At 29.6% G+C, this 72,089-nt stretch overlaps 1 protein-coding gene across 1 annotated transcript; it reads left to right on the forward strand.

Annotated features, from left to right (window-relative positions):
* The first annotated feature begins 23,927 nt into the window (after positions 1-23,927).
* Positions 23,928-51,704, forward strand: LOC147808604 (uncharacterized). The gene is made up of 6 exons (XM_087162636.1): positions 23,928-24,031; positions 29,118-29,278; positions 30,998-31,096; positions 48,182-48,281; positions 49,637-49,700; positions 51,614-51,704. The coding sequence occupies exons 1-6, from the start codon at positions 23,974-23,976 to the stop codon at positions 51,702-51,704; spliced, it is 573 nt and encodes a 190-aa protein (XP_087018762.1). The 5' UTR covers positions 23,928-23,973.
* Positions 51,705-72,089: the final 20,385 nt, after the last annotated feature.

The following is a 72,089-nucleotide window of genomic DNA, read 5'->3' on the forward strand; positions in this document are numbered from 1 at the left end:
AAATTTAGCAACGGACACCAAAATCGGTGACAAAAATACAAAATATGCTACAATGGCAAATTTTAAATTTTTCGGTGACATCTTTTTGTTTTGGGAAAGGAGAAATGTTGTTAGCCTCTTTCGTTTCAAGTTTATATCCTATAAAGTTTATATCCTATCTTCCTACGAACTTGCGAATGTAAGAAAACTCTATATGGAGGCATTTGTATTTGGATATAAAATCTTTTTTATCACTTCTATATAAGATGTTAAGTTGTAAACGCGATATATTTGTAATATTCAAAATATTGTTCTCAACAATGCTTTGAAAAATAATTTTCCTAACAAGACTTAGTTTTAAATACAATAATATAAACAGGAAATATTTTTAATAAAATCGTTTCTGTTTTTCCTTTTTCCTAACTTTTTTTATTTGAATTACTTAATTTTATATTATTACTTGATTTATTTTATTTGATTTATTTTTATTTTTCTTAATATTCCATTAATTTATTTTATTTAAGAAAATGAAAATACGTTTTATAACCGAAAAAAAAATTAGACAGAAAAAATACATTTTCTTTCCGTAAGAAGATTACCTAAGTATTGAAAATTAGTGCACAAAATTATAAGACAAAAATTAAAAAAATAAATAAATAATTTTGAATAAATGCTTGATACAATTTTTGTCAAAATGTGACGCAAAGTTTATTTCGGCAATTTATAAAGAATCTTCTACTGAAATCATAAAGTAATATAAATATATTAAAAAAAATATATATAACAAGTTATATAAATATAAAAAATAATATAGATATACAAAATATTATAAATACAAGGAAAAATTGAAAAAATAACGATAAAATGAGCTATGAAACAAAAACTAGATACAGAAGAAAAGTGCGCATACACTATCCAGGAAACAGGTTTGTTGTCGCATGCGGTGTAAAGGTACTTGCAATCACTTGCAACAGACACACTGCAACAAAGAAGCGAAATAGTGTTTCGTATCGCTGTTGCGTTGGGCATGAAGCCATCTTAACACAAGCCTCTGACTTCACGCCAACAGCCACAGTCTTTATGAAGATAAAATAGTAGTTCCAAAGTGTTTAAAAAAATTCTGACTTCTCAGTCCGTGGGCCGAAGTCTCAAAAGTAGCTCAAAACTAATTTTCGTTCCGACATTTGGGGGCAATTTTATTTTACCAAAATCGAACACAATCTTGGCCTGAGAAACATAAATTCATAAAGTTCTCCAAAGTCTGACTGTCCATTAATTGATAGTTATCAAAACAATGAGGAACTATTTTGTTTTCAGGAATTCAGTATTTAGCTCAAGTATATCCGAAGAGAAGCGTACTTTGACGTCACCCGGAAATGAATGGACCAATCAGAACAAAATCAGTTGTCTGCATTACTATGATAACCTCCCGTTCGTTCACGTTTCTCTTGCGCTAAAACACTTAAATATGTACTTCAAAATTTTTATACGATTATAGTTACTTCAAGGTCTTAAAATATTTTTTATTTATATTAAATCATGATGATTTGATAATTCAATGTAAAAAGGTAAAACACAGATTATGGCAGTTATAGTTATACAGTCAAACCCCGCTATAGTGAACACGGCTTATAGTGAACTCCCGGATATAGTGAACGAAATGCTCGGTCCCGTGCCTTGCTATACACGTATAATGTTATTTTTAGTGGATATAGTGAACCAAAAAAGTGAGGAAGTTGGATATAATGAACTTTTTTCTGTCTTCGACTTATTCCCCCCCCCCCCCATTTTACTTTGTAATAATTTTGAAATTTCTACTTCAAAATAAATACATATACCGATTTTTAAAACCGTCTATAGAAACTACTTTTACGTGCTCGAATGCAGGTTAGACAGGTTTAACAGAAATTCAGGAAAAAGTATCTGAGAGTCGGAAAGTTTTTCCATATCTGATGTTGAGGATTGCTCATCAGCTAAAGATGACTAATTTTTATTTATACGCAAGACGAAGAGTGATGAAAAATAACACATTTTTTACTACTACGTAATATTTTTCAGTCATTTATATGAATATAATGTAATAAAAGGGAGGAGTTTGGGAACCATTAGTGAAATTGTTTGCGTAATGTATATAGTGAACTCCCGGCTATAGTGAACCGAAATTTCGGTCCCTTGAAAGTTCACTATAGCGGGGTTTGACTGTAATATGAAGGGATATGACACTGTATATGCGACAATTTTTCAGTTTTTTTTAATTATTTTTGTAAAAATACTTAAAACTTGAATTCTGTGAAATATAAAAATTTTTCCACCACTCAGTTAAAAATTTAAAATTCCATTATGGCTTAAATAATTTATTTACATTTAAGTATTGAGAAATTCTTTAGTTATTTGCCGAAACAGTGCCTGTTGAAAAATTTATTAAGCACATTTTTTAAACCAATATCTGAAGTTAAATGTATAAATCATGTTTTGAATCTGCACTATTGTTTTCAAATTCAATTCAAAAATATTCAATGATTAAATACAAAATTGTCGAATTTCTTGTTGCAGAGCCTACAGAGAAATCTTAAATAAATCCCCCTAAATTTTATATAGCTTAAGAGTAGTATTTATTTAAGAGGAGTATTTCTCATAGCTCTTTTGCAAGAGCAAAAAAAAAAATACATAAAAAAGTTTTGTTTTCTTTCTTTCGAATAAGCACATCTTAATAAAAAAAATAATTTTTAAATTTATGCACCAAAGTTTAAAAATAAGTAATATTTAAGTAAAATTAAAACGCCAGCTCTATAAGATGTGCGCTTGCCTCTACACATATGTTTAATATCATAGATATTAGATAAATAAGCCATTGAAACAACCATCTTTTAAAACAATACTTACCATAGGACCTTTGTTAGTGAAACAAAAAGAACATTTTTTAGCAATAATGGATCATTAACGTTAATACGTAGTTTTTTTTAATCATTTTGGAACTAATATTTTATCTTCATAAAGTAATAAAAATTGTTAAAAAAAATTCTAATATTTTCATTTCCTTTGGAGGGATCTATATAGAAATATCCCCTTTAAATTTGTAACTCAGCTAATATTATTAAAGTTAAAATAGGGCACACCACAATTTGAATTTCGAAATGAAAATCAAATATTTACCAACAAAGCGGGAAAATGAAGTATTATTAATATATAATTGGCTCGTAAAAGAGACCTTTAATTAAATAAAGTAAAAAATTTCAAAGGATTAAAATGAAATCCAGAAAATTAGCATCAATGCAACCAACGATTTGCTTACAAGCATTGCTGTGGAGGAGACAATGCGTGATTGGTTAGCTTGGCGGAGGAAAAAATCATTCGACGATTTCACTGGGTGAGAATACGAAAGCGTGTAAAGAAAAAGAGTGCGTCATAAGATCTATTGTTATTAAATTATGATCAAATAATTTTTGAAGAACTTTATAAAATTATGTAAAAATACTAAATCATTCTGAATCGTTTTCTCAATTTTTTTCCCAAAGTAACGGAACGAACTTGAACGATAGGTGAGTTCTACTCACGGTCACGGACTATAAGTGACTACTATATTCTGCAGAAACAACGTTTACTAGAAGTTATCTGGGCCTTGGCGAACAAAGAAGTATATTCTGGTCAAGATCTAGGCCATACCTGTGTTAGACATTAAATAACATTAAAAAAAATATTAAATTTTTATTTTTACCAGCCTTATTTCTAAAAAAATTTTTTATCAAATTTTAGTTCTTTATTTAATAGCGATGGTATCCAAAAACTAATAAAATTACAAGTTACTTCTGTTACTGGGACCCAAAAGTAACGGTGACAAATAGCAGTGACAGTTATTATTTCCATATAGAATTAATCGATATTTTATATCGATTAATCGTTTTCATTTATCAAAACTTTATATAAATTAATCGATTAAAGCTTTTAATTAATAATCGATATTATTAGTTTTAGTTAATTTAATCGATTAAATATTTTAATTAATAATCGATATAATTAGTTTTTAGTAAAATTAATCTATATCATAAATTTTTTATGTAGTTAATTAAAATAATTAATCTTTATACTGAGTAGTCATTTTTATGGAAAGTGATGATTTTTAATAAACATTGTATATCGTAGTCTGATTTTTAATAACTAATATGGGACCTTACTTAATTCTTGTAAAATGTTAAAATAACAAAATAAAAGCTTTTATATCAGGTAAGATATTAAATAAAAACTCATAATTCTTCACATTACTAATATTTTCATAATGATATTACAGTGAAAATCTAATCTCAAAATATTTGTAGTTGAGTTATTGGCATTTAAAAATGACGAATGATGACATTAATTCATTATTTTATATTATAGAATACTGATTTCTTCATTAAACGTACTGTAAAATGCAAACTTAAGCGCAAGTGAATTTTTAATAATGTTGTCAAACAAAAAATATCACCGTATTAATGAAATTCCTCATAGCTTTTCAAAATTTCATGAAATTTTTTTCTCCTTTATAAAAGAAAAGAATGCATGGTATAAAAACAAAAATTTATTTAATTTTGTTGTTATAATGAGTAATTTAGATGTTTCCATAATTTCGCGTTTATTTTATCCTTGGCTGGTAGCATTTATTTCGTATACCAGGATCTGTTATAAAAGCCAACAGATGGCGCCACTAAACATTTTCTTTTAAATTTTGCTGATCGGAAAGGAAAAATAAACACTATGTTTCAATTTTTCTAATGTATATAAAAAATTTAACTGCCTTATGCAATTATTATTTATATTTATATCAGTAAATTACAATTTATCAATATGTTTCTTAGGCATGCATGGATGTGTGATTAAGAATCTATGAGTAATAATTGAACTCTACTAGAGTATAGACCAGTGGTCGGCAACCTGTGGCTCGCGAGCCACAGGTGGCTCTTTTGATGTAAAGTTGCGGCTCTCCAGTTCCATACGAAAAAATTAATAAATTGTTACCAAAGCCCTTAAAAATAAGAAAAAATATTTTTAAGTACTTAATTTCTCAAGAGCTTTCTATTCTTATAATCGTTAATTACAAACCGCTACCCTCAGGCCTGCCGTTAAGCCCGGTTAGAGGGGTGTCTCATTCCGAGTATTCACCCGGAAAAGTGGCAAGTCTGCTGTCTGTTTGAGCATGCCGTTACCGACACCATGAAAAGGCACAAAAAAAAGGATGATGCCTGCGACTCTGATCTTGTGAAACAGCAGACAAAACCCCGGAAATTTCTGTCAACTTGAAAAATCCAGGGTGCTTTAAAAGTATTTATCTAGAAATGCCTTTTTCTCACGTTTTCTCTTGCTCTTTCTAAGAATAAAGACAATATCTTTGTCCATGTCGTTAAGAAAGGGAAGGAAAGGGCCCAATGCACATACAGCTGTGGTTTTCTCTATATGACTGTCCAGTTTCTTTTCACTCACCTCCCCAGTTACTTCACTGACCTGTCTTTAACTGTCCAGTACCAGTTTACAAGTACTTAGTCACTCAAAGCATATCTTATAAATTAATATTATTATTGAATGTAAGTATAAATTTTTTATGAATATTTACTATTTGCAGTCTTATTGTTTAAATATTAAGGTAAAATTAAATTTCATTAAATAGGTTGTTATTTTCTTATTAAATTAATTCCTCAATTATTGCTTCAAAATTTAGGTATAAGACTTTTTTCAAAAAAGAAAAAAAAATTTTTTTAAAAATATATATGGGTAAAAATTGATTTTTATGAAGTAGATAAAAATTTTTAATCTCTTTTCCACTGTAAAATGATTAAGAGAAAGAAAAAAGAGCAATTAAAAATTTTTTACGTTATTTATATTCATTAGTAGGAGCTTGAGATGGAAACAGATAAATCACATTTGAATTCTAAATATAGGAGTTCTTTTTCCTTTTTTCAAATAGTTATTTACTAAGCTTTTTAATTTCGTGTTTAAAATAGTAATTTATTTTAAATTTAATTTTTTCAGTTGAGATTATTTTCACAGATCTTATTTAATTTAAATTTCAAAAATCAAATTCTATATTTGTTCGTAGCAGTTGTTTTTATAATAAGTTCAAACTGCAATCCTTTATGAGCAAAACTATACTAATGCTTATTTTATTAAAAATGTAATGTGTTTAAAAATAAAAAAGCTGCATTTTTTTTAAAATAATTTTTTTTCCATCTTTTTTAATACTATGTTGATGTATTTGTATGTATTTAATGCTTTTTATTTATATTTTAGATTTAAGTTAACAATTTTCCATTTGTTTAAGTTAATTATTAGTAAAAAGAAACTTAATTTTTTGTAATTATGTAAAAACTCAATTCACAGTTTTGTATTAAAAGGCACGATAATTAACAAAATATATAATTAACAAAATTGTACTTTAACTACCTTAACTAGAAAAAAAAATTATTTTGCGATTTAAGGGTATTTTTTTTTTAATATTTTAAAAAAAGACTTAAACATTCTTCCGTAAAGCATTATTTACAAATCATCAAATTTTAAAAATATTTATTTATGATTTATCACGCTGCAATGTTTGAATACATAGTTAAATTTTTTTTAAAGTTTTATTTATTATTTATATAGTATTATTTTTATGTAAAGAAATATTCGGATAAAAAATTTAGCATTTTACAAATTTAAGGCAAGAATGCGTGAAAAAATTTATCTGTGCTTCCAAAACTAGTTCATCCTCCCCCCCCCCCCCAGAAAAAAAAGAACTATTTCTGTATCCCCATTCAAGATTTTAGTCACAGCTCTTATATTAATAACAATGTAAATTACAAAATGAATAATAAAAATAAATTTTTTTATTAAATGAAAAATAAAATTTTAGTAATAAATAAGCATTAAAAATAATTATTCGCAAATCAAATTACTAAAATTAAATAAATATGCATTTAATATTTGAAATGCATCAGAAAGAATCCTACTTAGATTAAGAGTTTAAAAAAAATGCACGAGTCATAATTGATGTCTGATAATTTTTCAGTTTAATGAATAAATACTAATTTAATTTTCATCTACATTTTTTAAAGCCTTTGATGTGTATCACATGTTATTATCATGTAAAACATGATGTTATGAAAAGACCACCCTTAATATAAATTTTTATAAACCTTGTCAAAAATAAAGATAAAAATCTACTTCAGCGGATGTAGTAAATTAAAATTTAAAAGGGAAAAAACAAGCATATAAATTTAAAAAATATCTAATGCAATATATTGATATAATATTTATAATAATAGTAATAAAAACAGGCCTGTTTAATTGCCAGGTGAATGTTGAAGTTTTTAATTTATTAAGTTATTTAATTTGGTAAAAAATCGTTAATAGCCTTTTTACACTCGCCTTCCTCAACAGTGATTTGTTTGTTTTCGATTGTTAAAATTCTAACGTGTGACCTCTATCCGTTCGTTTTCGCGTTCACTTGAACCAAAATTTCTTTAAATGCATATTAAGAGCGGTCACTCCGAATTACCTGCATATTATTAAATTTAGCAATCAAATACATTAATGTTGTAATTTTGCGTATAAAAGATATTTAAAATAATAGAAGATCGTTACTTTCAATGACTTTTATTAAATTAATTTTTAAAGAAAATTTTAAATTATTTGAGTTGGAAAGCTCGAGGCTCTATAAATGTTTACAATAAATAGAAATTACAATAAATAGAAAAAGTACGTGACCATCGTTTCTAGCACTTCATCTTTAAGTCGATTTAACGTTTGCCTTGACAAAAAAATGCAAAATTTATTTAAATATTTAATAATTAAGTGCTTAAAAATTGTTTCTAACAATAACAAGAATAGACGGTACATATTTCTTAAGAAAGGAAAATTGTGAAAAAATTCTGATATAATATAAATGAATATTATTACGGAATTGCTATGAAAAATTAAAAAGAATTATTATAAAATCTGTCTGATAAGATTGTGTTTCGTTGCACATTTAATAAAAAAAAAATTGCGTTTTCTGTTGAAAATTTGACAAGAATTAATAAGAAAATTTACAATTTTCATCGAATTTTAATGATCCAAATATTCTTATCCCTCCCCCAAAAAGAAATAAGTTAATTAAAAATTAAATAAAAACTAAATTTTAAAAAAATTATTAGCGTATTTTAAAAATAAAGAATAAATATTATTCTGTATTCAAAACCGTTTTTTTTATTTAAAAATCATATATACATAAAAAAATATTATAGTATTAAATCAAAAATTTTCAGTGGCTCTTTAAAAGCGGGAAATTTTGTAAAATTGTAACTTTTGGCTCTTTCATTTCAAAAGGTTGCCGACCCCTGGTATAGACGAATACCCTAGAGTTCAAAACGAAAAAAAGGATATGAAAAACAAAGAAAATACTTCAAAAGCGGATTATCACCAAAGCGTTAAAAGCACCAAAACTTAACTGAATTTATATTTTGGATTTTTTTCGTTACCCTGGCTTTTATATCGATCGTAGACTTTCTCTCTACAAAATAGGCGAAAACGGAATTTCTTTTTTTAAATCTTATTATTTAAAAAAATTACTTAAAATTTCAATAACTTTTTAACGAATATTATTGAAATAAATAATAAGATATATTGTAAAGCAATTATTTATGTCTTTTTCGCAGGAGTGTTTCAAGTTGAGTTTTGTAAGTTTCATTCATTTAATGGTTGTAACAAATATTGATATAATTGTATATTCAGTTATCTGTATATAATAGTTTTTCATGAATTATTCACCCCGAGAAAATATGTTTCTTATTGAAATACATTTTTAAAAAAGCGGCTGTTACCTTTTTCGATTTTTTTTTTCAATTGAACAATTATAAACATAATAACTTATATGAAAATTCAGATATTTATGAGGGAAAATATATTAAATAGAGAATTTAAATATTGAATGGATATGAAATGGGATTTATTTATTCAAAAACTTTTAGTTTTATGATTTTAAAACTTAATTTTTTTAAATCAAGTATTTAATTACATATAAAATATTATAAAATGGTTTAAAAATTAATTATTTCAATTTGAGTTTCTTTTAAATATTTTTTAAATGTAAGGTGTTCTTAAATGTGATGTATCCGGATTCCCACGGTACGGATCCATCTCGAACTAAACAGGTTAAAAATGGAATAAAGATAAAAAGAAAACAAGCAATAAGTTTATTTTTCTTACAAATCATTTAATAAAATACGGTAGTTTATAATTTTTCGGATTCTACCTGCATGTATACTACGCCAATCACGAAAACCTAATCACTTATTCGCGCAAAAAAATGGAAATTTGATTTCCTTTACAACCTTTTTAATTGCAATAGAAAAATGTATAACAACTTTTCAAAATAAATAAATAAAAATATAGAAACCATTTTAAAGTTTTTACTAATTTGTAACTCATTATTTTATTCCTTATTTAAGCATATGTACATGAAAAGAAATTTTTTTTTTAACATTGCACCAATGAACCAATTATAAAGAAAATTTTTTATTATTTGTTAAATGATCAAAAATAACTAAATATGGAAAGTATATAAACATTTCGTAACCATAATTATGTTCATATTATGCTTTATTTTTTACACCCCATACAAATGAAGCGTTCTGTCATAATTAAAAATGGCCTAAAGAAGAATTATTTTTTCACTGAAACCTCTCTTTCTTTAAAAAAATAAAATAAAAAGTATTAATAAAAATTAGAATCGAATGATTTTTTCTTTTATTATGTACTATAACATAACTTTATGGTACTAAAGGAAATTTTCCACTGATCTTGCAAACTCTGAAAAATCTGAAACAATGACATAATTTACACAATAGAAAACCATTCGATTATATGTGCTCTTGAATACAATTAAAAATAAGTCATTTAAATGATAAAAAATACATAATAATTTTATTCGAAATATCAAATATTAAAACATTCTGAACATTATACAACAAATTATATTTGCAGCAAAAATTTGATTCAACCTTCTAATTAAAGAAATATTTAATGCAATTAAACTAATATGACTTTCACAAAAATCTAAAATAAAGAAAAAATAATCAAGTTGCAAAGCACATAAAACGGTTTCTAATACATATTAACACATTAATTCAAAATAAAAAGCAATTATCATTGTTTAATAAGAAACATCTCTAATTGCAAATTTACATCTTAAATTATATACAATTTTGAATTTCGAAACAAAATTGAATGAATGAGAAACGCAGAAAAAAAAATGCTCACATTATATGCTAATGTATGGCTTTTAAAAAATATATAGAAAAGGTTAAATAATCAAGTTGCAAATTGCTTAAAATGATTTCCAGTACTAATTAGATATCAATTCAAAATAAAAAGCAAAATTAATTCAATATTATAAGCAACATGAAACATTTTTTCGGGGGTGAATGATTTAATCATTCAAGTGGCCTCAAAATAAAAAAAAATCGAAATTGGTGCCTCAAAATCCTCCCAAAAATTTACTCTATTTGTTATTAATATGTTATTTCAACTTGGCGAATAACGGTTACACATGAGTCAGAATCAATGCCAAGACATAATTGGAGTCAACCACAGAGGAAGATGGAGAGCAATTATGAAGGTCCTATGCTTTAATTAAGAGAGAAGAGAAAAGTTTATTATATTATCCTTGAAAGTGAACCATCCAAAAATTGATGTACATGTATTTGACAGTAGCACCCACTTTTTAGTCCATACTTAACAAATCAGTACAAACAGCCTGCTTCTGATCCTAAGTGAAACGGCGAGCAACGTGAATGAAATTTAATATTCAAAACAATTATGATGTCCATAAGGTTAAAAATCTCTTAAAAAACCAGAACAGATTAGAAGCTCTTCCTTTTCAGGCACTTCTGTCAAAAAAGATATGAAATATCGTAAATTCTAGCAAACATATTGATCAATTGGCAGGTTACTGTGATCTTCTCATTCATAGAACCTAATGGATAATAGCTTCTTAAAAACAGGCTATTTATTTAATCATTAAAAGATCAGAAATCCAAATTAAAGTTTGATAAGTAAATTTACTAATATTTAAATATGATACATTTTGTCTGTACACATAAATAATCATTTCATAAAATTTAAATATAACTAGCTTCCCTTAAACTTTTTGCGCAATTCATTTAGAATGCACGAAAGGCATGCGTGGAAGAGTAATTTTTCTGATTTAATCTCCTCCTTTTATAGTTTATTAGTCGTAATTAGTATTTTTAAAACATACTAAAAAGTGTAAAAGTGTATACTAAAAGTGTAGTGACATGTCTTTTCGGCATCTGAACTTTTGCGACAGGATCATTTCATTATCCACTTTTCTCTTGGATAATGAAATCATTTAAGCCTAAAATATTTATCATATGTATTTTATAAATGTTAGGGTTAATGCACACATTCTTTTTAATAAAAGTGGGAAAAATGAAATTAAATTGGACTCCTTTATTTAAATACAAAAGATATGATTACTTTTATTTTGTGGGAATTTTTGCATGAGTTCAGTAATGCAATTCGTGCGCTAATGTGAGAAATACACTAGGAATTTGTATCATTATTATTATTTTTATAATATTATTATTTATTATTTTAATTTTAATAATATGTTTTTTATTTTAAGTTTTAGAAATTAGGAGAATAGTTTTGTAGTTTTTGCGGAAAGGGATGCTGCCAATAGCTCATCATGCAGCTCTAGTGCACCACAATTCTCATTCCTGATTTCTAGAAGTAAGGATCTGTTTTAACCAAGCTTTGATGTCTTACCACCAATCTACCCGTGAAGGGAAAACTTAGGCCACAGGTCACCGTCCACCTCCTTGTCCGTCACTGCTGCCACCCACCCCTTATGCACCGTATGGATTCAGACCCACTGGGAAGCCTATCGTTTATCCTAATTGGAAACGACCTGAACGCAAGATATACCCAGACCTGGTCCATGATACCCTGTACTGATCCTTTATTGGATGTCAACCAAATGGAACTCCCTGTGTTTTTATGGACACCTAAGATGTACCCGAAGGAGCACCCAGGTTCTAGGTATAATCAAATCTTGACTTAGATTTGCATTCAACTCAATCTGCACCGATTCTTGAAACACCGACTGAAGTTCCCGATTCTGCTGCAATTATTACAGAATCCTCATCCACTGCTATCTCTACTCCAATCATCTCTCCAGCCAAAAAGAAGAAGAAAAATCAAGGCTCTCTTTGATAATAAGTTTGTGATTCGATGATAAGAACGATGTCTCCCAAGAACATGAAACTACTTTTTGGAGGGTACACATCTGATACCTCCTGCGAGATGCTACAAACAGAATTAGAATCAGCTGATCTTATCCCCATTAATATTTTTCCTCTTAGGAAAAAAAATTTCTAACGATAGAAGGGTTCTGAACAACACGAAGGAATTTGTATAGCAACCTTCAGAAACGAAAATAACAACATCAGGCAGATATATCACACCACCAGAACTTTTCTACATCGACCCATCATTATTGAGCCTTTCCATGGTGGGCGTGTTTTAATCAAATTCTACCACTGCCTCGGTCAAAAAAAAGTCCGGCCATACTCAGAGGAACTGCGGCAATGCCGTAAGATGTGTAAAGTGCGCTGGACCACATAGAAGTTTCCAGTGCCAAAAAGACTAAGCCACAACATCGTCATGCGCAATAGCGGAGGAGACCACACGACCAACTTCTCCAAATGCCCATCTTGACAGTGCAAAAGGAGCCATGGAAGCAGACCTAACACCCGATCTACTATTATCAGACTACTCCCACCAGGGCTCGAAAAAACTTAAAAATTTTACCCGTCCCCGAGGACGGCTTGTCCAACAATATACCCGTCCTCCGTTGAGACTATCCCGTCGCTTCTAAATAAATAAAAATATAATTTTCTCTTATTTATTACAAACATTTATATAAGTTTCACAATGAATTAGTAGTTACTAGGATTACAAATACTAGGATTGCATTATACAGTAATAAAAGGAATACTAGGTTACTAATAGGAACCTAGTATTTCTTTTAGGAAATAATTTATTTCTTTTATAAAATAATTTGAATGACAAACGTCAAGTTATCTGGAATGTCAATTTATCCGAGGGTACTGCGTTTTTTAAATGAATCAAATATGACGTTTGCCAGTTCCACAATCAAGCTAATGATTTACAGAGGTTTCTGCACAAAAATCTGAGCGGTTGATGTTCCCTCGGATCCATTTAGGTAGACATTCATAATTGCGTTTAACGCTTCTTGTTTAAGACCAGTACGTAATAATTTTTTTTTTGTTTGGTAAGTTAATTGCTGAAAAGTCCCTTTCAACCGCTGCAGTACGGGAGACAGAGAAAACATCAATTCCACCATGCTCAGTATGTTGCTGTATTTCTAGATTAGAGGGTCATTTTAGAAGTGAGGCGCTAGACTCTTGTAAGATGACAAAAATTGAAAATGTATCACCAACATTAACGGGAAAATGGCCGTCCGCGCGGACGTCGGATTCGAAAAATTCGTTGTCCGCGGGGAATTTTTGACCGCCGAGGACGGGCGGACGGGTGGTTTTTCGAGCCCTGACTCCCACTGCAAGACTGCTTCTACTACTATCTGAGCTGGAGAAATTAATTTCCTACGAAGAAATTTTTAATTTTCTTCAGAAGCTTATGACTTTTAAAAATACACAGCAAAATCAACCAAGTCCAACTCTCAGCCAATCACCGGGTTAGTCGATGAAGCCACGCGTACTGACTCTTTTTGTTCTCACCTTTTTCTAAAAGGTGTGATACAATGACTTCACTATCACCCAACAACACTATGGAGAGGAGGCCCCCACAAATCTAAAAATGATGATGCAGCTCTATTGCGATGTAAATAAAGTACTCACCTACCTAGCTCCCAGGTTATTATTCGAATCAAATATTTTTATTTCATAAATACAAAACTACCAGTAATTTTTTTAAAAAAATATAATTAAATTATTAAATTTTTAAATATTAAATTTTCAAAATTCTGTAACTCAATTCTAAATGATAGGTCGGTTAAACGGTTCGCCTTTTATAAAACGACCGCCGAGTAAAAGAAGTATTAACAAATGAAAATATGTGTTGGAGCAATTCCGAGGTTTTTAAAGATGCTTTTGTTTTGAATTTCGGGCAATGAGTGATGTATTTTTCGATTGGCTTGACTTTATTTTAATTTTTTTAGGTTCGTGCTAAAAAATGAATACTGGGATTATTAGAGCTACTATAAGAATTTTACTTTTTCTTCAAAAAATGTAAAGGTTATTTCATTAAATTTTAAATATAAGCATGTTTAAAGGGATCTATTGAAAGTAACAACATCCCAAAGTTCTGTTATGCTGCATTATTAGTATATCGCTGCCTAGCACATAGACATGCACTCGTTTCCATGGGATATTATAGCTTTTCAGAGTTACACTCGGTCAAAGTTAGTTAAAAAATTTTTTTTTGCCCTGAAAATCTTGGTTAAATAACAGTACGCTAATAATTTCTTTTCTGAAGATGAAAAGTCACTATTAGGACAAGCTCTGTCACCCTCATCACTTTGCTGGGATATTAATGCTTTTAGTAGATATAACCATTCAAACTAATATAAAATCCAAAATCTAACCTTTTTTTTAATTTTCTCAAAATGGTTCGCAAAACCTAACTGTACCATCTTGAAGGTAAATGTGGTTTTAAAAAAAGTGGTATCTTGTCTCAATTTCAAGGAAATTTTTTCAAAAATTGCTTATAAGTGTTATGTTACTTAGAAATCATATGCGTCTTCCTTTTCGTGACAGTAAAGATGGACCTTCTCTTTCAAAATAAATTAATATAAAAAGTTTTTTATTTTATTTCTTTTTTAAGAACTATATCTCTATATATAAAATATATATTGATCGTCCTCTTCAAAATAAATTCATATAAAAAGTTATTTTTTATTTCTTTTTAAGAACTATATCTCTATATTTAAAAAATATATTGATCTTCCCTTTCAAAATAAATTAATAAAAAAAGTTTTTTTTTTTTAAATTTCTCTTTTAAGAACTGAATAGACTGCGCCTATTTTTAAAGAACAAAAAATAGGTGTTATGCAAAAAAAAAAAAAAAAAAAAAAAAACTGAAAATACCTTTTTTAGCTGGTTAACTGGTTGCTTGTCTTGTTAAGGACATGGAAAATAAATCAATAAGACTTCCATACAGGAATGAAGTTCTTATTTACTGCTTTAGCTATATTAAGACAAGTGTCCGAATAAAGATCTTCTCGTGGACAGTCTCTAAATTGTTGTAAGATGGCCAAATAGGCCGGAAAGGAGAAAAGATGTTCTGCTGACATTTCTGAGTCAGGGCCACAGTTTCTGTGATACTTTTGATTCTGACTTTTTAGTTCTATTTTTGTTTCAAATTTTAATCCCTTTCATGTAGCGTGTTCTGAGTCTAGTCTGGTATGCTTTCGTAACGTATTTCTATAGAGTTAGAAATGAATTCATCACAAGTAGGCGTGTCTTGATTCGAAGGCGGGGCCATTAAAAAAACTTCGCAGGATCAGAGTATTCCGATGACTAAATCGTGCTGCCATCTATTGGAGTACCATTGTCAAGCTTCTTTTTTATGATGCATTTACTAATCAGAGGTGGAATTAGGATTAATTTCAATAATTATTTTTACTAAAGTTTCATTGGATGAACTAGTATCAAGCTTCTTACCTTTGGTTCTCGTATTTTTTTTTTCCTTTCTGTTTTCAGTAGTAGCAGGCATAGTGGTAGTGATAAGTGTTCTTGTAGTATCTATTTTTTGAAAATCTTTCGTTTCAATTAATGCATTATTCATATGATTATTTTGAATTATTAAGCAGATTTTTTTCTTTTTTAAAGATATTAATGTCTTCTGGCAGTTTAGCTACCGTTTTAATTGACAATTCAATATTTATGTTAAGATTATTAATCCAACTAATTAGCATGTTTCAATTTAACTCACCGACAGACTAAATATTCTCGTCTGTCCGGAGATTTCCGTCAGTTACCATCTTAATTTCCGAGATAGTCCAGACACATTTGTGATTAAAACCACGTTCACTTCGAAATACAAAACACGCTCACATATTCTTAACATAATATAGGCAGCTAAAAATTGCTGACTTTAACATTAAGCAAAAGGGAAAAATAAATAAATTATGAAGATATTATATGGTAAATAATGAAGCAGCGACAAGCTGGTGAGTTTCACCAAAATAAATAGCTTGAACATAGAGCTAATGAAATTTTCTGGGTCATTAATTGAAAAAATAAAAGCTTTTAATAATTTTTTGCAATTTAAAATTGATATTTCTGATTTTATAAGCATAGATAATTTATTGTATAATTTAATTTATAAATGTAAAAAAAGTTACGCAGAATTTTTTTAGGAGCAAAAGGAATGCTTGCTCTATTGGCTGTTCTAAGACAGTAATATAATTCTCTCGTTTTATGAATGGTAGAAAATATTTAAAAAAAAATTAATATTTCATAAAAAATAGATGCCGTGATGGAAAAATATTTAAGCTCTAATACTTTTAAACTGAGTACATGTCATCAGAACCACAAAGTTTTATATAGTAACTATTACTATATGCTATATGCATACTATCTAGACAGAATTTACTTGGAGCATCGTATGATGTGCATTATATGAGAAGCAGTACTCCTGAGCAACCGAAAGAGGCCATTAAAAAAGCATGGCTGAATATCTGTGTAAAAAAACATGTAAAATCATATCCTTTTCATTAGAAAACTGCGTGTTTCAGGTGTTTAAAAAAATTTTATGAAATCAATTATTAAACTTTTTATTTCAATTTCCCTTAATAAATATTGCCATTTGTGCCTAAATTTTTGTGCCAGTTAAAACTGGTAATGTGAAAGATTATTTTTTTCCTGCTTAAATTTTTTAGCTATTGTTTCGTATCAGTTTGATATATTTTTTATCAATTTATTACGGATTCATTTATTGGAAAAAAATATGTATTATTATTGAATTTATAGGAAATTTTGTGTGTCCCTATACTTAGGGGCACATTGTATACAATTTTTAATATAAAAAAGTGAAAGATGAGAAAAATGGTTACTAACAATATCAGTTGGCAAATGCATAAATGCTCGATGCTTCAACGAACGACTTAAGTTTACTTGATGATTTTCTTAAAGACAAGAATATATGGAAATTTTTTGTAACATGTCATTAGCTAGTAGCAAATGGCAGGGGAAATGAAGATTTTTCCTTACTGTATGTGAATCACTACATAGAGAGAAAATAATAACAATGAATTTTCAACGAAACAATGATAAAACTCAGGGAGAGCTTTTTCTCCTTTTGTGGGACTAAATTATAAATTCTCTCTTATTTTCTTATTCCAGCAACTTCGTTTAGACAAGAAACTCATATTTTAAAATCCTAGTTAAAGTACTCAGGGTGAAAAAATTGACTGATTGGGAAATATTTATTACTTCTTCTTTCAGCATACAGCGTACAACTTACTGTGAAAAATACCCAGATGAATGTTATGACGATTACAACAATACACAATTCTGCAGCGAATATCCAAACTTCTGTGTTACTATGGATAGGAAAACAAAGAGACATACTAAAGTAAGTGCTACGTTCGTCCTATATACACCGAAGAGCCATTACATTATGATCACCCTGCTAATAACATGTCGGACCACCTTTAGCCCTCAAAACTGCTAGCACACGCCGTGGCATTGATTCCACAAGGTGCTGATAGGTAATCTGAGATATCTGGTACCAAGCGCTCAGCAACTGGTCCAGCAATTCCCTCACATTGCGAGGGGGTAGCGTGGCAGCACAAATTTGGTTTTCCAAGTTATAATTTAGAATTATAGTACAAATGCTGAGAAAATTCACAACATGAATTTTTAACTGATAAACTGGATACTTTCTTATTTAACATTGCTTATTTTATTTACAAACGTACTTAATAAGTTTGTGTGTGTAGCCTCTAATCATATTTCTTCCAATTCTTTCTTACTTATTTTAATAACTTTGTTAAAAAAAAGAAAAAAAGCTATGTACTGAAAACTTAACTGTATACTGGTAAGTTTACACTCATTTCTGAAAACATATGCGTTCTTGAGCGAATTGGAAAGTAAATGCGCACTTACTTTAAAATCTGCACAAAAATTCCATTTTTTTTTATAAAATTTAATATATATATATATATATATATATATATATATATATATATATATATATATATGTGTGTGTGTGTGTGTGTGTGTAATACAAAAATTATAAATACTTTTGTATTAATAAAAGCATTAAAACTCTTTCGTTTTCATAAAATATCTTTAGTAAAAGATAAGGGTAGAAATTCTACTTTGGGACTTCAAGGCTAAAAACATGCCAATGAATAATAATTAAATTTATACTTCAAAAGAGAAGTTATTTTAAGATCTTTCACTTCCATATAAGGAAAGATTAAACGATTTGCTTTGAGTAATAAATAAATTGATGAGGCGTAGGAATACAGAAAAAGGCAATAATGACTGACCTCTTAACAACTTTTAATCATCCTATAAAATGCAGGAGCAATGTTTTAGCGTGACTTTTTGGTGTATAATGTTTACCAACTAAACTTCGTCAGATCTGACTGTAACTCTGTCTCTCCCTCTCCGTCTGGAGAGGGGTGAAACTTCTATTTCACCATCGTTTAGTAAAATAAGAGATTATGCACAATATGGACTCGTTAATCATGCTGCTTTGACTCTTAAATTACAAAAAAATAACGGTGTGGTTACACCGTTATGATATTGAAATAACGGCGGAACCACACCGTTATTTTTTAGTTAATTAGTAGTCAAAGCATGTTTTTAGCCTTGAAGTCCCAAAATAGAATTTCTACCCTTATCTTTTACTAAAGATATTTTATGAAAACGAAAGAGTTTTAATGCTTTTATTAATATAAAAGTATTTATAATTTTTGTATTACATATATATATATACAGTGGAAAAAGCTGAAAACAAGACATAGCCAGTTTAGATCTTTATGATACTCGGTGTTTCTCATAATTATCTTTCAACAATGTTTCTTTTTCTACCGACAATTGAATAGGCTTTGTAGGCTTTTTAGTCTCACCTCCTCCAAAAGTGATTCATTTGATTTTAATAAGTTTTTTTTTTCGTCTCTTTAATATTAAGATGTGAATCCTTCATGTGTATACTTTTTTTTACATAGTTCTTGGTAAGGATTCTAAGACTTTGTAATAAGTGTGATCATATTAGATTTTTATATCTTTCGGAACTTTGACTTAATTATTTTGAAATTTCACAGCTCCCAAACAGTAGAACTCTTGACGACTACGTCGTTATAGTGCTCGCTTTCGCGACTGGAAGCTGGCGGACGAATTCAGTCCAATCACAGACGCGAGCCTTATGGAAGGATGTCGGAACGCTTTTAATGATGCAGAAGACCAGAGCCGTTTTTATGTTTATAGGGGCCCTGGGCCTGTCATTATCTGGGGGCCCTTTATGAGTAAATTTAGAGAAAAAAATTTTATTTTGAATAATTTTTTTTTATTTTAAGAGTAAAAAACATATAAATTAATTATAAAAACTTATATACATTATTTTTTTATCGAAAATTTAAGGTAACAATACTTTTCGCGCTTTTTGAGAGGCGAATCTTCTATCACATCATCAAAATCAATTTCCTGTAAGACATACAGTTTGCTTTGCAGCTCAAAATTTGTAAGACTTAGAAACATCAAATTATGAAGGTGTGCAGAAAATATGCTAGGAGTTAGAAAGAATACAAAAAAATACAGTTTGATTATTAGTTTTTTTTTTTTTATAATCGTTGAAAAACTGACTCAATTTTGAGCCAATGTTTAAAGCTACGTAATGCTACGTAGCCTTGAAATTTTAAAACCAATCCAGAAGACAAGGAAACTCCTGGATCTGTTCGCAGAGGTATTGAATTGTCATAAGAACTTGGAGGAGTTTATGACCCCGACAGATTTAACATGCACCAGTCACCATTTTATACATGGGTATTATTCGACCGGCTGAATTCGAACTTCCATTCTCACGAGCAGAAGTCCATAGCCCTACCAACCAAGCTATCGTGGCCAAGTTATTAGTTTATTTTATAACAGCCCAATCAATTTCGTGTTTACGTCTACTAATGTTCAGCTCCGTAGCCTTGTAATTTTGAACCCAATCCATCATACAGGAGAACTCCAGGATAAAGTATTGGAAGAAATTTTTGCCTTCATGGAGGACGTTATGATGGAACTAACCCGCATTTACGGTACATAGAGAGGAAGAACACAAGTGCCTTTCACAGTTATCCTGACGGTAAAGGGACTCTAACCCATGATCCGTCTATAACAGAGAATATTTCACGTCAGCACTGTGGTCGGTAAAAGTTGGGTGTGAAATTCATATCAACCAGCCATCACTGGGATTCGAACTCGGTGCACCTCATTCAGAGGAGAATGCTCTATTCCTTGAGTCCATCTTCATTGAGTAATAACTCTGCGGCAGGTGCCAATTTTCTAATTTTATTAATTGGTACCAATTTTATTGATTTGCCGAAATTTAGTCATCTTCAAAATATAAATGGTAATTCAATCGTAATTTTTGTAGGAAAAAAAAATGGAAATAAACTGTTCTTATCCATCTGTTCTCAACTTCTTATTCTGCAATAAATGCAGAAGCAACTACGAGGGTTAATGAGCAAAATGAACAGGGAGCGGAGCCTTCTAGTTTTTCAAATAATTGTTAAATTATTAGTTTTTAGCATGCATACTTAAAAAAAAATAAGAAAAACGTTTTTCAGTATTAATAAATTGTAATTAAAGACTGTCATCAGATGGAATAGAACCCACGATCTCACAGTTTTGTGTTAGATTTCATAATCATCAGCCCCAAATATACACACCTGCCTTGCGGATATTTTTTTTAATATTTTTTTTTAAATTTAATAAATTAAGTCATTTGAATATTTGACATTCTGGAAAAATGCTTTCCAAATTACAATTTTTAACGTTTATAACAAGTATCTTCAGTTCATTTAAAAGTGAACCATAATTCGGCTTATCTTATTCATTTTTAGCTTATGTATATGCACCAAAAATAAATTCAAAACTAGACTAGATATAACACAAGGACTGCAAATTTAACTGTTGGATATAAAACCTTATTTAAGATTGATAATGATAAAAAGATGAAAAATCTACATTCCTCTAATTAAATATTTTAAAAATAGTCTGCTTTTAGGTTATAATGTTAATTACCTTAATCGTAATGTCGGGGTTCCGCCGATAGAAGACATTTAATATATCAATGAAACACACTAAAGCTTTATATAAGTTAGCAATTAGTTTTAGAATTACAATTATAGAATAATTATTTTTACTATAGAATGAAAGGTTTTAAAAGACAAATATTTGTTAATATTTAATCAAAGAAAAAACATAACCCATATTGAAATCTAACGAATAGCCCCTGATAAATTTTGTGACTAAAAAATATTGAAACCTGATTGATTTCCGGATTTTAGAAACACCTTCTAGTTTTACTATTCAATCAAATTGGTTTCGATGTCTTTCATCTCACCTATCTCATTAGTGATTCAGCATATTTTGATATCATTTTTGTTTCGTTCTTACTTAATATTAATTTGTTTGTGACAATTATTTTTTAAACACATTTTTGCGAGAAGCTTAAAAATATAATATTGAGGGCATTAACTGAAATATTATTATTATTATTATTATTTTTTTGAATGCTTCTTTTACTTATATCATCCACACCGACAAGTAATTGTCTGCTCTAAATACTGTGATAATGTAAAATGAGATAGCCAAGCAAAACGTATGGAGTTATTTAAATTCATGTTCAAAAGTATTAATTGTTTTTTTGAATTGACAATTTCAGTCATCTTTTAGGCATTTAAAACTGCAGCATATCACATGAAAGTATTAAATATATTACACAATAAAGTAAAATAAAAGAGAATTCTGATCCTTAGGAACAGATATTAAATAGTCTCATCATCGAATAATGGAGCACAATTACCTTTTAAACAAATTTAAAAAAATTTTACCTTTTAAACTAAAAATTTGCTTATTTTTAAATAATTTATTAATACTTAAATTGTTGAAAAGATGATATGATAACGAAGCTTTTTATTTTATTCAGGCATTTATTTATATTTTTTTCATTTATTTTTATTTTATTAAATTAAATGCACACGTTTAAAATAAAAACAAAGCTGTCAAAATTTCATATATAGTTTCGATTTACAATTTTAAGAAATTGTTTCGACCTTGATTTGGAAATTTAAAAGTCTTATTAATTAAAAATTTGAGAAGCCTTATTAACTTTAGACACATAATAACAACAAAAATCAGGGAGATAAAAATAGAAACGAATATGATCAATAAACAATAAAATCATAAGCAAACTAAATAAATTAATTTTGTGTACGAAATATAATATTACAAATTAAACATATTTCATATTTAGGGGAAACGTGGAAAATTTGGTCATACAGGAGTTTTAAAAAGTTTTTTTCTCGTGTTTAAACATTTGTTTAGTTGATGATCATTTGATTTCACTGCTCGATTAAACAAAATCCTATGTCGTTTCTGTCTATTAGCAGTAAGTAAAATTTAAATAAAATTAAATTTTTTATCTCAATTTCATCCAGAACAGAACAAATCAAGAGTTTTGGCAGACAGGCCAGTCAAAGAGGGAATTGAATATTGGCCGGCCATTTAAATAAATAAACAAAAAAATCACAACGTATATATAAAAAACTGCGCAAACCTTTCATGTTTTCCCTAACCACAACCAAAATTGATATAATAAAAACATTTGCTTACCTCCAACGTGAAAGATTTATGTCTTCTTTAATATCCAACGAAAATTTGATGTAGAAATTCCAATTCACGGATTCTCTTACGATTAATTTGAAAAATAACAAAATAAAATCAACTAAGTTAAGCAAATAAAACTATTAGGCTAGTTGAAATATTTAAGATGATTAAAAAAAAATGCTTTTATAAAAAATTTAAAAAAATATATACATTTTCTATGAAAGAAAATTTAGAATTGAACGAGGCCCAATTTAAAGGCACTATGGAAATCTCAAGACAGAGTGACCCAATGGAATTCTAAGAAGACTCTCCCCCTATTTACAGCCCAAGAAATTTTTCTTCCTAGAAATTTATGAGCAGAAATCAGACAAAGGGGTGTTTCTGTGGATATCTGATATTTTCGAAGTTAGGAAAAAAGAGCCCCGAGGCAATATAAAGAAGCTAAAGACATTTTCCCACAGTGTAAGGTGAGAAGGCTATTTGACAACTCTGTGGGTGGTAGCTATGAAAGTGGGGATATTTTCATTAGTGGAAAGAGCTTTTTATTGCTCTTTTAGTTAGAAAAGTGAAGAGTAACAATTTTATATTTATAAGCACTGCGATTAGATTTTGAAAAGAATCCAACAGTGTAAGAAAGAAAAAAATATGTATATTATGTTCTTCAGAGGGCCTCAGCTCTGAATAAAACTTTAAAAAAAAGAAGAAAAAAGTGGGGTTTGGGGGCCCTCTTAAGTTATAAATAATAATTGAGTTAGAATTTAAAAAAAAAAACAATTAATGCAATGAGATTTTAGACTTTTGGGGGCCCCATTAGAGCTCGGGGGCCCTGGGCCAGGGCCCACTTGGCCCATCCTTAAAAACGGCTCTGCAGAAGACAAACGTATACATCGTAAATGCGTGTACGTACTGCTATATATATATATATATATATATATATATATATATATATATATATATATATATATATATATATATATATATATATATATATATATATATATATATATATATATATATATATATATATATATATATATATATTAAAGTATACTTTTTTAGACTTCGCAAATTTCCTTTCGTGTTTAATAGTAGACCTACGTTCTGCTACACTATGGAATCTCAGCTAAATCAGCCGAACTCTGAAGACGAGAAGGTTTCAACTGATTATTGTAAGTTAATGCTTTTTTTTCATTTACTTTCCAATAGATGCTAATTATGTGAGCAAAGTTCCAGTAAGAAAGAGAATCTCTGTAGAAGAACTTAACTGAAAATTTCCGTGCAAAGTTTTAAATGTAGACTAGAGTAGAGGAGTTTAGTGTGCCCGTTTACAATCGAGAGCAAAGTAAAAAATTAAAATATGTTTTATCCATAGGACTACTGTTAAAATTACGCAAGCAAGATTATGGAATTATACGAAATGAAATAAAAGTAACTTTTTTGAGTTCATAATTTTAAAAAAATTTTTAAAAAAAAACTGTAGAAAATTGGATTAAGTTCAATACATATGGCCGCCGGCATCACTGCAGCAATTCGTATAGGCTTAGGAACCTTAACATTAGTAAGGTCTGCAGAAAGGTGTACATGGAGTACGAAAGGATAAAAAAAAGTATTAAAAGTTAATATTCAGGTCGATACTTACTAACTGTTAAATTTGTTTAAAAAATACCATTCGGCCGATCTATGGGCCACAGGAATGCAACGACAAAGTAAAAATTCGATGCGCTATAAGAGCAATATTTGTTCATGATAACACATGGTTTATTTCGAAATTTCAATTTATTCACCCGTTCACCTCTTGTCATTTTGGGGAGTTATTTGTAACATTTTTTGTCAAGAAATATTTTTTTTTCAATCAAAGCTTTACTTTATCCCCAATGTTCTACTTTTCTTTTAAGAAAAATTGCAACTAAGAAAAGCTTATTTTCAATTTGCAGTTAGAGAGAATGAGAGGTTTAGATGGCAAATTGTATTGTTAGATTTCACAATCTTTTTTTTTTTTTTTTTTTTTTTGCTCTTAATTTTTTTTTTTTTGGTGGGGGATATTCTTTAAACTCTTAATTTTTGTAAATGCAATGTTTACAAGTCTTTTACAAGCAAAGATTTTTTTTAGGGTAAAACTCTTCAATTTTGGTCGAAGAAAAAAATTTCTTAGTACTATGGTTTAAATATATTGAATTAAATATATGGTTTAAATATATTGGTTTAAATATATTTTAAATATATTAAATATATTGAAGAAATAAAGCTAAAACATTTAAGGATTTTTTTAAAAAAAAATAATGCGTAAAATAATAACCTGATCAACCAATTATAATGTTTCTAATTTTTTTACTATTTTATCAACTATTCAAAACTTTAAACATACCAATGAGGTGATCCGGGTTAGAATCCCAGCGATGGCTGGTCGATGCGAATTCCGCATCCGGCTTGCACCAATCACAGTGCTCACGTGAATCATCCTCAGTGGTAGACGGAAAATAGGTTAGAGTTCTCTTGCCGTCAGTGTAACCGTGGGAGGTTCTCGTAGGCAAAGTTTTCACAATACTTGATCCAGGAGTTCCCCTGCCTTCTGGATCGGGTTCAAAATTACAAAGCTACGCAGTTGAACATTAGTGGTCGTAAACCCAAATTTTGGTCGGCTGTTCAACGAAGGTTATAAAAGAAAATACTCTTACGAAAGTCAAAAATGTTTAACTTATAATAAAACATAAATTCCGTTATCTATGAGAAATTAGTGGTTTGTTATGTAAATAAAATAAAGCGTTGAAGAAAGCCCCGAAAATAGCAACAGAAAATAAATCACTAAAAGAAAATTACACAAAAAAAAAAACATCGCCACGTGAAATTAAGACAATATAAATTATAAAGCAAGCTAATTAAATGCAAGAAATCAGCTAAATTTTATTTTAATTCATCAAATATTTATGAATTAATTATATAATACTTTAAAATTAATTAATAAACGAAAATTAGATTAAAGTTAGCGGAAAAGATTTTTTTACATTTACCCATAGGACTAGGGGAGACTGGGGGTCAATTGTAACAGAGTACGAATTGTAACAGAGCAAAAATTTCGACTGTCGGGTTCTAGATTTGATTCCTAGGTGGCGCACAAGGTGTATTTAATAAATCTATATGTACACCCCTGCTGGCTACCATTTTTATGTACTTTTGAAAGAGTTACATCACAAAAGATATTTTCACGCTACGTAAGTACTTTTTTTGGTATTAGAATATTATATTGTAACAACGTAATTTTGTTTAAACAAATAAAAATTATTAACCGAATATGTAAGTGGACACCTTAATTAACATTTAAAAAAAAAGATTAGTTTCGTTAATTAACTAGCATTGTTTTTAACAAATGAAGCTGAAATGGCGTCTTGGGGATGATTGTAACAATAAGTAAAGGGACGATTATAACAGCTGAAAATAAATAATCTTATGTTTACAAACCATTACTTAACTCTTTAAGGACCACCAATAGTTTCCCATATCATTTATATTATGCCATATCACCTTTCACAGCATAAATTAAAATTTTTAACCCCTTAAAGTTAAAAGTTTAGCCCTTTAGATCTCTGCTCATTATTGTTTTTACTCCTAAAATATCACTACTATTATTTTGATCAATGAAAAAATATATCACAACTATGATAATATGTATAATTAACTACGTTTTAGTTGAATTTATGAACTGTTACAATTGACCCCATAAGTGGGGACAATTGTAACAAGTGCACGACTGTCAAAAATTGTTAATAACTAATATAATAACATATAAAATAAGGTATTTATTTTTTTCTAGTCTACTTTACTCGTCTGTCAATTAATACTAATAATATGTTGGATTTTTTGTTAGTTAAAAATAGTTAAGTAAAAAACAATTGACAATTTTACAATTGACCCCACTCTCCCCTACTGTCTTTATTTCTTTCCTTTCATAACTCTTTATGTTCATTAAAATTTCCCAGTGTCAAAGTTAACATTTATAGTATTAGGATACGAAGATCATATAAAATATAATTTTTTATACAAAGGATTCAAAAAAAAAAAAAAAAAAAACTGTGTAATGTGAGGAAATATTTCGTCTTTTTTGTAATTTTTTTTACTTAAAATTAAACATAAAATTAACACCCGGAAAAGGAATTACCAATTGATGCTTAATATATGTATACTATCAAAGTATACTATCATAGATGATATATAGTTAAAAAACAAAATTTGGCACCCACTTCAAATTAATGCTTGTATATAACTTTTTTTTTATATAAAAAAAATATTTAGTTATATTTGAACAAATGTTTCATTTCATTAAATTGGGCTCAACGGTTGAATGGAATTGGTATTTAAATTGATAAAATTTCTGAAGGGAACAGCACATTACCACTTTGTATTTCAATTTTGCATTACAATTTGTATTTTCAGTTTTTTTTTTTCTCACTTCTTTTGCGCACTGTCAGTTTCCTCTTTAGAAAATAATATTTTTACAAAATATTTCTAATATTATATTTAATTTAGACATATCAGCGATATAGTTATGAAAATAGTTGTTTAAATAAATATTTATGCTTATTATTGTTGTTTGCATAAATCTGATAGCAGAATTTTGAAATTTAGGGTATGGTACCCACCTTCCTTGGGGGGGGGAAAGCACCTCTTATGTTATTTGTCCATTTGAAAACCCAGACACCTATTGCAGCAAGATATTATAGGGGAGAGTCGGGTAGTCCCGCCCAGTGGGTACCCCCGCCCACTGTCAATTTCATATGCATAGAATATTGTTTCAAGTCAATGGGCCATCGGGCATTAATTGTTATATTAAAAAAAGATATTTTGAAAGTTTCAAGTATTTATGCAGCTGGTAACATGGTAAACAATAGTTTTGAAAATATAATGAATACAATAGTCATAAAATTAAGAAAAATTGGTTGAATGTTTCGATTAAGCTTCATTTTAATACTAAAAAAATAATTTTTTCTATACTTACAGCATTAAAGTATGTAGTCTTAAGTTTAATTTGCACGAAGAAAGAAGTTTGTATGTAAAAAATTGTTCGAGTAATTACAAATTTACAAAAAAATTGGATTTCGGGTAGCCCCGCTCACATGAATGTCGGGTATCACTGCCTAATTTTATTTCGTCGATAAATGTACTGTTGCAAAGATTATTATTTTATTGCTTCAAATTTGAATGTTATATGCATTTTTAACAACAAATATATGTTTTAATATTATATGAAACATAAATTTATATATTTAAAAATGAAAAGTTAAATATTTTTAAAATGTAATTGATATATCCAAATTAAATTTAAAATCAAGAAATCATAAATATTATGATAAACTATTTGCTTACTTATTTATTTTCACTTATTCGTTAACGAATCAATCTACAGAAGCATTTGAATGCAATCAAAATACAAAGTGAATTTGTAATTTTATAAGAAGTATTTTATATTAAGTTTATAAGAAGAGATCAACCAAATAAGTTTACATTGAAAAACAACTATTGTTATTAATTATTGTTACTTAAATTAAGTTATTTTCGTTAAATATTTAATATAAATATATATTAATATTATAATATATTAATATACATTAATAATGATAAAAAGTATGCCATTTGTTATTATTAAATGATAGAATTCACTGAAAGTATATAAATACGTAATAAATAAAATAATTTTGTGATAAAAATGATAAATGAGGTTTATCTAGTGTCAATACATTAGTCATTCTCATTTACACCTGAAAAAATAGCCGAAAAGCACAATTTTTGTAACTGGGCGGGGCTACCCGACACATTTTGAAAAGAGCTGAAAAACATGTTTTTTTATATTTCTATTTTTTTAAGTTTAACTATTCTTTTTTGGCTTATTCTTTTTGCATTATTTAATTAGAAGATAAAACAATAGAAACATACAAAAATGTTGATTATTACTCAGTATTAAACAGAAATATAAGCAATACTCCTTAAGTGAGCGGGGCTACCCGACTCTCCCCTACATGGTTTGTAATTAAAGAGGTATCTATTGCACACTAAGATAGTAAATATAGTTTGTAATAGTTTGAAATTGCGTTTAGGACAGACAAACTGTTGTTTTTTTTGGCTCCTGGGCGAAATTATTCTAAGGAAATAATCACAAAAACATTTTTCTATAAGAAAATGAATGCATGTTTTTTGCACATTGCCACTTCTACTTTTATTATTTCCGCAACAAATGTCAGGCTTATGTGAAAGAAATTTTTACAGATATCGAGCATGTCATAAAACCACTTCCTGAAGAGTATTTTAGACATTCAGATCCAGTTCAATATTATGCAGCAGTTCACAATCGCCGGCATTTAGTGAATCCTTTAGAAGATGGAATTATCCTTAAAGCTGGAAAGCATTACAATATTTTTGTGTCAATGGTAAGTTCAAGGTGTAAAGAAATAAAATTCATCTATCCAAAGAAAAAAAAAACTATTATAATTTCCCCATATCATCTTCATTATCAATGGCTCGACAGCCCAGAGGGGACCTTGGCCAAGAAATTTTTTCCAGGCTAAAATTTCTCCTGCTTCTTCCAGTTTTTAAGAACATAAGGTATTTTGTAGGTCATTTATCCATCTCAAATTCGGCTTGCCTCTTTTTCGCGTGCCAACTGGACAGGCATTGAAAACTCTTTTTGTGATACGATCTTCTTCCCTTCTGATAACGTGACCTGTCCATTTTATTCTTTGTCGTTTAATAAAGTTAATAATATCACTAATTTTCCTTTCCTCAAGGATTATTTCCTTACCCCAAATTGCTGTTATTAAGTTATGCATGTCATTTGAATTACACCGTTTATCAGCAATTCGGATGAAATAGCATCAGGAACAGTTGCTTTATTAAATTACCCTTCTTCAAAAAAACAATTAATAATGGGCGAGTTCATATTCGGATAGAGAAAGGAATTTAAAAGAAAAATATGCAGAGGAGTGTAATCATGCTTTCTGAACAAAAGTATATTAATATGGGTTACAGCCACCTGGATAATCATGGAAAGTTTTCTTGATTTTCCTCTCTATTGAACGCGGATTAGTTCGATGAAAATGAAAAACTCCTCCACGTATGTCTCAAAATGCTTTATCCAATAGTTTCCTCGTCTCCTGTTATGGCTTACAAGGAGTTGAACATTAATAGATCCGAATTGGGATTGCTGTTTAACGCTATAGTTATAAAATAAAAAAGGGTATATTTAGCTTAGTGACTTAGAGGACAGAGCGGTCGTTTGCCAATGAAGAGCCCCAGTTCGAATTCCAGCAAAGGCTGGTCGATTCTACATACGGCTTTCACCGATTTCAGCGCTGACGTAAAATATCCTCAGTGTGGTAGATGGATCATGGGTCCCTTTGCCGTCTGTCTACCGGTTTTCAAGGTTTTAATCTCCATCTAAGACAAAGGCGGGATAATTTTATAAAAATATCCTCCACAATGGCAAGTTTTTCGCATTGATCCAGGAATTTCCTTGTTTTTGGATTAGGCTCAAAATAACAAGGTTATGGAAGAGTTGAATCGTTATGAAACTATATATTTTTCTGTATCGTGTCAGGATGGAAACCGAAAATAATTAACTTTGCTCATATCTACGAATAAGTAGTTTAGAAGTAAGTAAGTTTAAGTACTAAAATGATAAAGTGTCCCCAGGAAACGGGGCAAAACACAATATATATATATATATATATATATATATATATATATATATATATATATATATATATATATATATATATATATATATATATATATATATATATATATGTTGTATATATGTTACAAACAACATATATATATATATGTTGTTTGTTGTTTTTTTACTTATTATTTCCCACCCCTTTTTTTCATATGTCTATAACTTTTCTTTGTTTTATTCTTCATTTTGAACTTATATATATATATATATATATATATATATATATATATATATATATATATATATATATATATATATATATATATATATATATATATATATATATATATATATATATATATATATATATATATATATATATATATATATATATATATATATATATATATATATATAAAGGTAGACAATGACTTATTTTTTATTATTAAATTGTTTTCCATATATTTTATAGCATGAAATAGTAAGACTACCTTTTCCTTACAACACAAACTGCTCAGATTACTTAAAAATGTGGAGACAAAACAATGGCACTGGGCCTTTAAATCAGAAAGTAAGGTTAGCATTTATTAAAAACTTCTAATGCAATTTTGATCATTGTTTGGATATAATGCGATCGTTTAATATGTGCTATATTTATAAATTACTTATTTTTATCAGTGAATGAAATTTTGCATGTTATATGTTGCATATAATATTTAATATATTGACAAGAAGTCTAAACTTGTTTATGCATTTATATCATCTGGACACTATTAAAGGGATGAGTCATACAAAGATAATAAAAGATAGCATAAAACTGTTTAATGAAGTGGGGAAATATTAAGCAGAAATAGGACTTTAAAATTCTATTGACGTCTTGAACTGGAAAACACGAAAAATACTTTAAAAATCTGTGGAATTTCTATTGTAGAATGCGGAATAAAAGAAAAGCGATTTTAATTGTTTGGGAAACAATTAAGAAAATAAATGCAATAATAAAATTTAAATAACAAAAATTTAAAATACGATTCACAACAAAATGAAGACACCTTGCGGCGATGACAGTGTACCCATATGGCAAAATGACCGTTGCTTATTTATTTATTTATTTATTTTTTTGGAAAAGAAACTTTATTGTGTTTTCATCGTGGACATTTTTAACTGTTAATCCTGAACTGCTCGGTACACAATTTCGCAGACATATTTAAATGCAGCTCAGACACTTTCTGTGTAAATTCTCTTGATGGACATTGAACAATAGACATTGAACAAATAGACATTGAACAGCCAATTGAGATTAATATTAACAATATTTTCGGATTGGTACAATGGTGTTTGATGGAGATTGTAAGCTGCTTCATACTCCCGTTTTGGACTTACAAGTTCATACATGAAATATGATTTGAATGCTAAACTTTTTTTAAATTTTACATGAATAGTGAATGAATCATTTATATTGCGTGGAAGACAGTCTAAGGTCTTTAGCAAGTTATTGGGTACGTTGAAAATGGATCCCTTTATCTCAAACTGGTAATCAGCACCCAGTTCTCGAATTTGTATGAAAGGGGTTCGGGAGAGTCACCATTCGCTCTTTGATAGGGTTCAATTCTTTCAACCACTTTGGTACTTTTGTGAGAGACTGGCTTCATGCTTGCATTTGCGAACGGACTCCTTTCATTTTTCCGTATATGTGTAATGCTTAAGGTATTCCCGTCTACGTTCTTTGGCTTTGGCTTTTTCCTCCCCGATAATTTTAGGCCTTGGCATCGGTTTTCTCTTACTTCAACTCTAACTTTTGGGATCATATAAATCAGTTTGGGCCCTCTTTATTTGTGATATTCACTTGAATTAGTATTGAAAGCGATCCAGTTTGAACTGAAAGTTCCAATTTCTGATTCTCAATTAGAGCAATTAAAACAAAAATATCGTTCAAATGATGAAATTTTCTTTTATTCACAACTCAAGAAGTATTTATGGGATCTCTCTGTTTCTACATCTCAAAATTAAACTCACCAACTTAATGAATAACAAAATTAAACGAGAAAAAAGAATTGTAAAAAAATTATCAAACAGCAGCTGTCGCCATAGCAACGCATGGGCACTGCTCACTATTACTTTTGAATATTGCAGTTGAAAAGTGCGGGCGCCATGAAATCCTAACCAAAACCCATTTTTCAATGGATAATAAAAGGCGGTTATAACAAATATTTTCAAACTTTATCGTGTAATTACAGTAGTTTTGATTCCCATCATTATCAATGTTTAATCAGGTGATTAATCAGTTTTTGACCTTTCCTCCTATAAATATTACATCGCAATCCTATTTGTACTTATTTTTCTTGTTAAATTTTCTACATGGATTATAAAAATACTAATCAGAGTGATAATTGATGTACATAAGAACTATAATTGATACACATAAAGATTTATACAGCTATACTCATAAGAGCAAACATCATCAATGCCAAATATCATCATTTTTTAGTACTGAAACAATCATCTGTTTATGTTTACTACATTGCCTTATTATATTGCTGTACTTTATAAATTTCTGGCTTTGTATCGACATAGATTTCTAACCTTTAATAACATATATTAGTAATATTTTTTTTCAATTAATTTTAATTACAGATCTTACTTATGAGGTGCCTTAAAATTGTGAGGGTAGTGTTTTCCCCACTATTATATTAAATTAGCGCAACGGATTTAAATTAATATTTTTGAGTAATGCCGTTGACTGCAAAACACTAAATCTGCGAATACTCTCTTTCCAGTTTCCGTTGAAAGGATATTTAATATCATTAATTAGTACAATTATTAAATTAGACAATGAAAATGATTAATAATTATTGACAATTATTTTTGTTTGAAAATTTCTTCGGGTAAACTTCATTTAGTAATGTGTGTTGCACCTAATTTCTTATATGTTAAAAGTTTCAAAGAAGTTTGTTTATTTGGAGAAAATACGTTTCTGAGCCAATGATCTCATAACTTGCTTAATAATCAGCACTAATTTATGGGAATATTTATGATTAACCTTTAAAACCATTGAGATGTTCACTTATTACAAGAAAATTGTATCATTAGAACAAAAGTTATTTAGGGTGATATATTTTTAATTTAGTTCACTATACGTATTTAAAACCTTAACATATGGAGACAAAAAAATTATATGAAGTGTTATATACAGTACAACACTCTCTTTAAAACTTATAAATATTTCTTAAGGACTGCATAAACTCCATTTTTATTATGACTATCAACTCTTAAAGAAAATTTGAGTCAAAAAATAATTAAAATAAAATTTTATAGAAACATATTTGAAAATAATAGAAAAATTATTTTTGATATGCATTAAAACTGTTTTTATTTGTTGGTTTTACTTCTTTCTATCAACATCGTTTCTTAATTTAATAGCTCCAAAACATGTACAGTCCTCAAAGAAAAAAAAAAAAAAGATATCACCCTGAATAACTTTCGTTCTAATGAACGGATTTTCACGAACTAAGTGTCAATCTTAATGGTTCCTGGGGGTGACCTCAAATATGCTAATTAATTAGTGCTAACTATTAATTAAGTTACGAAATCAGACACAAAAACGTACTTTCTCTGAATAAGCATATACTTTTTTACATATTTGGAATCTAGACACTTGAATTAGGGGGGGGGGTAGACAAAATTTTAAAAAAAGTGGGTCGTAAATTGGGTTGCAATAGAGGTTTATATATTTGGCGATAGTCCAGAAAACCGCCAAAAAAAGTCGCCTGCGCAAATGAATATTTTAAGATAACCCATTGACTAATTCAAAAGAGGAATGCTTAATTTTACTAGGTTGCTAGGCAACCAATCTCTGACAGTCAAAAAATTTAAATAATGTTTTGTGATTGCTCAGAGAGGTTTAATTAATTGTTAATAGAAAACATCTCGAAGTTTCTAGGCAATAGATAATTTTTAAGTTGATTTCTGTCCAAAAAGCAAAAAAAAAAAAAAAAAAAAAAAAAATTATTTTAAAAAGAAAATTTGAATCGATTTATAAATTATTTATGATTTTCTAAGTTTTTAGAATTTAAATACATGAACATTTTATCTGATATTATTTAGATCTTGTTATTTTTACTATGTTTATTCGAAGATTTCATACTGAAATCAAATTAACATAACTTATAATTGCTATATACGAAATTTTAGGGATAATCATTGTTGCAGCTTTAATCGAGTCTTCTAGGCATGAAAGTTTGAAGAGAAAAAAAAGTGCCTGAAAAACAAAATGTAGATTGTATAGTAATTCTAATGCACATTCACAAGGTTTTCTATAATTTACGATTTTTCTTTTTTCTATAACTCAAGGAATTGCTGAATGTTTAGTGGCATTTTAAAAACATTGAAATAATGTTATGTTTAAAAATAAGATACTGAAGTAATATGTTGCATATTGTATGATTCATTGTTTAAAAAATTGCTTCATTATGCTAGATATTTACGTTATAAGGTTTTCTTTCGATAAAGATGATTAGCAGATTAGCAAATAGCATCCTCATGTTTCGATACATTCTGAAACCTACGCTCGCAAATTCACCATAAAATGTCGCACATCATATTCTTCAATTGTGATAAGCTACATTTACTACCAAATACTGCTAATATGATTATTTCTGTTTTCTAATATATATCTGATACTCTCTTTTTAAACAGAGCTCGTAAGATCCTTAAGATACTGAAATGGGGGCACAAAAACTTAAAAGATAAAATATTTAATTTAATTAACTCAAAATATCTGGTCTCAAAATTTTAATTTTTAAGTTAAATATAACTTTTACAATATTGATGCTCTTACGTTTTTAAAGACCACGTGAATCCTGTTAAAATATTAAAATACATATGTTTGCTTTAACGAGTGAAAAATCCTTATCAAAATAATGATCAAGAACCAAATGTAAAACAGTATAATTGACGATAAAAACTCAACTGGCTTCAGAACATATGAAGAGGGAACTAAAAGTCGACATGTTTCGAGCGTTCAAATATGATTGCTCATTCCCAAGACATGTCAGGCTTGATTAACTTGTGACTTTTATTATTGGACGCTCAAAACATGTCTATTTTTATTATCATCTATTATTTTTTTAAATCTATGAAGTTCTTATATTTTCGATTCAGTTTCTTGGGATTATCCACCTAGTTACACAAAATATTAAATTATTTCACTCGATATTAAAATAAGTTTTACATAAGTTATAGGCACAGGTTCTTAGATTGAAAAAAATAATAATTCACTACTTTGTAAAAATATCAATGCAGTAATTTTTTTTTTCTTTTTTTTGTTGCAAGTCTTAACATTTTAATTTAAGGACATAAAAAAAATCCGTTTACAATTTTTTATTCAATAAAATGTTTCATTCAAATTTCTTTACTAAATTGCCAATCGATTTTTAGACGACTTAAAAAGAAACATCGTATTTTATAGCTTAAAAAAATAAAAATAGAAAGATTAGCAAACGATTATTAGCGAAAAAAAATATGAATGAAATTTTACGCTACGCGCGCGAAGTCAAGTTCCTCGCAAGTTTATCACATTTTAATATTAATCGCCCCATTTAATTATTTCTTTATTGTCGCCAAATTATTTCTTTAAAAATAATTATTTTTAATTTTTCTCAGCTTCTATTCAGCTATTCAGGGTGATATCTTTTTTTTTTTGCAATAACTTTCTTTCTAATGATCGGATTTTCACGAACTAAGTGTCAATCTTAATGGTTCCTGAGGGTGACCTCAAATGTGCTAATTAATTAGTACTAACTATTAAATAAATTATGAAATCAGACACAAAAACGTACTTTCTCTGAATAAACATGTATTTTTTTTTTTTACATATTTGGATTCTTAACTTGCAAAATATAGGAGGTAGCCGCAATCTGGGAAATATGGTCCCCATAGTTAGGTCAGGAGAGCGATCCAAAGTTCGTACCCCTTAATGCTAATTTCACTTTTTACGTTCTTAGTCATATTTTTAAAACTATTAAACTATTAAAGAAATTCAAAGAAAATTGCACCCACTCATAAAACTCATTTACCCAAAGATAATTTCATGAAAAAAATAATTGTTAATAATTAGTAATTATTTTTTATTATTAAATTAAATTGAGGATGAAAAAATTTTGTATTATAAGGTATGAATTTTTTTTATACCATATTAATCAATTGAAAAATCTAAAGTTTCATCTGTTTTTATTTATTAGAAGCTGAGAAAAATTAAAATTAACTCGCGCGCGTAGCTGAGAAAAATTAAAATTAACTCGCGACTTCGCGCGCGTAGCGTGAAATTTCATTCATATTTTTTTTGCTAATAATCGTTTGCTAATCTTTTTAGTTTTATTTCTTTCAAACTATAAAATAGGATGTTTCTTTTTCAGTCGTTTAATAATTTATTTGCAATTTAGTAAAGAAATTTGAATAAAACATTTTGGATAAAAAACACTTTATTCAACGAATGTCTAGTTTTATAAAAGCGTGCTTCTGATAGAATATGATTATACACCAGATTGTGCTAATTTATTGTGATTATTTTTTATTTCTTGGTTATGTTTTTCAATAACCGATACAATTTCAATAATATACATACGTATGCATAGATTTGGAATAATATATTTATAAATTTCTCAACATCTTATAGGATAAACTAATCAAGGAAGGAACACTTAAGCTTTGCTAGCCTTTAAAAAAAATCATAAGAATTTCAAAATTTGTAATTTTAGCTAAATGATGGTGTCAACATATTTGTTATTAAATGCAAATTATGTAAAAAAAATTAGATAACTTACATAATGTTGTTTTAAGCTTTTGGTGGCTTAAATAATAAGTAGTAAGATAACCAAGTGAAGGAACAGTTCTTACCAGTGAATAAACACAAAATTTTCAAGTGAATGAACACTTAATTTTGAAAATGTTTGATGCTCGTTAGGAATCCAATGTCTAAAAACAAGTTTTTTCTTGGAATTACAACATATAACCACAGTTAACTTGGAAAATGTTACTTTTTTTCAGTCATGGAATGGAAAGTAAAAAATGTTTGAACACATAATTTAAAAAAAATGTTTTTCATTTTTTTCCTCACAGTTTAATAGTCCATTCTAAATTATGAATGTTTATCATTGTGTAATCCGATGATGTTTTTATGCAATGCCTCAAGAGGGCTTATCTCAAAATCAGTTTTCAAGATACTTTCATTATCAATGTTAGTTGTATCAGCTTCATTGCCAAAATTCGATTAGCTCTTTTTGAAATAAATTCTTCAATATTGAGAAAAGCACAGGCTATTGGATATTTGGGAGATTAAACTTTTCTGTCAATGTTCCTTTAAAAATTTGCAACATAACTTGTGATATTTCCTTCTCAAGCTTCTGGAGGAATAGTGCGCCCTTACTCTCGAAGCATGTGTGTTGTCTATATCGAATGGAAAAATATCACGTTTCATAAAAGCATTTCAACTTCATCAGTTGATGCCGCAAAATCTTATTTAAAAATGAATGTAAAATTTTCTCGACATATTGTTTTACAATTCTTTTGTTTTCAAGATCTAACGGGAGATTTCAATGAATTAGATAGAAAACTAAACCAGAAAATTTGTTTTGATGAACAAAACTTGCTCAGTTTCAAATTGATATGAGATTTATACCTATCCAGAAGAAGTAAAATAGGGAATTTGATAGCATTTTTAATTAGCCATGGATAGAAACATTTGCAATATGTTTGTAAAATGTTGCTGCGGTCATCGTTTCATTTCATGAAGCGCTTTTTCCAATGAAATATATAGCAGTGATTGATTCTGTAATATCTCAAAGAATTCTTAAGTAAGAAAAAACCACCAATGGGGGTACTTTTTCTTTCCTAGGTACTTTAGAAATAAATCCTTATAATTTTTAGGGCCAGGGATTTTTCCCGTTTAAGGGCAGTATTCAACTCTTGTTTCGTTCGCATTACAAATGCAATCACTTTCTAAATGGATGCCAGGGCTACTTCCCTCCTAAAGATTCATCTAAAGTTCTAAAAACCATTATTTCGAATATTATTCTCTAAGAGAAGTTTTGCCTTTTGAAATTATCTTCGCATTGCACTGAGTTATCGATGGATGTCGTCTTAAAAAAACTTCACCCATTTTTCACCTGGATGATTGTCTTTAAATGGATTTTTCCTACCAGTTCCCGTCTGGACGTTTAAGACCGCAATAAGATAATAACTTAGCTAATTATTAGCATAAAGGCCTGCAAAGAAATTTTCTATTCAAGCTTTTATTTTTATATTTAGTCAGTAAACATAGCTTATTAAGGTGTCTAAGGTATGATGTAATAACTAATCTCTACATTTATAGCGATAAATAATTAATAAATTATTATTATAATCCTTTAAAAAAATCTAGCAATTAAATTTGCATTTTGAAATGAAATTGTTACAGGAACTATTCATATGACATTTAACTGAATTTTAGGTGTCCTCTATATCGCAGAACCACAATTTATCCATGTAAAATCATATTTCACACATACTGTTCATTCACTGGGAAATCTATTCCCAGTGAAGAAACATGCCTGTTTCTTCACTAATTAGAAGTTTTTTTTTGTACTTTTAACATAATTTTGATGTATACAGTGACTAAAAGTACAGGAAAATTAAAAATTTTCTTTTATTTTCATTAACTTTAAGAAATCCCAATAAAGGAACACTTGTTTATTCATTGGTTTTTCATCGTTTGGTAATCCAGTTAATAAGCACCCCCTAATATCAGTACTTGCTTATGTTATGATGCTTAAAATAAATGAAACGTAACTTCAATAACCGTATTTTGAATTCTTTTTTTCACAATGAGAAAAAAAGCATTATTATATGCAATTAATTGTACTTTAAACGGATAACTAAAAACACTGACCTTATAATTTTGTTAAAGAAACAAGGCGTTGAACAATTCTACTAACAAATTCAAAACTTTTTCCAGGAAGACTCTAAGACCAGGTAACTCAGAGCATTGTTAGATGACTTCCTATTGTTAGGTTGTAAGCTACTGTTACCAATCAATCTATATTATATCTATCTATTATATATAATTCTCTTACGTGGCTCCCAAATTTTGACTGTATTTCTTTTTCGCCGGTGGCAACGTTTGCTTTGTTTTGTTTAAGTTTTGAAAACACCGAAGCATTCTGCCTTTTAATGATGTGTTTCTGATCTAATATAGATAATTCTCTTACGTGACTCCCAAATTTAGGCTGAAGTACTTTGTACAACTAAATAAGATTCTTTTCACAACACTTAAATATTTACTTTATTTTCTTCATATATCAGTCGGCAAACAATTCTGTTAGGTTAAAAAACATTTCACTAAAAAAATAACGAATTTTTAAAGAAATAAAAATAAACAATTTAAAAAATAAAAATGCTGTTGCCAGCCATAGAATTTTTTGAAAGTTAACTTATCAACATAAATCAAAATGACATAGAAGCTCAACTAGATCAAAATTATGATACCTGAGCTCTTGACGTAACAAATCCTTCAATTCTATAAGTGTTGTATCGCCAAATGCCCAAAATAACAATTGAGTTTTTAAAGAAATTCTATAAACAGTTTTAAATAAGCAACCTACTTCTACAACTGCTTCTTGAAGAACTTGGCTCATTGATTAAAAATATTGTTTTAATTTTACAGTACTAACTTTACTTCTACTTTCATTATTGCTATGACCCTCTTTCAATACATTTTACAACTTCATGCTAAATTTGAGGACTTTAAGTTGTTTTGTGGTTGAATACTGACATTTAGAAATGTGTACATAAAAAAAAATATTTAGAGGTTAAGAGTTGCCTCAGAAAAATTTGAATTGTTGACATTGAATTTAACAATGGAAACAACCGTTTTTGTGAAAAATTGAATTGTATTGTTGACATCAAAGCTAAAAATATTGTGTTTCAACTTAACAATACTACCTTAATTTATACTTTAGAATTGCCTCGGAGAAATTTGAATTGTTAGCAATGACTTAAACAAAACGTTTTATTTTAACTGACAAATACTGTAGTTTAATTTTAACTTTTTCTATGACTATACTCATTTTCTTACTCCTTTCTTTGATTTTTATATATTTTATATTTTTGTGATAAAATAAAAAACTTATAGTTGTTCTGCTTCTGAACACAGATGAAAACACAAAATGATGGGCTTCATCAACAATCAAAAATATATATACATTTATTTTACAAATTCCATATTACTAGGGTGGCGCCCTTCTGAGAATTAAAAATACAAAATTATCTTCATCAAAGCCGATGCTTTACATCAGGCGTTCAGTGGCAGACTACTATTTCATATTGTTTAACAACACATGGTTTTAGCCCTCTGGTGGGAAAGACTTTAAAACAAAATTTACAACAGTTACTTTTCTCAACAACTGAAATTTAGAATAGTGTGATTAAGCAAAATATGTGAACTGCTTGCAATTTCAAATTAATATTGAAATGTACAGGTTTAGAATTTTCTATAGTGAAAAGTTTTCGGAACTTCAGTATTCAAAAAAGTATACATAAGCTAGACGTTAAGAGCGTATCCAATGAGCGAGCATTGGATTGCAAAGCAATAGTATTATAAAAAACGCTAATACGTACGTATGTATCAATAAAACCGATGATATTTCTTTTCTCGCGCTGGCAACAGTTTTCACTTTTAATTGATTGGATTCGGCACGCAAGAGCACGTAGTGAGCATCATATGGCTAATCCATGTTATATAAAACGCTAATACGTTTTAATTGATAGGCTTCGGCGCGCAAGAGCACGTAGTGAGCATCATATGTCTATCTATCTCCGATTGTCACCGAGAAAAAAACGGTTGGTTGGTTATGAGTACTGAAATAGTTCCTTTTCATTGGCAGAAATGAGAAGTGTTATGAAAAGCATTATATAAAACAATTTTATTTTGATTATTGCAATTTTATTATTGCAATTATCAAAATTTATCAAAATTTATCAATTATCAAAATTTTTATTATTGCAATTTTGATTATTGCAATTTTATTGCAATTTTATTTTGAATATTATATAAAACTCTAATACGCATGTATCAATAAAACCGATGATATTTCTTTTCTCGCGTTGGCAACAGTTTTCATTTTTAATTGATTGGATTCGGCGCGCAAGAGCACGTAGTGAGCATCATATGGCTAATGCATGTTATATAAAACGCTAATACGTTTTAATTGATAGGCTTCGGCGCGCAAGAGCACGTAGTGAGCATCATATGTCTATCTATCTCCGATTGTCACCGAGAAAAAAACGGTTGGTTGGTTATGAGTACTGAAATAGTTCCTTTTCATTGGCAGAAATGAGAAGTGTTATGCTATTGCTATTTTATTTTGAATCTATATTATATAAAACGCTAATACGTACGTATGTATCAATAAAACCGATGATATTTCTTTTCTCGCGCTGGCAACAGTTTTCATTTTTAATTGATTGGATTCGGCGCGCAAGAGCACGTAGGGAGCATCATAAGGCTAATCCATGTTATGTAAAACGCTAATACGTTTTAATTGATAGGCTTCGGCGCGCAAGAGCACGTAGTGAGCATCATATGGCTAATCTACATTATATAAAACGCTAATACGTTTCAATCGATAGGCTTCGGCGCGCAAGAGCACGTAGTGAGAATCATATGTCTAATCGGGTTAATTCTCATCGAATTATCAAAAAATTTCTCACAAAATTATCTTCATCGAAGCCGAAGCTTTACATCCGGCGTTCAGTACTATTTCATATTGTTTTACAACACATGGTTTTAGCCCTCTGGTGGGAAAGACTTTAAAACAAAACTTACAACAGTTACTTTTCTCAACAACTGAAATTTAGAATAGTGTGATTAAGAAAAATATGTGAACTGCTTGCAATTTCAAATTAATATTGAAATGCACAGGTTTAGAATTTTCTACAGTGAAAAGTTTTCGGAACTTCAGTGTTCAAAAAAGTATACAAAAGCTAGACGTTAAGAACGTATCCAATGAGCGAGTAAAGCGAGCATCGGATTGCAAAGCAATCCAAAATGAACTGCGAAAGCAGTTCCGAGGGTTGGCGAGTGCCAGCGAGCCGGGGGCGAAGACTCCTAGTATTATATGGGTCATTCTCACAAAAACAGTCATTTTCATGTCCCCAGTATATTTTATGTTTGTTTTACAACTTACGAAAAAAAAATTTTCATGGAAAGTGTCCTTCAGAATGCAAGCTAACAAAAGAATAAAAATAAAATTATCAATTTTTATTTTTTATTAATTTTAGGTAATAAAAATATACCAATATGTCATTCCCTCACTTGTCCCTACTGCTGATTTAAAAAAAGAAAAAAATTGTTTCTGAAATAAAAAAATTTTTTTTAAAAATTTGTGTTTTTTATTTGAGAATATTGAAATATAGAATTCAGAAAATAAATTTTAAATTTAATTTCTGATAAAAATATTAACACAGCACTATTTTAAACTTTGTCCCCAGTGTTTCGCGTCATTCCCTCACAACAATGTTCTTATCACCTGCAATCATCTTAGAATAAAAATATTTTAATAAAAACTTCAGAAGTTAACAACTGGCATCATGGAACAAAATTGCAGTATGTTTCCATCTTCAACTTAAAGAAGCTTTGCTGTGGAATAAATTTGAATGAATCAAACAAGGTAAAATGTTTTACATTTGTCATTCCCTCATGTCGTTTTTTAGAGTAAAATAAAATGCAACTTCATCGAGAAAGTGGATAATTATATGTTGCTTTCTTGTATGAATATAATTGTATGTGATTGACTTCAGAAATTAATAAAGCCTAACTGTTATTTTTAAATTTTATTGAATTCGTCATTCCCTCACTAGTGTGTAAAGTGAGGGAATGACGCTGAAGTGAGGGAATGATTCAAGATGAGTATATTATTAAATTTTTTTTTGTCCAATCGTGCCAGCCAATTTTATTTCCCAAACCTGTAAAAACTATTAAATATATAAGACTAAATTATAATAAATATTAGATATACTTAGTATGTTATCATTTTCAAACTTTAGGTAGATGTAACTTAGATAAAAACATGTATTAAAATAAAATATCATTCCCTCACTATTAGTGTCAGTCCCTCACTTTTTAAATAGTGAAAATAATTAATTTACTTATTAATTAATTTGAAAAATAAATTAATAAATTAATAAATTGATTTATTAAACTAATTAATTTATTTATTAAATTAATTAATTAATTATTAATTATTATAAATTAATAATTATAAATTAATTATTTAAAAAATTAATTAATTTAAATATTAAGTATAATTTATAGGATATATACTTTCTTTATAATGCCATTACATATTTCTATTAATATAGAAAGTTTCAGAGCTTTTTATTCACTTTACTTTTTGGGGATTTTATGAACTGAAAAATGACAGTTTTCGTGAGAATGACCCATATAAAACGCTAATACGTATGCATCAATAAAACCGATGATATTTCTTTTCTCGCGTTGGCAACAGTTTTCATTTTTAATTGATAGGATTCGGCGCGCAAGAGTGCGTAGTGAGCATCATATGGCTAATCTATATTATATAAAACGCTAATACGTTTTAATTGATAGGCTTCGGCGCGCAAGAGCACGTAGTGAGCATCATATGTCTAATCGGTTGAATTCTCACCGAATTATCAAAATAATTCTCACAAAATTATCTTCATCGAAGCCGATGCTTTACATCCGGCGTTCATTACTATTTCTTATTGTTATGCAACACATGGTTTTAGCCCTCTGGTGGGAAAGACTTTAAAACAAAACTTACAACAGTTACTTTTCTCAACAACTGAAATTTAGAATAGTGTGGTTAAGAAAAATATGCGAACTGTTTTCATTTTTAAATTAATATTGAAATGCACTGGTTCAGAACTTTCTACAGTGAAAAGTTTTCGGAATTTCAGTGTTCAAAAAAGTATACAAAAGCTAGACGTTAAGAACGTATCCAATGAGCGAGCAAAGCGAGCATCGGATTGCGAAGCAATCCGAAATGAACTGCGAAAGCAGTTTCGGGGTTGGCGAGCACCAGCGAGCAGGGGGCGAAGCCTTCTAGTCTAAATTAAAACGTTTAAAATCTTATTTTTAAAAAATATCTATGAATTGTTCATTCACTGGTTGGTTTATCCTATATCGTCTTAATCTGAAAGGAAATTTCCGGAAGTGTTTCGCAGGACTATTTTACAAACTATTTAATTAAATTTTAACTTTCTAAAAAATCTTATTCTTTACCCTTTTACGTTTATTATTTCGTCATTGATATACTAATAAATTTTTTCATTACTTTAATTTAGGTTTTCTTTAAAGTAAAGTTCCATAGTCAAGTTTTTTTAAAAGAATTATTGTCTGCTGGCTAAGACTAAAACCTTGTTTAGAAGTTAAAAATATTCTGCTGTTTAAAATTATTTAATGCAAAATAGCTGATTATTTACTAAGCATACTATTTTTTTTTGAAAAAAGAATATAAATTATTGACTGTCCTTTTTATTTGTTTGTTTTTTGTTGTTTTTGTTTCTTGTGTCTTTAACATAGATTATCTAAAATAGTGTTGATGTTTTATAAGTCACTACAAAGAGTATAAAGATACAGAACATAAAAAGCTGTCGAATACGTAGCCAAAGCGTCCTAAAATCTCTCAGTACCTTAAATGTCGTCCTAACGTCTTAGTTATGAATGTAAATTTTTATGACCGCGTGTGATTCATTAATTATTTCATTATATCTTTTACTCTTTCTTTATGATACCAAGTAGATTTTTTTTCCTCATAATATACTAAACTATTTTGTTTAATTTTTTACTTTAACACGATTCCCAAGATATTATTGTAGTATAATTTGTTATCAGGAAAATGCCTTATTTTGTTAAGCAGGAAATACTAAAAATTGAAATTTGTATGAAGATTCCGAAGCCGTCGCAATTTTAGAGTCATCTGATTTAAAAAAATGCTATTTAATATACGCCATTTCCAAACTTATTTTAATAAAGAAAAATTTAAAAAAACGTGGCAAGAAGGCTAACATACTTTTTACAGAAACTGTGAAAAATAATGTTTCCTATATTTCGTCAAAAGAGGATAAGAATGATATTGCTCCAAGGGACCTACTCAATAATTTCGCTATTTCCACAATGAAATCTGCTTGATCGAAACATATTATTCCTTGAAAATAAAAACGAGGAAAAAATTAACTTCTATTATTTGTCTAAGCTTATTCCATTTATTTAATGATAGCGGTATTAAAGTTAAGAATATGCGATGGAAGCCCCGCTTACTATTATTCTATAAATGCATTAAGTCATGTCATTAAATCATCTTGAATAATTTATTTTAAGCAAATTATTTAGTAATTTTAAGAAAATAAGGGTGTAAAAATAAACTTGAACGAAAGTACTCCGAAAGTATACTCTAAAATATATGTAGAACAAACTTTGGAATCGATACATAAAAAATATCTTTTCAAACAACTTCGCGTAGAACGGAAACGCTAACTTGTTTGACATAGTTGTCCTTGTAACTATTTTATTTCGATTCCTGGTGCTAGGGGACATTCCATTTCCACATTTGACTTTTGAAATTTCAATTGTAAACTGAATTTTTTGATGTCCTTAAATAAAAATAAGGCTTGCAGCAAAAAAAAAAATTCTACTACATTGATTTTTTTACTAAGTAGTGAATTATTATTTTTTCATTCAAAGAACCTGTGCCTATAACTTACGTAAAACTTATTTTAATATCGAGTGAAATAATTTAATATGTTGTGTAATTAAATGGATAATCTCAAGAAACTGAATCGAAAATATAAAAACTTCATTGATTTAAAAAAATAATAGATGATAATAAAAATAGACATGTTTTGAAATAGACATGATAATAAAAATAGACATGTTAATAAAAGTCACAAGTTATTCAAGCCTGATAAGTCTTGAGAATGGGCGATTATATTTAAACGCTCGAAACAAGTCTACTTTTACTTCCCTCTTCATATGTTTTAGAGCCAGTTGAGTTTTTATCGTCAATTATACTGTTTTACAATTGAGTCTACATAATTATTTTGATAAGGACTTTACACTTGCTACAGTAAACATATGCATTTCAATATTTTAACAAGATTTATGTGGTCTTTAAAAACGTAAGAGCATCAATACGAGTAATATTGTAAAAGTTATATTTAACTTAAAAATTAAAATTTTGAGACCAGATATTTTGAGTTAATTAAATTAAATATTTTATCTTTTAAGTTTTTGTGCCCCCATTTCAGTATCTTAAGGATCTTACGAGCTCTGTTTAAAAACAGAGTATCAGATATATATTAGAAAACAAAAATAATCATATTAGCAGCATTTGGTGGTAAATGTAGCGTTCGTAATTGAAGAATATGCTGTGCGACATTTTATTTTGAATTTGCGAACGTAAGGTTCAGAATGTATCGAAACATGAGGATGCTATTTGCTAATCATCTTTATCCAAAGAAAACCATATAACCTAAATATCTAGCAGAATGAAGAGATTTTTTAAACGATGAATCACAGAATATGCAACATATTATTTCAATATCTTATTCTTAAACATAACATTATTTCAATGTTTTTAAAATTCCACTAAACATTCAGCAATTCCTTGAGTTATAGAAAAAAGAAATATCCTGAATTATACAAAACCTTGTGAATGTGCATTAGAATTACTATACAATCTACATTTTGTTTTTCAAGCACATTTTTTTCTTCAAACTGTCTCGATTAAAGCTGTAAAACTAATTATCCCTAAAATTTTGTATATAGCTATAATAAGTTATGTTAATTTGATTTTAGTATTAAAGCATAATCTAAATAATATTAGATAAAAAGTTCATGTATTTAAACTCTATAAACTTATAATATAAATAATTTATAAATCGATTCAAATTTTCTTTTCAAAGGAGATTAAAAAAAATTTTTTTTTTTTTTTTTGCTTTTTGGACAAAAATTAGCTTAAAAATTGTCTATTGCCTAGAAACTTCGAGATATTTTCTATTAACACTTAATTAAAACTCTCCGAGCAATCACAAAAGATTATTTAAATTTTTTGACTGTCAGTGCTTGTTGCCTAGCAACCTAGTAAAATTAAGCATTCCTCTTTTGAATTAATCAATGGGTTATCTTAAAATATTCATTTGCGCAGGCGACTTTTTTTGGCGGTTTTCTGGACTATCGCCAAATATATAAACCTTTATTGCTACCCAATTTACGACCCACTTTTTGTAAAATTTTGTCTACCCGCCCCTAATTCAAGTGTCTAGATTCCAAATATGTAAAAAAAAATATATGTTTATTCAGAGAAAGTACGTTTTTGTGTCTCATTTCGTAACTTAATTAATAGTTAACACTAACTAATTAGCATATTTGAGGTCACCCCTAGGAACCATTAAGATTGACACTTAGTTCGTGAAAATCCGATCATTAGAACAAAAGTTATTCAGGGTGATTCGTTCTTTTTTTTTTTTTTTTTTTTTTTTTGCGGACTGTACAGTATCATAAAATATTTTTTAACATATTTATTTCTAATTTTGTTTGTAACTAACTCAAATAATCTAACTTTTTTCTTTTTACTTTTTTTCTCAGGAATGTATAGAGTACTGCAAGGTTCAAAAACTTTTATCAAACAACCACTGCATTGATAGATACACATTATATGCACCCCACACAGGAAAACTTTGTCAATGTGAGAATATTTCAAATAATAACCAAAAATATTTTTTCTTTTTCGATATCATCCACATATTGTTTTCTCAAATCTTCAATCAAGAAGAAGAAATCATTCACTTGACATTTTGCAAATCCCTTATCGATTCTATCGTCACAGCAGAGTAATAATTGGCGAGTGGTGGACAGCCAGTCACTTGGCAATCAACAATTACACGTTTTCAACAGCTCAAAGATCCGGAAAACGTACTGGTCACTTCGACTATCGGATCTGTTTTGTAACCAGGATGGTCTGCCTACGTGCATTAACCTGCTGAAAAATTGAGTTACGAAGCACTTGGAATTTGCATTTTCCTTTTAATCTCGAAACAGCATTGTCGCTCAAAAAAAAAAAAAAAAAAAAAAAAAAAAAAAAAAAAAAAAACTAATTATCCCATCTTGTGAGCAAATGCACTAACTAAAACTTCGGAAATAAACAAATTATTGGAACTTCGTAAAATTTTTGAGGAAAAAATAACGAAAAAGGTTGCATAGAACTGCAATGACTTGAGCCTGCTATTTAACGCCAGTTATAAAATTGCTCCTAGCTTTTGATTACAGAATTCACCATTAAATTTGAATCATCCACACTGATACATGGGTTGCAGTCCCCTTACCGACAGGCTAATATATTTTATCATGGTTTTTCATTGTTTTCCTCTCCATGTAACGCGAATGCGGGTTTGTACCACTGAAAAGACCCCGTCGAAGACAAATTTTTCCCAATAACTGATTCAAAAGATCTCTTGTCTATCGCTAGTGTGACGTCAGCGAAAACGTCATCAAAATGGGCGTGACCATTTTACCTAAGTGACAATACTTTTTAAAAAAAGCTTTAAAAATTTTTTTAACCCGTTGAGGACGAAATGTTTGAAATTGCAATATTTTTGACTTATTGTAAAAAAAGGTTTATAGTGAAAACATTTTCGTGACAAGACAAATTCTGATACAAGGTTGTTGTAAGGTTGCATGCTTTCTGGGGTGTTTATAGAACACTCATTTTGCAATATTTCTTTCAAAAATCTAAATGTATTTTTAAAAAAAAGGACTTTGGTCCAACATTCTTTGTAAGAATGCTCGTTTAAATCATATCCAGCATTTAATTCGATCACAAGATAATATCAATTAACGACTTTTAGCTTCCATTGCAACAAATCTTAAATAGACTTTTGAAATAGCACACTTTTTACCTCAGTCACTTTCAAAATAAAATAATAACTTTTTGTGAAAACATTTCACTCAATAATTTAAGAGATTTGGTAATTTAAATCTGTGAATTAGTCAGGTTTGTAGCTTAATCAGCAATATTTTTTTTAAATGTTATTTATTTTTTAGATGGTCCACCAGTTTCAACTGCTATTTCGAATGAATGTTCCAATGAATGTCAACCAGCATGCTTGTAAGTTATTGTTTATAGTTATTAATATTAATATGGAATCACTGGAACAAAAGGTTTTTGAAAACAAAAATTTGTGTCTCAAACTAGTTACATGAAATAAACGAACAATTTACATCGCCTTAATAAAGAATTTGAAACTCTTTGAGTCTTGCTACAAATAATAATATTGTTTGAAACATTACTTCGATTCTGTAGCATATGTGATTAATGTGCAAAGGTTCCATTATAACTTTTTCCTTCATAGTATGTACGTCGTTTTGTAATTACAGTTCTATGGTTTAATTTTGGAGTTTTTTTCAATAAAGAATAAAATATAGTTATACTCATTATAACACAATACCATAGCAAAAAATAAATGAAAATTTTTGAAATAAACGGGATCTTCTTGGGAGCTTCTAAGTTGAGTTACTTACTATTAACTTAAAATGACCGTTTCTTTTTTAAACTTCAATGCTAATACGTCATTTTCCTGGCATTCAAGATTTGGTGAATTTCTATTTTATTTTTTTTTCTCGAGCAAATGCCAATAAACTACACTGCTGCCTGTAAGATATTAATAAGTGTAACTAAAGAAGTATACAAAAAATTTTAGATTATTTTGAAGTCCTTAAATTTGAAGAAATTTTTTGGTTGTTTTTGTTTTGTTTAGAAAGAATCACCCATGTATATATATATATATATATATATATATATATATATATATATATATATATATATATATATATATATATATATATATATATATATAGGTAATTTTTTGAAAACATGACAATTCGGAATAAAAAATTTCTTTAAATTTAAAGTCTTCAAAATAATCTAAACTTTTTTGCGTGTATTTATTTTGTTGCAGGTATTAATATCTTATAGACAGCAATGTAATTTATTGACATTTGCTCAAGGAAAAAAAATAGAAATTCACCAAATTTTGAATGCCAATAAAATGACATATTAGCTTAGAAGTTTAAAAAACAGTGATTTTAAGCTAAAAAGTGAGGAACTCAACTTAAGCCTTTATGTCAGATGGACCATGAATTACTTAAATTAATTCTTTAATCCACTGTAAAAAGAATCCAAAATGTTTTCGTTACTGATACGTATAGAATAAAATTGTGTATAATAATCAATCATTAAATAACTTTGATTACATTCAAGCATATTACAGTCTTGTATTTTGAACCAGATAGATGGTTCTTTATTCATGCAATAAGACATGTTCACACATATTTTGGCATTCTAACCAATCTATTAACATAGGATATTGATGGCTGGTGCTATATATTTTGGTTACAAATCACTTAATAAAAGTAGCCAAGAGAATGACAGATTTTCATGTGACAAACAGATTATTGACAGAAAAAATTATTTTCAACAAAGTTTTTGCACATAATACTTTCTACGTATATTCTAAAAATGTTTACAATGGTTTGATGTGGTTTTCTGTGATGTTTTGAAGCTAGTTATAATTGAAAACATTGTTTGCGACATACCAAAAAAAAGGATATTTTGAAATACAATTGAATTTTTTAAATATACAAAGCAGTCAACGCTAATGCACAGTTATTTTAAAATGCTAACAGCAATGATATTTATTAAAATGTTAAAAAAAAAAGATACTCTCGAGTGGGCAAACCATCCAGTTTATTTGTGTTAGCTAAACATAGAATGATAAAAAATATTGTACACTATATTTACTAAGAGATTAATATTGTTGGTTAATATTTTCAGAATTCGTTGTACATATATATTATAAAAAGAAGTTTTATATATATATATATATATATATATATATATATATATATATATATATATATATATATATATATATATATATATATATATATATATATATATATATATATATATATATATATATATATATATATATATATATATATATATATATATAATTTTAGGGAGCAGGAGTTCAAAGTTAAATACGAAGAAACTGATGCAGAGTTCTTGAGAATATTTATGGTAATTCTTTCACTCAGTAGTATATGTTAAGCAATTTTTTTACTCAAACTGTGTAGTAATCACCACGATTTCTGTTTCATAAAAGGTTGCTTTAGTCCACAATAACCCCACTACCAGTGGTTAAAAAGAAAAAATTTGATATCTTATTAAGAAGCCATTTATAATGGTTTAGACAAGCATATCCAAAGGCATGAAAGATGACAAATTTCAATTACTTATTTCTAATAGAACTGCACAATGAACTAAAAAAAAACATTTTAAATATAAATCACTGAACTTGAAAACCATATTTGAAATTGATTTATTTGAAAAATATTTTTAAATTTAATTACTATTTTAACAAAAGAAAACAAATTGGCATGTTTACTTTAAATGAGCGTTGAGCTGCTGTCACCGTAGTCTTACCAGATACTAGGCCATTGTTGACATATCTACACTAGCCCCACAAATACTGATTTGTTCTAAATATACTGAGAAAAAGTTAATATCATAATAAATAAAGAAAACAGTGTCAATAATAGTATGTAGCAACATTTTGATGAAATTTTAAAAATAAAACATGATAATAAAAGAGTAAAGGTAAAATTTGAAAGTTGCTTTCCCACCTTAAAACCCTTCTTATCTTCCTGCTGGTCTATTCAAAGTGCTAACTCTGCGATTGGCCTATGCCCTACCTTGTGTTATATATATATATATATATATATATATATATATATATATATATATATATATATATATATATATATATATATATATATATATATGTCACAGTTTTAGTATGTTTACACTCCTCCGATTGACCGATTTTGATGAAATTTTATATCTATATTCAGTAGGTCTGAAAGTAGGTTTAGAACTTTTTTTTAATTTTTTGGACAGATTCAACGCATCTTTTAAATATATCTTTATTTAATCATATTCGAATCCAAACTAGACATAGAAACATTATAAATCAAAAACAGTATTCACGCCCATTGTATTCACATCAAATATATTTTCAAGTATGTGAATAAAGGCAGTGATATAGCAGTATTTCGAGTTGAAAATACCAATTTGACTGCTCTTCCAGTGAATAACAATGATGAAATAACGCTGTACCAAATTAGCCGGTACATCAGTTCCAATGAAACTGTTTGGCGTATCTTTGGTTTCCTAATTTATGAACCATTCAACCGTTATTCATTTAGCCGTCCATCTTGAAAATTGTCAGAGAGTATATTTCACGAACGAGACAGCAATTGACCGAGTTATAATTTTATACAAAAACTACACTTGCCGAATTTTTTTAATTGTGTAATCGTGCGGATGCTTTTGGTGCTTTTGCGCGGACATTACTCTACTCGGAAGTACCACACTATTTCACATAGGCTCAAACAAAAATAAGGACACCCCGCAAGCAAGTCACACCAGTTGATGCATGTCCCGGTTTATTAAAATCAAACGCCTTGGGGAGAGCGTTTACAGTCAATCCAAGGCAGACTGAGTGCTTTTATTTTCGACTGTTGTTGGTTAATGTCACCGGCTTATTGTCATTTCAAGATATACGTAAAGTCGATGGACATCCGCATCCAGCGTATAAAGATGCATGCCTTGCACTCGTCTTGCTGGAAGACGACAACCAGTGGGAATGTATGCTTGCTGAAGCAGCATTGAAATGTACTGCAAACAAATTCGTCAATACTATTCGATATAGTATTAACTACATGTTTTCCGGCCCGTTTAGAAACGTTATGAGATAATTACAAAGATTCGATGACTGATGATATACGGTATCAACATCGCACACGTTGCAACGATCTAACGATAGCATTCAGCGATGCTATGTACAACAATGAAGCACTGATTGCTATTGAGGAGTTTTGCATTATTATTGCCAATTAAACACTCAGTCGTTTCGATATGCCTAAGCCAAATCTAAGTGCATCTGATTTATTAAACACTGACATGAATCGTAAATTTCAAAACAATACGATAGAAATGGCAGCGATTGTTACTCGCAATTTTCCACAAATGAGTGAGGAACAAAGGAACATTTATGACGGCATTATGCTCGCAGTTTTGGCAGGACAAGGTGGATGTTTCGATGCACCAGGTGGAACTGACGAAACATTTATAATTTCGCTAATTCTCGCGCTGAAATATGATCAAATAATGGTTATATATATATATATATATATATATATATATATATATATATATATATATATATATATATATATATATATATATATATATATATATATATATATATATATATATATATATGCGGATATAATCGATCGTGCGATCTATGGACGAGATTATATCTTTTCCTTCTTTTGTATTCCGGCTTTTTTTTAATTTTTAAATATATTTTTTAAGCATTTTATTTAAAAATAATTTTTATTCTTGTTTTTACAAATAATATGTATGTTTTTTGTATATGTGTATCATTTTCATTTCTATATGTATATATATAGAGAGAGAGATAATTCTTTGAAAACATAGCTGTTCGACAAACAAAAAATTTTTTCGAGTTTAAAGTCTTCAAAATAATCTAAATTTTTTGCTTGTATTTATTTTGTTACATGTATTAATATCTTACAGACAGCAATGTAGTTTATTGACATTTGCGCAAGGAAAATAAATAGAAATTCTCCAAATTTTGAATGCCAAAAAAATAATTAGCTTAGAAGTTTAAAAAACAGTGATTTTAAGTTAAACGTGAGTAACTCAACTTGAGCCTTTATGTTAGATGGACCATGAATTACTTAAATTAATTCTTGAATCCATTGTAGAAGGAATTCAGAATGTTTTTATTGCTTATACGTACTGAATAAAATTGTGTAAAATAATCAATCTTTGAATAAATAAATAACTTCGATAACATTCAACCTTATAACAATCATACATAAGCTTGGTATTAGGTTAATATTTGCGTTCCCTATTTACAGTATTAGCAGTTAAAAAACTTTTGGTAGCACTACAATTTGCAGCTTATGAATGCCAGGAAAATGACAACCAGGATAATGAAAAATTCGCCATTTTATAGTATATAATATAACTTTAAGTTAATATTTTGGATTAAGATGTTTATATTCGGCAGAAAACAGCAGGATTTCTTAAAATAACTCAAATAAATCTATGTAGTTGATGTTATTAATGACTTCAAGAAGTCAGGAAAGTGACAACTCAAAAACCTACTCACCTTGAAAAATTTTTTGAAATAGATTTTGAACCAGAAAGTTGGCTATTTAGTCATGCAACAAGACATGTTCAGATAGGAGTGTATCTAATCAATCTATTAATATAAGATATTGATTGCTGGTTCTATCTATTTTGGCCATATGCCACTAAATAAGAGTAGCCAGGAAAATGACAGATTTTTTTGAGACAAACAAATTATTGACAGAAAAAATTACTTTAAACGAAGTTTTTGTAAATAATACTCTCTGTGTATATTCTAGAAATGCTTACACCGGTTGAGATAAAAAAAATAGACATTGAAAAATTATGGGAAGTTTTGAAGCTAGTTAATATTGGAAACATTGTTTGTGACATGCCAGAAACATGAAATTTTAAAGTTCAATTTAATATTTTAAATGTACAAAATAGTCGATGCTAGTATGCTAGGTTATTTTAAAATGCTAACAGCAATGCTATTTCTTAAATGTTTTTAAAAAAAGTTCTTTTTGTAGTTTAGCATTAGATCTTGGTGTAAGTGACTATAAATTGTCATATTTCGTGACAATCACCCATATATTTATATATATATATATATATATATATATATATATATATATATATATATATATATATATATATATATATATATATATATATATATATATATATATATATATATATATATATATATATATATATATATATATATATATATATATATATATATATATATATATATATATATATATATATATATATATATATATATATATATATATATTTTTAAGATAAAGTGCCACTGCCCGGTATGTCCTACACCGATGTTTTTTTAAGGTCAAGTGCCCCTGCCCGGTATACATTTGCCCGGTTTGCTGGTATAATGATTTTTTCTTCCAACTTTGGCTGATCTTTCCATGCCATTGTGCGGCCAATCCCGAAATCAAGAACAATTTCGGACTTTGGCCAGCCATCCTCGGCCAATTCGCGATCTGGCCGGCCAATTCCCGAAATCAAGAACAATTTCGGACTTTGGCCAACCGTCCTCGGTCAATTCGCGATCTGGCCGGCCAGTTCCCGAAATCTAGAAAAATTTCGAACTTTGGCCAGCTAATTTACAGCGTTCTTGGCCAATATATGTATATATATATTCTGCTTGCTTCCATATTCTTTGATGGTAGATCTTTGGTCTTTGATCGCATGTTAGGAATTGGAACAGCATTATGTTGAAACAACATGGGGAAATGATTCTGTTCGATGGCCCAATAAAAGCAATCCATCGTGACTCAATATGTTTCGTTATTTTCAAACTTAACATCCCATCAAAAACAACCAATAAGTAGTCTTACAGCATACAGGAAGATTGATTAAAGGTTTGAGTCATTGATTTAAGGTTTTACTGTTTCTAAATTGTATTATTTCTAAATTTTTGGCAACATTGTACTTATTTGAAAATGTAGTTTGTGGAACAAAATTATTATCTGTACTTATATTAAGCACTTATTTTATTTTTTGCTAAACAAGTGTTCTGATATTAAAAACCACCAGTGCAAGTAAGTCTGAATAAATTTATTCTAGATAAAACATTATAAATTTATTAACATTTTGTTTTTCGCGATAAAATGACTACATAATGCGATTCGATACGATAGTGACCTTCTAAACAGAGCTTGTAAGGTCTTTCAAAAATTGTAATGGAGGTAGCAAAACTAAGAAGAAAAATGTATTTTTTTACGTTTTTTTCCACCACAATATTTAATAATCGATTTCAATAACTCCAAATATCTGATTACAAAATCTTAAGTTCAGAAATTTTAATTTTTAATTTTAAAATAACTTCATAATTTCAATATAGATGCCACAGTTTTTCTAACGTTGTTAAAATAATGATATGCAGATATGTGGTTCTTTCAGCATTAGATTCTGATCAAAATATTGATCAAGACCAAAATGTAACACAGTATACTTGATAGTAAAGACTTTACCTGCTTCAAAAAATATGAAGATGGTAATGAAAGTAGACATGTTTTAGAGCTCTCTAAAATAAACTCCCATTCTAAAGATTCGCCAGACGAGAATAAAGGAAACAAAAGTGTCTTTATTATAGAAAAAATAGTATGCTTATGTTACAGTCAGCTATTTTGCATCGAATAATTTAGAGGCAGCGGAACATTTTTAATTTCTTAACAAGGTTTAATTCTCAGCTACTAATTCTCCCTCTAGCTATCCAAATATAAGATCAAAACTTATTCAGGGTGGTCCGTTTTCTATTTTGCACACTGTTTACTGATCGCTTACAATACTTATCACACAATGGTGCTACGAAACAGTGCTTGCAGTTAGGTATGGAACAATAGTATTATAAAATTAATTTATCGTTATTATCGAAAAAATGGTATGCTTATATAATAGTCAGATATTTTGCATCGAGTAATTTAAAAGCAACGGAACATTTTTAAATTCTCAACAAGGTTTAATTATCAGATACTAATTCTCCCTCTAGCTATCCAAACATAAACTCAAAAACTATTCAGGGTGGTCTGTTTTCTATTTTGCACACTGTTTACTGATAGCTTACAATACTTATCATACAATGGTGCTATGAAACAGTGCTTGCAGTTAGTTATGGAACAATAGTATTATAAAATTAATTTATCGTTATTATCGAAAAAATGGTATGCTTATATAATAGTCAGATATTTTGCATCGAGTAATTTAAAAGCAATGGAACATTTTTAAATTCTCAACAAGGTTTAACTATCAGCTACTAATTCTCCCTCTAGCTATCCAAACATAAACTCAAAAACTATTCAGGGTGGTCCGTTTTCTATTTTGCACACTGTTTACTGATCGCTTACAATACTTATCATACAATGGTGCTACGAAACAGTACTTGCAGTTAGGTACGGAACAATAGTATTATAAAATTAATTTATCGTTATTATCAAAAAAATGGTATGCTTATATAATAGTCAGATATTTTGCATCGAGTAATTTAAAAGCAGTGGAACATTTTTAATTTCTTAACAAGGTTTAATTATCAGATACTAATTCTCCCTCTAGCTATCCAAACATAAACTCAAAATCTATTCAGGGTGGTCTGTTTTCTATTTTGCACACTGTTTACTGATCGCTTACAATACTTATCATACAATGGTGCTACGAAACAGTACTTGCAGTTAGGTACGGAACAATAGTATTATAACATTAATTTATCGTTATTATCAAAAAAATGGTATGCTTATATAATAGTCAGCTATTTTGCATCGAGTAATTTAAAAGCAATGGAACATTTTTAAATTCTCAACAAGGTTTAATTATCAGATACTAATTCTCCCTCTAGCTATCCAAACATAAACTCAAAAACTATTCAGGGTGGTCCGTTTTCTATTTTGCACACTGTTTGCTGATCGCTTACAATACTTATCATACAATGGTGCTACGAAACAGTGCTTGCAGTTAGGTACGGAACAATAGTATTATAAAATTAATTTATCGTTATTATCGAAGAAATGGTATGCTTATATAATAGTCAGCTATTTTGCATCGAGTAATTTAAAAGCAGTGGAACATTTTTAATTTCTTAACAAGATTTAATTCTTAGCTACTAATTCTTTGCTAGCTATCCAAACAATAGCTCAAAAATTATTCAGGGTGATCCATTTTCTATTTTGCACACTGTTTGCTGATTGCTTACAATACTTATATTGCTACGGAAAATTAGGTACGGAACAATAGCATTATAAAATTATGGTATATACACGTTTTTGCAGTAATTATTTTTTTAACGTTTTTTTAGTGTAAAAGACAAATACAAAATTTAACCTACATTTCATCAGCCATATTATTATTGATATGTTTACAACAAAATTTAAATATCTTGACTTATTTAACAAAACATTCTGTATTCAACGCATTAATTTTGTTGTTGTTGTTATTATTATTATTAGGCTCAGATACCTAGGGATTAGGGTCCTATTCACAAATTATAGATTGTCAAGAGAAATTCATTCTGCCAAAATTGAGGTAAGCTTCTTTCCTTCTCAAAGAACATTAAATGTTTAAATCTTTCTATATTAAAATTCGTAAATGCTGAAGCCCACATAGTGCTCTGAATTAAAGAAACAAAATGACCAAAATTGAAAAAAAAATATATTTTCTCAATTATTTTGTGAAGCCCATTGAACAATGTCACCAGAAGGAAATTTAGTTTTATTTTCTTTATTAATTTTGATTGCATGCTGAACGTATACCTTTTTCTTATCATCGTAAATTAAAAACACGCTATAAGAAATGGATCCTCAAATATTATGAAACTTTCTTCGTTTTTGACGAAATCGTTTCCTATTATATGCTCCGAGCAACAATTTTGCCAATGTGACGAAATAACTATCATTATCTCTTCTAGGAAACGAATTTCGACAGAATTAAAGAAATATTTTATTATTCTACTTCCCCCCCCCCAAAAAAAAAGAACCTCGTAGTGCAATAAATATATATCACAATATATATCATAATTGTATCACAATTATTTAAAAATCACTATATATCGCAATTATTTAAAAATCACTTCAACGTGCGCATCATATAAGTGGTAAAACGAAACAAGGACAGAGAGATAAATTACAGCCATGTCTGAGATGGGATTCGAACCGCGGATCTATCTTGTACGAGACCTACTCCATAGCCAACATACAGTTCGGTCGGATAAATTTATGACTTTATTTTCAAGTTTTTTTTATAGTTTCGTCATTCTAGTTATCGTAGGACATATTTTCGTCATATATTTGAGAGTTCGCGTTCCGGCACCTAACACGTGATTTCGTGACGAAATGATTTCCCAAAATTTACGAAAAAATGCTCACGAATAACTGAATTGTCAAAAGTGGAAGTTCTATTTCTAAAAATAGAAACCCATACTTCAACTACAATATTTGAATATTTCAACCACAAAATTAATTTTTGATATTTTATTTTACTTTATAATTTTTTAATATGAGAATGTGCAACATAAGAAATAAAAATTGTGCAGACTCATGTGGACTTTTAAAAACATTTTTTAACATTTCTGAGTTTGTAAAATTAATGTTGAATTCAAAAATGTTGTTCACACATGACTATTTACTAATTACTTTGTCCTGGTACTAAAGCAGTTATGCTATGAAACACAATAATTACAAATTAACAGCGATAATCTTCATATAAAATGTGTTTACATGAGAAGGAGAAAATTTTAATTTTAAGAATCATGCCTGACGTATATTGATGCTTTTAATCATATGAACGTATAATTATGTTCAACTCAAAATGATGCACTGATATCGTGTTGGCGTGAAACTTTGTAATGTAATTATAAATATAAAAGATGAATAAATCTGTTATTTTCCGTGAACACGATCTTTATATCTATGAGGTGTTGGGTAAGTGGTTCGGCTAAAATTTTATTTTCGCTCTTCTTTTCAACAATTTTAATAAATTTTCCCACTTAAATCAGTCCAATGGTACTTTGTAGAAAGGCTGTTTGGGTAACGAGGTTTCTTCAATTTTGCCCGTAATTTATCATAAGTTAGGTTATGCCGGAAAAACTACAAGACAACTTCTATATCTGTTTGCAAATGAAATGGATGATAAGTCAGGAATCACAAAAAAATTCTTACAAAGCTGTATAACCTGTACTAGTTGTTGCGAACTACACTGCATAGATAAATTTCATTATCTTTTATAAAAGTAATCCTAGCTTTAAAAAAACACAAGAAATATTTAAATTTAAATCATAATTTATTTTATAAAAATTCCCGAACAAAAATACTTTAGTAATCAAAGACACTGAAGAAAAACAAAAAAATATTTTAGATTCATTTCAAACAGACCGATATAGAATATTCTAAACTGACTCATTTGTGCGTAAAAAAAGATTTGAAAGAATGTCCTTTAAGTGACATTTCTGCATAGTGTGAAAAATTCTGAAACAGTCGCAGCTATGGAATACTCGTTTCATACAACCATACAGAATATCATCGTTTATTACCCCTTCAGCTACCTTAAGACTTGCATTTTAAATTTCATTTTGATTAGACTTATTTGTCATGTTTCTGTTAATTTTTAACGGCTTCTTTTTCAGGATGTTGAACTGTTCAGCTATATTGGTGGCTTCGTAGGTATATGGTTGGGTATCAGCTTAGTAACTGTATTCGATCTCCTTGAATCTTTTGCCAAGATGTTACTTTACCCAATCAAGAATAAAAACTCTTCAGTGAAACATGTATAAAAGCAAGGATACAAAACAGGCTTATGAAAATAAAATGTACAATCAAACTTGTGAAATATTTTTTATTGTAATTATTTTATAAGTGTGTTCGAAAAATCACTTAAGATGTGAGTTTTTCCCAATTTGTTTTATAAAATGCTCTCGGTAAAATTCCCAATTTGTGTTATCCAATTTGTGTTATAAAATGATCTCGGTATCTGTTATAGAAAGAGACAAAATTAAATAATTCCTGGTTTTTATGACCTTTGTTTTATAATATAAATATTTTCAAATATATGGCATTTTTTACCAGTTAAGCATATTTTTTCTGTAAATGTTGCACAAACTTAGCACTGATTCTCTTAAAAGAAAAATTCTACGTCATATTCTACGTCAAAATTCTACGTCTTACGTCACCACTGTGGTCAGTGAAATCAAGGTGCGGAATTCGAATCGACCAGTCATTGCTGGGATTTGAACCCATTTCACCATATTGGAAGGCGAACGCTATATCTTTTGAACCACCACGGGGAAGGAAAATTGTAGTTTGAAACTTTCACTGGGCCGGGAAAGCATGGCAGATAGGGCGTTCAGCCCATGTCCAACAGGTAGTTAGTTCGATCCCCTCAAGCCGATGACCCCCTGTGTACATGTGGTGGCTGATGTCCGCTCAATCTTTCGGGGTCACAAAGTCCTCCGAATTCCTATAACAAATGAATTCCTCTCGGGGTATTGGATAGGAAATTGATTGTGCTCTAGTTCAGGTCAAAACTACAATCTGCGGATGGATGTGAATGTGTCCTCCCTGTAAAACGGACATATGTTGTCTCCGGATCATCCTAAGTGATGTTTCCCAAACCGTTGCCAACAGCCCATTGTTCGACCTTTAAAAAAAGAGTACCGTACCTTACCGAAACTTTCACTGCGTTTTTCTTTAACAAGATATATTTTTCCTTAACATCTATTAAATAAATACTTGCAGGGGTTTGAGAAAAATACGGAAATACTTCTATACTAACCATACGTTAACAATCTTTCTCTTAGTGGCAATAGTTCGGAAAATTTTAGATGGCAAAATATTGGGCACATTTTAAAAGATCATACTTGAAGACTTCGGAAATGGCGACATTTTTATCCACGCCAAGTTCAGATCGACGAAAAGAGGAGAGGAACTTGTATCTTTCTAATTTTAATGGCAGCAATTTTGAAATTATTCTACAGGACTGCAATATTTTTAAAGGAAAAACTTTTTAGCTATGGTGGCATTGAAAAAGGAAAGAAGGTTTTGACTTCTTAGGTCGATACATATTTTGCACGAGTACAAAGAACCCCACTTCTAAAAACTTCAAACACGATCGTTCAAAATCTGACATCAGCATTAATATAAAACTCCAGCTTTTGATGATTCTGCTATCTTAGAGGTGCTTATCTTCATTTCTGAAAAATCATTTCATCTCGAAACACCTCTCAAATTTATGACAAAAAATTTTCTTACTTAAAATTCAAATTTTTTTCTTAACTTGGAACCACATCGTAGATAATTGTGGAAGATTGTTAACTTGAATGACTGTAGTCTAGGTTGTATGGTGTTCAAGGAGTTAGCCTCATATCAGGAATATCAAGGGTTCGAATCCCGCTTCGAGCACAAATCAACTTATCTCTCCATTATATCTGTTCTTCCTGTGTTGTTGGGGTGACGTTAATTCAATAATTCACTTGTTTGGTGCCTACTAAAAGTATCAACCCAAACTTTAAAAAAGAAGACAAGCGATTTCCTTACTTTTGACGAAATCCATTTCCTCGAAGAAATGGAGATAGTTATTTCGTCACTTTGACAAAATATTCGCTCTGATCATGTCCCAGGAAATAGTTTCGTCAAAAATGAATATAATTTTGTAATATTCCTGCATTAAATTTTTGCAGTATTTGAATTGAATTTTAGATGCAATTTCATTCCCATATTCTTTAATCGCAAATACTATTATGCAGTACTGAAGAATTTTGAAGTAAACAATTTTTCCAAGACCCCTGTAAACGTTTTATAGCCAACACGTTAACCGGCAATTAACAGTAAATTTCTTTATATTCAGAAAAAGTAAATTTATTCGCTCGTCAACTTTAATGAGATATTTGTTTGAAAACGACGCATCATTTATTAAGCAATACCGCATGGATATTCTAACCTACAGGTATAGGACAAAATAATAGGAACACCTGTGAAAGAATGGAGTCGTCCTTCGACCGTCCAATAAACGGTGGGTCAGTGTCGCAAGAGTGTGCCACGTAGTGGAGACGAAAGGAAAGGTATCAGTCTAGTATTTGGCAGTGTGAGAGTTGCATGAGAAAAATCTGCTCCTAGCAAAGCGAAATTATTTCCGACCTCTCTGACCTTAAGAGAGGCATGATAATCGGAGCTCGCCTGGCTGGAGCGTCCGTGTCCAGAACAGCGAACCTTGTAGGTGTTTCAAGGACCACTGTATCAAGGACTCTGTCGGTATACATAAAATTGGGTAAGCACAACAGCGGCAGGAATTCGAAGTTGTCGGACCGTGATAGACGGGTGTTGAATAGGATAGTCGATCGGAAACGCAAGACTACACTGCCAGTCATAACGCCCGAGATGAATACCCACCTTCAGAACTCCGCATCCATGAAAACTATTCAACGAGAGTTGCATGCTGCTAACATTCATGGCAGAGTAGCTATTCCAAAACAGTTAGTTTCAACGCTGAATGCTTTGAAGAGACTGCAGTGGTGCCTAGACGAATTAAAATGGACACAACTGCAATGGGAACACGTTATCTGGTCTAGTGACTGGTCTTCCTATTCTGAAAAATAAATATTAATGTTACGAAAAGTAATGTTCATCGTTCGTAATCTTTAATGAGAGATTTGCTTGAAATCGACGCATCATTTATTAAACAATACCGAAAGGATATTCTAACCTATCATCTAACCAATCAACCGCATCTATAGGACATCTTTTTGCAGGCAAAGTGATTTTAAAAAGTGCTACTAATTCGTTTAACGAAAAACAAATAAATAAATACTGGTTGGTTAAGGCACTGAACTGTCATTATATATACTGGTGTTCGATCCCCAATGGCGGCATGAAGCTCACCCAGCCTCTAATTAATAGGTACATGTTCGTCTGGGAAGTGAAGAGGGCTTGAGAATTGTGCTTCCCATATTGTCACAATCAGAGTGTTAGTCACGAAATTTTGAAGCTGTAAACTCTCTGACCTACCCATGGGGCACAACGGGCTGTTGCAGAAATGATTTACTTTATATGCATATTTGAATAAAAGAAATAAGCTATGCACCAAAGAAGCAAAATAAAAATGTTAAATGTATTTACCAAAAAATACTAAAAGAACAACTAGAAGATTAAAAGAACCATACAAAATCACGACTCTATTATTGACGACAATGATGCTTAATTAATGTTGGTAAAGTGTATTAGTTCCAAAAAAAATTACTTAGTAATAAGAGGCAAAACTGATGGCGGGAAGATTTGTACGTACGCCATTGATATTGTGAAAAGATTCATTTAGAAAACTATAAAATATCGCCATATTATTATTGACCTCTTGCCTAATATTGATAATAGTTATTGAATGAAATTTTGAAAAAAAATCTTAAGCCATGTTCTAAAAAGCAAATTTAATGGGGAAAAGATAATTGAAAAATTCGTTAACGGGAATCGTGTAGTAAATCGCAATCCGCAGATATCGCTTTATTTATGTCAGTAATGTGTACAACTGGTATTATGGTAATTGGTGCAGTTTTATTAAAACTTTTACGAACGGTATTTCGTAGATCATAGTTTTTCTAGTGATAGCAAAAAGAGTGTATTAATATTTCTATGCATTTGAATTAAAAGATTTTTCACACCACTACTTAGAAATATTTTATATATATATCAAAGATCAGATAGAGAAATTGTCATGTTCTTAAGCCTTATGCTATTTGTTTTTGAAATTTCGGCTCCAGTTATTTGCTATTGATTAATGCATTTCGTAGAATGTCTAAATGAGGTAACCCCTCTGTAATCGGTACTAAATAAACCAATGTAGGTATAAAGCATTATATTGAGAATGCACCAATACTAAGCTGTTTTAATTCCGATACTGTGGAAATACGTGTCTTACGGCCCTTTGAATGAGATATGTATCGGATAAAATGAGTTGATAGGGGAAACTTGTGACAGTTACAATCATGAGCCACGAGCAATAAAATCATACCAAGTAATGTTTTGTACAGTTAATCTCTCTTCTGATCGGATGAACTGCAAAGATTGCTTACAATTTTAAAACCATGGCATTTGAGATGAAAAATATCTAGTGTGTATATATGTTACGGTAAATGTCCGAAATCAAGAGAATGTCGACTTTCACCGGTGAACATCAATTATAACATAGTCGCTTTGGTGAATGTCCGAAATATTTGTTATATCCGATTTGGTATTAATTTATTCGTTGATATTATTAAATTTTATCGATATTTTAATTTCTTCTGATGATTGATTAGCAGACACATCAGTGTTCAGATTGGCGGTTAAATGCATACAGGGCAGTGGCACTGAACCTTAAGAAAGCTTTGATCTAGGGCATACCGGACAATCTTTTCACATTCGATACAATAAAATAAATAGATTTTGATAGCGATAATGACTTTTTCTCGCTTAAATTCAATGTACAATAATTGCAGTTTTTTAACACAAATTTTACATTTGTCTCATTACTATTCACTACATCCAATATATTCTGGCTTTGATCATGAGTAAGGCATAAGAAATAAGTGTGCCAAGAATGCCGAGTATGAAACTTCTACTGAAGTGTATAATCCCCAGGCCAGACAGCACGACACTGGGCTTTTCAAACAAGGATCGATCTATTTCTGTTTCTGATTTGAGTCCCCGCAAATATCTGGCATCCATTTTTTCTGAGATACCTTCCTTTAAAGTGTCCAGCTGGATGGGCACTTGAGCTGCCTGCCACGTCACCAAAACCAAAGGAACAAAATTGCTGAAAAGCATGAAGATGTTCTGAAATTTAAAAAATGTTTCCTTGAGTGACATATCAATTACAGTCAAAAATCCCGCACAGAAAAAACACAGCCAAAAATAAGAAGAAATTACGAAAAAGATTGAAACCGAAAATATGTCTTCCAATTGCTTCAGAAACGTAAAAATGCTCTTTTGTTGCTCAATAACAGTAACTTGAATCGGTCTCTTAAAGTTCTCGGCAGAAACGATCAATATAGTTTTTTGTAAATTGTTTATACGGCAACAGATGGCACCACAAAGCGTATAGTAAAGCAATGCCATTAAATGACACACAGAAAGCACAATTCCTTCAAAAACCTTTCTTACTGCTTTAATAGTTAGTATTAAAGGATAATTTGTTACAGTGTAACCGTATATATCATTCTGATTAAATTCATTGGTTTCATCCAGGAAAAATTTAGCAACGGACACCAAAATCAGTGACAAAAGTACAAAATATGCTAAAATGGCAAATTTTAAATTTTTCGGTGGCATCTTTTTGTTTTGGGAAAGGAGAAATGTTGTTAGCCTCTTTCGTTTCAAGTTTATATCCTATCAAGTTTATATTCTATCTTCCTATGAACTTTGAATGTAAGAAAACTCTATATGGAGGCATTTGTATTTGGATATAAAATCTTTTTTATCACTTCTATATAAAATGTTAAGTTGTAAACGCGATATATTTTTAATATTCAAAATATTGTTCTCAACAATGCTTTGAAATATAATTTTCCTAACAAGACTTAGTTTTAAATACAATAATATAAACAGGAAATATTTTTAATAAAATCGTTTCTGTTTTTCCTTCTTCCTAACTTTTTTTATTTGAATTACTTAATTTTATATTATTACTTGATTTATTTTATTTTATTTATTTTTATTTTTCTTAATATTCCATTAATTTATTTTATTTAAGAAAATGAAAATACGTTTTATAACCGGAAAAAAAATTAGACAGAAAAAATACATTTTCTTTCCGTAAGAAGATAACCTAAGTATTGAAAATTAGTGGACAAAATTGTAAGACAAAAATTAAAAAAATAAATAAATAATTTTGAATAAATGCTTGATACAATTTTTGTCAAAATGTGACGCAAAGTTTATTTCGGCAATTTATGAAGAATCTTCTACTGAAATCATAAAGTAATATAAATATATAAAAAATTATATAACAAATAATATAAATATAAAAAATAATGTAGATATACAAAATATTATAAAATACAAAGAAAAATTGAAAAAATAACGATAAAATGAGCTATGAAACAAAAACTAGATACAGAAGAAAAGTGCGCATACACTATCCAGGAAACAGGTTTGTTGTCGCATGCGGTGTAAAGGTACTTGCAATCACTTGCAACAGACACACTGCAACAAAGAAGCGAAATAGTGTTTCGTATCGCTGTTGCGTTGGGTATGAAGCCATCTTAACACAAGCCTCTGACTTCTCGCCAACAGCCACAGTCTTTATGAAGATAAAATATTAGTTCCAAAGTGATTAAAAAAATTCTGACTTCTCAGTCTGTGGGCCGAAGTCTCAAAAGTAGCTCAAAACTAATTTTCGTTCCGACATTTGGGGGCAATTTTATTTTACCAAAATCGAACACAATCTTAGCCTGAGAAACATAAATTCATAAAGTTCTCCAAAGTCTGACTGTCCATTAATTGATAGTTATCAAAACAATGAGGAACTATTTTGTTTTCAGGAATTCAGTATTTAGCTCAAGTATATCCGAAGAGAAGCGTACTTTGACGTCACCCGGAAATGAATGGACCAATCAGAACAAAATCAGTTGTCTGCATTACTCCGATAACCTCCCGTTCGTTCACGTTTCTCTTGCGCTGAAACACTTAAATATGTACTTCAAAATTTTTATACGATTATAGTTACTTCAAGGTCTTAAAATCTTTTTTATTTATATTAAATCATGATGATTTGATAATTCAATGTAAAAAGGTAGAACACAGATTATGGCAGTTATAGTTATAATATGAAGGGATATGACACTGTATCTGCGAGAATTTTTCAGTTTTTTTTAATTATTTTTGTAAAAATACTTAAAACTTGAATTCTGTGAAATATAAAAAATTTTTCCACCACTCAGTTAAAAATTAAAAATTCCATCATGGCTCGATATTAAATAATTTATTTACATTTAAGTACTGAGAAATTCTTTAGTTATTTGTCGAAACAGTGCCTGTTGAAAAATTTATTAAGCACATTTTTTAAACCAATATCTGAAGTTAAATGTATAAATCATGTTTTGAATCTTCACTATTGTTTTCAAATTCAATTCAAAAATATTCAATGATTAAATACAAAATTGTCGAATTTCTTGTTGCAGAGCCTACAGAGAAAACCTAAATAAATCCCCTTAAATTTTGTATAGCTTAAGAAAAATATTTATTTAAGAGGAGTATTTTTCATAGCTCTTTTGCAAGAGCAAAAAAAAATACATAAAAAAGTTTTGTTTTCTTTCTTTCGAATAAGCACATATTAATAAAAAAAATAATTTTTAAATTTATGCACCAAAGTTTAAAAATAAGTAATATTTAAGTAAAATTAAAACGCCAGCACTATAAGATGTGCGCTATATTTAGTCAAGGGAAGGGAAGTGGGCTTCTGATGACTGTAAATCCACCATTACTTTTGATATTTGGTATAAATCAATAATTTCTTAGGATAATATCAAGTAGACTAGACGGTCGTATTATTCTTATTTGGTATAGGAACTTGAAGGAAAGTAACGCCTACATCATTAAGAGATAACCGTAATTTCTAGAATGAAAGTGATTTTATTTTACTAAAACTTTTAAAATCTATAGAGTATGCAACGTAAAATTTTTCATATTATATATAATTCATCTCAAACATAATGTTGAAGAGGTAAGATATTTTTTATATATCTAATTAGTTTAGAACGAAAACTGTTTTGCCTTCACCTAGTAGCCCACTTTTTCGCATAGAGAGTAGTGCGTTAAAGCACTTACGAAGTTTTAAATTGATTTTAGCAGTTGTAAACCAGGTTGATTAAAACCGCTTCTGTAAAATATTTACAAAGGGTTTGCTTGCCATGACAGATGGAAATTCTTTCCAAGAGTCTGTGACGAATAATTTGTCAATCTAGAGAGCACATTATAAATTTTTTGTAGTCTTCGTTTCACACCCACTAGATAGACATTTCCAAAAGCTATGTTACTTATTTGATTTCATGCAGATATTATCAGTAGGGCAAAAAATATAAGTGTTTCTTCAATAAAGAAAAAAAAATGAAATATAAAGCACAATCCTTTCATAAGCTATGTCAGAGGAGCTCAGAATAAAAATTTCGGATGCCAGTTTACTTTATAACCTATAATACAAACAAGAGGAAAAGAAAAGTTGTATGAATCTATATACACATAACAATTAACGCGGTTGTGTGTGTGTCTGTAATCACAATACGGGGTGTCCCAAAAGGTCGTTTACAAACTTAACATGCTGATCTGTCGTATCATGATAAACAAGATTTACATAGGAACTTGCGTCCGAAAATTAAAACTGAGACCGCTAGAGGGCGGTAATTGCAGGTTTGGATGAGGAGAAAAAAAAAGATATCGACAGCGGTGTTAATATGATTTTTATTATAAAACATCATTACATCTCAGCAAATGCTCAAAATTCCTTCCATTCGCCACAATGCACGTTTCACAGCGTCGGCGCATGGATTCACGAACCCGTTCAAATTGGCCAGGAGTGTCATGGACACGTGCTGCCGCTTCCGCGAACCTGGAGATAAGATCCATGTCCGATGTTACAGGTGTCTCGTACACTATGGACTTCATGTGTCCCCCCTGGTAGAAATCCAAGGGAGTCAGGTCGGGGGATCGCGGCGGCCATGGGACTGGTCCGCCTCTACCGATCCAGCGATTAGGATAAATCCTATCGAGGTATTCTCGAACAGCGTAGCTAAAGTGGGCAGGCGCTCCCTCATGCTGAAACCAGATGTTTCGGAGTGTAGCGACTGGAACGTCACCCATCAGATCCGACAAAACTCTTTCTAAAAAAATGCGATAGGTATTTCCGTCGAGGCGTTCAGGTAGAAGCTAAGGGCCAATCAAAATGTCACCGATAATACCAGCCCAAACGTTTACGCTTAAACGTTGTTGATGTGCATGGGCACGTGTACATCTTGGGTTTTCATGCGCCCATACGTGCATGTTGTGCAGGTTCACGACACCATCCCGTGTAAAGCAGGATTCGTCAGAAAACAAAATCCACGATGGAAAATCTGGCTGTGCGACCCGCTGTTGCAAATACCAGCGTGAGAATGCAATTCGTTTGGGATAATCGTCAGCGCACAATGCCTGTACTTTTTGGAAGTGGTAAGGGTGTTGCATGCCATCGTGCAGTATGCGCATTATGGTGGAACGAGCTACACCCAAGACACGTTCGCCTTCTCGGAGACTTCTTTGCGGGTTGATGGCATACTCCTGTAGCACGGTTTCCTCTACGACAGGTGTGTGTGTAGCACGTTCTCGGCCGATGTGGCTACGTGATACGAAAGCACCTGATTCACATAATCTGCGGTGCAATCGTCCAAACAAAACATGACTTGGCTGACGTCTGTTTGGGAAGCGCTCAAGGTACGTCCGTGCCGTGGCTCGTCCATTTCCATCAGCGGCGCCGTATACGTAATGCATGTCGGCCATTTCTGCGTTACTGAACTCATTCATCCTTCTCCTTCAACGTCCACGCCTGATATGATTGTTTTTCCTACTCTCCTGTTTTCGTGCAATTACCGCCCTCTAGCGGTCGCAGTTTTAATTTTCGGACACAAGTTCCTATGTAAATCTTGTTCATCATGATATGACAGACCAGCATGTTAAGTTTGTAAACGACCTTTTGGGACACCCTGTATATCGCCCCCGAAGCCTCGCCCAGGCACGAAACTCGACCCATAATTGTGTTTTGACATAATGAAGAAGTATTTTTTTTCTTTTTCAAAAATTTTGATTAGTTATTTAGTTATCAGTCATTTTGTAAGAAAATCTATGCTTTTTCGTCTTCAAGGAGCCATATTCAAAAAACTATTAAAAAATGCATATACTTTTCTCCACTCTTATAAATGTATGCTAATGCGAACCTTACAATTGAAATATAAATTTTCGACAACTTAAACCAATAATATACGAAGGAATTAATAATTTAATTGTAAGGTTCGCATTAGTTTACATTTATCAAAGTGGAGAAAAGTTTAACTTTTGTATCAAAAATGTGGCAACATATTCGATACGTAAATAGAACGCTCCGCTTTGATATATTTGTCGCTGTTCATAATTGTTATAATAAGTTTTTCTTCTTCTTTCCACGCTCTATTTTTTTTCTTAAGCGAAGACGATAACTTTTGTAGCGATATTGTAGTACTTCGTACAACTAAAAATTATTTTCACAACACTTTAAAAGTATTTACTTTATTTTCTTTATATATACAGAGAACAGTCGGCAAAGAATTCGATTAGGTTAAAAAACATTTCGCTAAAAAAGAACGAATTCCAAAAGAAAAAATAAACAACTTAAAGAATGAAAATGCTGATGCCAGACAATTTTTTGGAAGTTAACTTAGAAATAACAAACCAAACGATGTTAACAAAATGACGTAAAAAGCGCAACTAGATCAAAATTATACAAGCACAACTAGATCAAATACCTGAGTGCTTGACGTAACAGATATAGAAATCGAATTTAGTACCATAAAAAATTATTTTGAAATAGAAATTGATACCTAAAAAATTAATTCGTTTTCGTTTTCTTTCCATGTATTTAGCATTTTAGTTTTTTTTTCTTAAGCGTTGTAGCTATATAATTTCAAACATCCTCAAGAGCTATAACACATCTGCAACAGAACTGGATATGAAGACAAAATTGCAGGACAGAAACACGTTAATTGTCCATTAATCTTCAGATTTCCTGCTATGT

Source organism: Parasteatoda tepidariorum, chromosome 5 (genome assembly GCF_982258835.1).
Source record: "Parasteatoda tepidariorum strain Cologne lab strain chromosome 5, Ptep-v5.0, whole genome shotgun sequence".
Taxonomy (NCBI): domain Eukaryota; kingdom Metazoa; phylum Arthropoda; class Arachnida; order Araneae; family Theridiidae; genus Parasteatoda; species Parasteatoda tepidariorum.

Bases quoted from the DNA above. Each gene is read 5' to 3' on its own strand.
- LOC147808604 (XM_087162636.1), top strand. From the start codon at position 23,974: ATGGAATCTCAGCTAAATCAGCCGAACTCTGAAGACGAGAAGGTTTCA. The intron at 31,097-48,181 runs GTAAGGTTAGCA...TTTTTTTCTCAG, and splicing joins CTGGGCCTTTAAATCAGAAA to GAATGTATAGAGTACTGCAA. The intron at 49,701-51,613 runs GTAAGTTATTGT...ATATAATTTTAG, and splicing joins GAATGTCAACCAGCATGCTT to GGAGCAGGAGTTCAAAGTTA.